This window comes from Suricata suricatta, chromosome 4 (genome assembly GCF_006229205.1).
Source record: "Suricata suricatta isolate VVHF042 chromosome 4, meerkat_22Aug2017_6uvM2_HiC, whole genome shotgun sequence".
NCBI classification, from domain to species: Eukaryota; Metazoa; Chordata; class Mammalia; order Carnivora; family Herpestidae; genus Suricata; species Suricata suricatta.
The window spans coordinates 84215373-84287461 of NC_043703.1; the positions used below are offsets into that span (position 1 = coordinate 84215373).

Here is a 72089-nt window from a genome sequence, read left to right on the forward strand (position 1 = left end):
GAGTGAAGGGTTATGAGCATGATGAAAAATATTCAGAATATTTGAATGTGAAGGAGACTAAAAGATGCAGTTTGAAAATAGGGCACAAAAGGGAAAGTGAAGCTTTTCTACTTGCTATGTGCCTGCCGGAAGAGAAGAAAGTAGCAAATGTTATTCAGAGCCTCTGAGGTATAAGAAATATAAATTGATAAATGTGCGTGTTTTGTCACCAAGATTTTAAAATGAATAATTAAAATGAGCCCACCCAGTTCTACCATTTCTGAAGGACGTGAGAGTCTGTAAGGTAATGAATGAGGAGGTGTGGTAGGCTGAGTAATGACCCTCCTCTCCACCCTCCACAAATGTCCCTGGCACCTGTGAACATATTAACTTTTGTGATAAAGGAGATTTTGCTGAAGTGGTTAAACTAAAGATCTAGGTAGAGACCCAGTTTCATCCGAAGGGTCCTTATAAGAGGGAGGAAGGAGAAGATGGTAGAAGAAAGAAGACATGAGGGGGAAGGAATGCAGAGGGTGAAGAGACACCCTTGGAAGATGGAGGAGGCCATGAGCCAAGGCTTGTGGGCAGCCATGGGAAACTGGAAGTGGAAAGAAAACAGAGTTTTCTCCAGGAAAAATACAGCCAGGGCAATGCCTTGAGTTTAGTGCTGTAAAATTCACTCTGCACTTCTGATCTTCAACAATTTTTTTAAGTTTATGTATCTATTTTGAGAGGTAAGGAGAGAAAGAGAGAGAGAACAAGGGAGAGGTAAAGAGAAAATCCATGCTGAGCCACCCAAGTACCTCTGTGAAGTCACTAATTTGTAATGAGGTATTCCAACAGCCATAGGAAGCTAATGCATAAAGCGAGTGAACATTTTCAATCAGAAGGAAGGCAGAACAGCATCTGTATTAAGAGAGAACAGTGGAAGTAACCCAGATTTGTAGGTCTGTCACTTACTTTTTTGTCTGAAGCAAACTTTTTATTATGGAATTAAACGTATGGGTAAAAATAATTACATAATGAACACAATTGTTTTCAAAAACATAGATTTTTTCTTGTGCTTCAAATGCTTTGTAAAATGGGGGGGCTGAGGGGCGCCTTGGTGGCTCAGTCAGTTAAGCATCAGCTCATGTGTTTTGCTCAAGTCATGATCTCATGGTTTGTGGATTAGAGCCCCTCAGCAAGTTCTGGGCTGACTGTGCAGAGCCTGGTTGGGATTCTCTTTCTCTCCTTCTCTCTCTCTGCCATTCGAGTGCTCTTGCTCTCTAAAATAAACAAACAAACAAACTAAAAGAAAAAAGATTATTAAAAAAAGCATGCAAAAAAATTCTTTAAATGTGGAGGAATTGACACTTAAGCTGTATTTAAGATCCCTGATTCCCGGGGAAAAGTATTTCATGAATTAACTTTTATCATTCTCATACATGTTTTGTACTGTAACTATGTGAGTGTATGCTGACATTATAAAATATTGTTTGCATGTTGAAGACTTTATTGAACTACAAAGCACTTCTCCAACTGAAATCAGTATCATGTTTGAATATTATCCACAATTTTATGTTTGATTCATTTATGTTTACAAAAATAGTTCTTTTGCCTTCATTGAAGCTTTTAAAAAATTTTTTTAAATGCTTATTTGAGAGATGAATAAAAAGTGCACAGTCAGAAGCAAGCTCTAGGCTCCGAGCTGTCAGCACAGAGCCTGATGTGGGGCGAGAAACCAAGAACCATGAGATCATGACCTGAGCAGAAGTTGAACGCTTAACCGACTGAACCATCCAGGCACCCCTTCGCTGTAGCTATTGAATTCAGTTGCATGAATATTGTTATTGTCCATTTGAACTGCTATAACATAAATACCATAGACTGGGTGGTCTATAATCAATGAGAAATTTACTTCTCATACTTCTAGAGGCTAACAGGTTCAAGATCAATCCCTGACAAATTTGAGTTCACAAAGAGCAGGTTGTCTTCTATGTCCTCATAAGCAGAAGGAATGAAAGAGGTATTTGGGGTTTCTTTTAATAGGGAACTTGCCAGAATCCGGTTCCAGCAGGTCCACGGGTCCCTGAAAGGAGGGACTGTGTTAGCAAAAGGGTGTGAGAGAGCCTTGGATTCCTTTCTGATCACCAGGCAGGCGTCTCTGCTCTGTCGAATTTTGTGTCTTTATTTATAGATCAAGTGTTAACATGACATCATAAAGTGGAATTTTTACTACAAATAAATCTCAGTGGTAAGATGCCTTGAAAAGTGTACAGAAATAGGTTTTACACATTTTTATAGAACTACTCTAATTTCAGTGAGGTAGTTAATTTTTACAAATAATAAGATAACAGGATATTCTCAATGAAAAGCAGATAACATACACATTTGTTTAAACCGGTAGTAAATCTTACAACAAAGAAGATGGCAGGGTGTTCTCAGTGAGAAGCAGATAGCAAACACATTTGTTTATGTCAATAACGCTAAGATTCAGGCAAAGACTAGGCTAGGAGTCATTCTGTATGTCTCACAAAAGGAAGAAGGTCCTTGCGCTGGTTAGTAACTTGCTTGTGTAAACCTTATTTGATGTTGAATTGAAGATGTAAGCACCATAGGAGCCCTAGATGTGCCGGTCTTTATACATGAGTTTAAGTTTTAACTACTCTTACCCAACCTCATAACGGATATCAGTGTAAGGGAAGGTATTTGTGGCACCAATTAGCAAAGGTATATGTAGTAACTTATGTTCAGCTCTTGTTTGCTTCTTATCTCTAAGTTAGGCTCTTTTTCTCTGGGCCAGAGTTAATAGTAACTCTTGTGTTCTTTAATCCCCTTTTATTATCTATGTCTTGGGTTTGTAAGGCTCACTAAAGGGCCTTTTGACAAACATCTGCAGTACTTTGTCTAAAATCTCCTTTGGAGAGGTGGGAATATGCTTCTTCTCATGAGGTATCTGTGTGGGAAATATCGGTCTGATGTGGGACATTGTGAGGCCTGATCAATAACAGCGGTCCCATTGCCAATATGAGCCAATAGTAGAAGGAGATACCAGTTTAGCTTCATGACAGGAGCTGCGCAAACATCTGCCATTTCCTTGCTGTGACTGTATCATCCAGCAAGGCCAATGTGGCTCCCAGCAGAAACTAATCCCATTCAGGAGAGCTCTACCCTCATGATCTAGTCACCTCAAAAAGGCTCCACCTTCAAACACCATCACTTTGGGACTTAAGTAAGTTTTCAACACATAAATTTGGGGAAGGGGATACAAGTATTCAGTCCATAGTAAATATATAAACTATATTTCATTCTTTTGACAGTAGAGACTTAGGTTTTTTCCAGTATTTGTTTTGACATAAAAACTGCTGTGATGCTTGTGTACCTGTCTCCTATGCATATTTTCAAGACTTCCTCTGTGTAAATAACAACAGACCTGCTGATGTATAGGACACATCTTTCTTTACTTTCCTGGCTAACCATAAATAATTTCTCAAAATGGTTTTACCAATTACACTCCAACCTACAGTCTAACAGAAGTCCTATTGCCCCTGTCCTCATCAGCACTTAGGAGTATTGGATTTTGGAATGTTGGCCAATAAAGTAGTGTATAATAGCATATCATCTTGAGTTCCACTGTGATTTACTTATTGTTTAATCCATATTTTTCTCTTATATGAAATTCCTCTTTTTGGCTTTTGTCCACATGTCCATTATTTGTCTTTTCTTGATTATTCGCAGAGTTTTGTTATACATTGTGGATTTCAAATATAATATTAATTACTTAATATTCTCAAAAATGTTTACTTATATTTGAGAGGGAGTGAGAGAGAAAGCAGGAGAGGTGCTGAGAGAAAGGGAGAGAGGGAATCCCAATCAGGTTCCACAGTCTGCACAGAGCCCAATGCAGGGCTCGATCTCACAACCGTGAGATCATGACCTGAGCCCAAATCAAAAGTAAGACACTAAACTGACTGAATCATCTAGGAGCCCTCACTGTTATTCAATATTAATAATACATGTGTGTCCCTTTGTACTTGGATTCAACTCCATTCCTTAAATTAACACTTGATAGCTATTAATTTTAACACAGTTGAAATCATCTTTTCTTAATGGATTTATGTTGTGTGACTGGTTTTAAGGAAATTTTACTCATTCCAATGTCAAAAAGTCTGCTTTCATTCAAAACTTTTGCCTAGTTATTTAAGTTTCTAATCATATTTAATTAACTTCCATACAAAGCATTAACAGATACAATTTTTCAAGATATATAGTCATCTTAACACCTATTAAAAGAAGCCTCCCTTACTCCATTTATCTGTAATGTCTGCTCAGTAACGTATCAGTTTTCTCTCCATGTGAGTCTGTTTCTGGGTTGTATTGGTTATACCGGTCTACAGGTTTATGTCTGTGCTAATATCACAATTCTTTAGTTCATAAGGCATCCTGATTATCCTAACATTTATTAGAGTATGCTTCATAATATGCTTTTCTTTTGCATGAATGTATTTGCTTCATGGTGCTTTGTACTTAATGTTTAGCACTGAAAACCCACTGATTAAGTTGCATCAAAATATCTTTTGGAAATATGTCTTTTTCTTGTGGCTTATAAGAATATCTGTTTATTCTTGGGGCTCCTGGGTGGCTCAGTTGGTTAAGCGTTCAACTTTGGCTCATGTCATGATCTCACAGTGTCGGTTCTAGCCCCACGTCGGTCTCTGTGCTGACAGCTCAGAGCCTGGAGCCTGCCTCAGATTCTGTGTCTCCCTCTCCCTCTGGCCCTCCCCTGCTTGCATTCTGTGTGTGGGTCTCTCTCTCATTCTCAAAATTACATAAACATAAAAATGTTTTAATAATAGTTTATTGTCAAATTGGTTTCCATATAACACCCAGTGCTTCTCCCCACAAGTGTCCCTCTCCATGACCATCACCCCCTTTCACCCTCCCCCTCCCCCTTCAGCCCTCGGTTCATTCTCAGTATACAATAGTCTCTCATGATTTGTGTCCCTCTCTCTCTCCAACTCTCTTTCCCCCTTTCCCCCCACCATGGTCTTCTGTTAGGTTTCTCTTGTTAGACTTTTGAGTGCAAACATATGGTATCTGTCCTCCTCTGCCTGATTTATTTCACTCCGCATAACACCCTCGAGGTCCATCCACTTTGCCACGAATGGCCAGATTTCATTCTTCCTCATTGCCATGTACTACTCCATTGTTTATATATACCACATCTTCTTGATCCACTCATCAGGTGATAGACATTTAGGTTCTTTCCAGGATTTGGCTATTGTAGAAAGTGCCGCTATGAACGTTGGGTTACATGTGCTCCTATGCATCAGCACTTCTATATCCTTTGGGTAAATTCCTAGCAGTGCTATTGCTGGGTCATAGGGGAGTTCTACTATAGTTTTCTGAGGAACCTCCATCCTGTTTTCCAGAGCGGCTGCACCAGTTTGCATTCCCACCAACAGTGTAGGAGGTGCCAGTCTCTCCACATCCTCACCAGCATCTATAGTCTTTTGATTTGTTCATTTTAGCCACTCTGACTTATGTGAGGTGATATTTCAGTGTGGTTTTGATTTGTATTTCTCTGATGATGAGTGACACTGAGCATCGTTTCATGTGCCTATTGGCCATCTGGATGTCCTCTTTGGAGAAGTGTCTGTTCAGATCTTCTGCCCATTTCTTCACTGGATTATTGGTTTTTCCGGTATGGATTTTAGTGAGTTCCTTATAGATTTTGGATACTAGCCCTTTATCTGATATGCCATTTGCCACTACCTTTTCCCATTCTGTCGGTTGCCTATTAGTTTTTTTTTTTTTATCATTTCCTTTGCAGTGCAGAAGCTTTTTATTTTGATGAGGTCCCAATGGTTCATGTTTGTTCTAGATTCTCTTGACTTTGGGGATGTGTTAAGGAGGAAATTGCTGCGATTGAGGTCAAAGAGTCTATTTCCTTCTTTCTCCTATAAGGTGTTGATGGTTTCCTGTCTCACATTCAAGTGATTCATCCATTTTGAGTTTTATTTTTGTGAATGGTGAAAGAAAGTGGTCTAATTTCATTCTTCTACATGTTGCTGTTCAGTTCTCCCAACACCATCTGTTGAACAGGCTGTCTTTTTTCCATTGGATACTCTTTCCTGTTTTGTCAAAGATTAATTGGCCATACAGTTGTGGGGCCAGTTCTGGGCTCTCTATTCTATTCCATTGGTCTATGTGTCTGTTTTTGTGCCAATACCATACTGTCTTGATGATGACAGTTTTGTAATAGAGGCTAAAGTCTGGGATTGTGATGCCATTTTGGTTTTCTTCTTCAATATTACTTTGGCTATTTGGGGTCTTTTGTGGTTCCATACGAATTTTAAGATAGTTTGTTCTAACTTTGAGAAGAATGCTGGTGCAACTTTGATGGGGATTACATTGAATGTGTATATTGCTTTGGGTAATAATGACATTTTAACAATGTTTATTCTTCCCATTCATGAGCACGGAATGATCACATACTGGGTCATAAAACAGCCTTCCATAAATACAAAAATACTGAGATCATACCATGCATACTTTCAGATCACAATGCTATGAAACTTGAAATCAACCACAGGTAGAAGTCTGGAAAACCTCCAAAAATGTGGAGGTTAAAAACTACCCAATGGAAGAATGATTCGGTGAACCAGGCAATTAGAGAGGAAATTTAAAAATATATGGAAACAAATGAAAATGAAAATTTAACAATCCAAACTCTCTGGGAAGCAACAAAGGCAGTCTTAAGAGGAACGTTCATTGCAATCCAGGCCTATTTCAACAAACTAGAAAAAGCGCAAACTCAAAACCTAACAGAGCACCTAAGGAAACTAGAAAGGGAGCAGCAAGAGCACCCAAAACCCAGCAAAAGAAGAGAAATAATAAAGATCAGCACAGAATTAAACAATATAGAATCCACAAAAACAATTGAACAGATCAATGAATCCAAGAGTTGCTTTTTGGAAAAATAAAAAAAATTGATAAACCTCTAGCTAGGAAAGAAAAGAAAGAGAAAACACTCAAATAGACAAAATCATGAAGGAAAATGGATCTATTACAACAGATCCCTCAGAAATACAAGCAACCATCAGAGATTACTATGAAAAATTATATGCCAACAAACCGGATAATCTAGAAGAAATGAACAGTTTCCTAAATGCACATGCACTAACAAAATTCAAACGAGAAGAGCTAGAAAATCTGAACAAACCCATAACCAGTGAAGAAATTGAATCAGTTATCAAAAATCTCCCAACAAATAAAAGCCTAGGGTTGGATGGTTTCCCAGGGGAATTCAAGCAACATTTAAAGCAGAGTTAACACCGATCCTTCTCAAGTTATTCCAAAAAAATAGAAATGGAAGGAAGACTTCTGGACTCATTCTACAAAGCACATATCACTTTGATTCCTAAGCCAGACAAAGACCCAAGAAAAAAAGGGAACTACAGGCCAATATCCTTAATGAATATCGATGCAAAAATACTCAACAAGATACTAGCAAATCGAATTCAACAGCATATAAAAATAATTATCCATTATGATCAACTGGGATTCATTCCTGGGTTACAAGCCTGGTTCAATATTCGCAAATCCATCAATGTGACACATCACGTTAATAAAAGAAAAAGAAAAAACATATGATCCTGTCGATAGATGAAGAAAAAGCGTAAAAATTTTTTTAAGAAGATTTATTTATTTTGATTGTCAGCAGTTTTAATTCCAAAACATACATATGTGCAAGTATGGAAATAGAGAAGATAACTCTAAGCTCAGAGATCCATTTTATTTACTTTAAAATTTTTTTCAATGTCTATTTATTTTTGACAGTGAGGGAGAAAGATAGAGACAGAGCACCAGTATGGGAGGGGCAGACAGAGAAGGAGACACAGAATCCAAAGTAGGCTCTAGAACTCAAGCTGTGGAGTACAGAGCCTAATGTGTGGCTGAACCCATGAACTATGAGATCATGACCTGAGCCAAAGTTGGTCTTTTAATGACAGAGCTACTCAGCGACCTTCAAAGATCCACTTTCATTTATGTAGCGATAGTTTATCACAGTGTGTATTTAAAAAAAATACACAAAAATCGCCTGGGTGGCTCAATGGGTTAACTTCAGTTCATAGTTTGTTTCATATCTCACGGTTTGTGAGTCCAAGCCCCTTGTGGGGCTCTGTGCTGAGCAGTTCAGAGCCTGGGGCCTGCTTCAGATTCTGTCTCCCTTTCTCTCTGCCCTCCCCTTCTTGTGCTCTGTCTGTCTGTCTATCTCTCAAACATAAATCATTAAAAATTATTTTTAATATATAAATTTAAACTGATTCTTTCACCTTCTGAAAATAAAGAAGTAATTTTAATTTGCACTACTTAATAATCAAATTTTTAACATTTTTTCTAAAAAACAGGGCTAGTAATGGATATAAAATATACTGTTCTTTAACAGTTAGAACTTTTATTTGTACAGCTAGAATCAGAAAGCATTAAAAACTGCCCAGGCAGATTGCATCAACACCTTTAATTTAGTATTTCCTGTGCAATAATCCCTCTGCCTGAATTAATACATTTTTAGTGGAACTCTTGGATTAATATGGATTTTAAGTGAATATTTTAAAATTATAGATGAGGTAGAAAACTCTCTTCTTGTTTAGAGAGTTAACCATATTTGAAGTAACTAGAAATTATTTGTCAAAATTTCAGGATAAACGTCATGTATTTACGTATGATTCAAACTATTTATTCTGTCCTAAAATAATATGACTCATATAAATGAGTATCTAATACCTGTAAAATATTTTCTTTATGTTGATCAGAAGTCTTTTTACCTGTGATTTTTATTCTCATTAGTTTTTCAAAAAACAAAACATGAATTCCAGTTTCATTAATGAAAATGTAGTCCATGTTGTACTAGAGTCTTCTTTTCCATTATTTTTATCATCACTGAAATTATCTTCATCCTTCTTTAAATGCACATTATAATTATATTATCTTAAAAGATGCACCACCATTTAGTTAGCTATAATTATGTATTAGATGCAACAATAAATAATACTGTTTATAGCATCTGGTAGCAGGTGACAATTATAAACTTAAGACAAAATACAAAAAACTATTTAAAGAAATGAAAGAGGGGGGAAATACAAAAAATTGAAAGAAATTCATCAATTAAAGAAGATAAGAAGTAAGTTGGGCATGATCCACATTTGTGGGATTATCTCTTGCTCTCTCTCTGACCCTCCCATTCTCTCTCTCTCTCTCAAGATAAACATTTAAAAATAAAATAAAATATAAAAAAAGAAAGATGGAAAATATTTCAATTCATAAAGTGACTTTCATCCTGGAGCAATGATGACTGAAAATGATGGCTCCTTAGCTACCATCTAAAGTCTGGCACGGTCTTTATATAATATCTAAGTTACCCATATGGAAGGAGTTAGTCATGGCTATTGGTACAAAAATTGTCAATTCATATATAATTATAGAGCACTCCCAGCAATATGTTTGATAAGAATCCTACCATTCCTCTTATTCCTTGCATAATTTTTCTAACAACTTTAATCACACTAGATTTTTATTGTTTTTGTTTTAATAGATGATATACATTATGCTCTAATGACTTTTAAGAATCATATTGTAGTATAGTAATATTTCAGAAATTGTTTGCCATTTCAACTAATTTATATGTTGGTTGGCTTACTATGAAACAGTGCCAAGGCACAAAATACACACACCTATGCAGACGCACACACACCATGGGGTGAACAGATTCTTGCCTCCATAATTATAATAAGGCCGGCAAAAATAACTAAGAAAGTCATATGGTATATGATAAAACTGAATGTGAATATTAGGTCATTAAACTTCATCAAGCCTCAGTTTTCATCAAGCCTCAGTTTTCTTATTTATAAAGTATGTTTAATAGTAATATTTACGGGATAGATTTTTGAGTGCCTGGAATGCAGTAAGCATTTAATAAATATTATGTTATTATTTATAAGATTAAGCTGCAATATAGACCTACTCACTAACCCAATTCTTTAAACATTGCACAGGGAAGCTTTTTTTTTTAAGTCTCTAATAAAGAAGCCCATGGCCAAAAAAATTACTCCGTATTACTTAAAAGGCAGAGGAATTTTATGACATTTTAAAAGGGTTTCCTAGATTTGTCAGACAACATTTTTATTTTAAATCTAGTCTTTGAATTCTATGTTATTTTTGGACTCTGCCACATAATTTACCATACAGTTATGGCATGGAGCCTGAGGCAGGGCTTGATCTCAAGAACTGTTGAGATCATGACCTGAGATGATATCAAGAGTCATATACTTAACCAACTAAACCACCTAGGTACCCCAGGACATATTTCTTTTTAATAAAAAACCTGGAACATCTTATACAGCTTTTCCATCAAGGTTTTCCATGTGTGTATACAATGCAGGTCAGTTGGAACTCAAGTAGAAATCAGAGGTCTTTTGGCTTAAGGTGTCTGAGTTTACCAGAACCGTTGAAAATTAATAAGGATGTAGGAAATAGGGAACCCATGGCATAGTGTTTTTGGGGAACCTAAAATCTGCTTTGAATCCCCTCTACACAATTCCTTGGCTGATCTGTGATTCGTGGGGCAGCGGGGGGAGAAGATCCTAAGGGGGCTAGAAAAGAGAAACAACTGGAAAATAAAAAGAACAAAGCATAGGTTTCAGATGATATCTACCTATGAGGCAGGGTTGAGTTTAAGTCCCCTACTTAGATAGGTTGATAAGTATATCAGGCTTTAATCACATCTTCTATAACAATGAGGAAAGAAAAAGTTGAAGGTGATAAACTAATAAGCTAACTGCCTGAAATTAACTGACAAGAGACTTAAAGAAACAAACACAAATTTCTGTTTATATGAAACAATGCTTTTAATAATGGACTCCATAGAAGATTCTGTGTAGGAACAGAAAATATCAAGAAACACTAAAGACAATTTTTAAAACTGAAAAGTAAAATATCAGGAAAACAATTTTGTTGATGGGAAAGATGGGAAATTGTAAACAGCTTCAAAGAAAGCAAAAGTGCAAGTCAGTGAAGTTGAAGGCAAAGCAGTAGATTACAAGGGACGAACAGCAGAGAGAAAAATAATTGGAAAAATTGAATAGAACTGATGTCCCAAAGAGAGAGGAATGGTTGTTGGGTCAAAAAGAAAACGGAAAGAAAATTTGGGCCATTTTCTTCCAAGCTTATTGAAATCCACTTAATGAATTCTAAGAAAGAAACAAAGAAATCAAAGATACTCAAATATTAAATATATTTCTTGAAAGCAGAGGAAAAAAATCATATTACTCACATGGGAAGAAAATTAAAAATGATTGAATTCACAGACACACACATAAATAATAATGGAGGTCAGGAAACAATGAAATATCATGTTTACTGAGCCCAAAGTGGAGGCAGGTGAGAAAAGGTCAACCCAGAATTCCACACCTATGATAAAGACTTTTTAATGAAGAAAAAAAAAGATGTTTTTCAAATAAACGGAACTTGGTAGAATTGACGTACAGCAGAACTTTGATAAAGGAGTATTAAAGATTTTTTTTTAGGTTGAAAAGAAGTGGCATCAGATGAAAACATGTAGCTACAGAAAAGAATTAATAACTCTTTGTGAATCTATCCTAAGGTCACATCACAACTATGGTCAAAAATACATATACAAAAATGTTAACATTAGCATTACTTATAATAGCAGAAACAGAAAAATATAAAAAGTAAGTCTAATTTATCTGTTCTATTCTTTGTTCATCGGTCAATATTTATTCAGTGTCTACAATGTGACAGACACTAGACATTGGAGATAACTCATTGCACAAAACTAAAAATATGTATACAACTGGAATATACAATATGTGTGATGCCAGTCAAATGAAATGCCATGAAAGGATGGATAAAGGAGTAGGAGAGGAACAGAGGGATACATTCTAAACAGGGTGTTTCAGGAAGGCTGTAGAGTTGACATTTGAGCAGATATCTAAAGAAGATTAGCTCCTATTTGTAAACCATATTTTGAGCTTCTGAACACCCTTTGAGGTCTATTAATTGTAAAAATCAAGCAATAGGCTCAGGCATATAAAGCAAGTTGGTCACCATCACAAGGCTAGAAAGTGACAGAGGCACTGATGGTTCAAGACAGTATCAAGAAGACATGATTTGAAAAACTTCTAATCTTATAGGAACAGTCTATTAGAAGGAAGAGGAGGAGAAGGGGGAGGGGGAATCGGAAAGGAGGATGGGGAGGAGGTGGAGGAGGAAGAGGAGAGGAAGGAAGAGAAGGAGAAGAAGATGTGAAAGACTAGCTTGCCTCAGATACGAATTAACTATCCCCAAAGAGCAAAAGCAGAGCAGAAATGTCAGATATAGCCTCAGGCTGGAGAAATGAGAGACCTCCAGGAGATCCAAGAACCAGAAACAGGCTCCCTGCCTCAGACTGAGGACTGGGTAAGAATCCATCACACTCTCCTGCCCCAGTGGTCTATTTCTATCCCCACTAAACAGATTTTAGTTGATGGCTACTCTTGAATAAGAAGGTTAGTGAAACTCAAAATCAAGAAAAGAAAAGAAAAGGAAAGGAAACGAAAGGAAAGAGCAAAGAAAGAGGTATGCTATACTGATAATTGAATTATTGGTACCTCAGTGATGGTGTTTTAAGGGAAAGCTAAAGGGAATTGTACTAAGCAGAGAAAACAGTGGGCTCATTTGTGTTCTTTTGAGGCTGTGGAAAGCATGACTTGCACTGAAGGAGCGCTGAGATGAAGAAACAGGGAGCTATCAGTGAGTGTGTGAGAGATAGAAAGCCCAAAGTAACCAGCTCCAGAACCACTTACGTTTTTCTCACATAAGTGCTTGGAGGTGGTTGGTTTTTGACCGGCATCTGAGACCCCAAGTTCTTCCTTGTGATTCCACCCTTTCTGGCCTTAGCTTCATGTTTCAATTTGGCAATAGCCACATGCCAAACAACATGGAAGAAAAGTTCCTGAAAAAGGAAAAAGGCGTAAAGAGACATTGTTTCTAAAACTTCCTAGGAGCTCTCTCATGGGATTTCTGACAGAAGTCATAAACTCCTTTACAGCTACTTACGGAAGAAGTTAGGAAACAATAATCCTCATTTTAGTGATATGCCAAGCTAAATTATCTCCTTCAAAAGAAAGGGGAAGGCAATGCGTAAAGCAGATGGGGATAGTGTGGATGGACAACAGTTAGCAGAATCCCCAAAGCAAATTCCAAAGGATTTAAGAGAACAAACTTGCAAATATCACCCTTCCCTCTATTACCACTGGAACTCAACCATTGTGCAATCTTCAAAAGTAGTTATATGAGGGTACATCACTAATACAATTTAATCAGCTGTACACAGAGACCCTCATTGATAAATCAGTCATCAGTAATTTGTACCTACTATTTCTTAGAATCCCCACTGGACTACAGAACACAGATAAAGGGAATTGACAGTATGTGAATGTCATCTACAGAGTTCATCACTGAAGGGAGATAGGTATGTAAATGAAATAAATCTCAAGGTTTTAAAGTAAATGAATTGAAAGTCAAGTTCAGACCTTCGCACTTTGAAAAAAGAAAAAAAAACTTTGTAATTGCATGGGAAATAAATCTCAATTAAAAAGTAGACTTTTTTAAGTTGATGGTAGGAAAAAAAGAAATACTTCTTTCTGGTGCTGAATCAACAAGAAAATAGTACAAGTATTTTGGAAAGAAGCATTTAGATAGCTCAGAAATTGCAAAAAAAATTGTTAGAGCACATCTTCAACAGCTCTGTTTTATGTAATTTTGACTGTATGGGTGAAAGCTAGTTAGACTAAAACAGGCACACAACTGGAAGTTGGTGAGAATTTTAAAATAATCTTCCATTCTGCAAAACTTTTAAACTTTTTAAATATTCTTAGCACTGAGCCCTGTGTAATTACCCCGCTCTCATCTCAGGAGGAAAAAAAAAGAATGAAACACACACACAAGCACATTAAGATTGCCTCAATTCTATCATTCCCTTGAATTCCATATTTTAGGGCTACAATTCCCTTTACTTGGTGATTCTGAAAGCAAATAGAATCAGCATCATTTGAAACCATTGTGAGAAAAAAAAAACTCAATACATTATTTATGTGTGTTACCAATTTCCCAAATAATTATTTATTCAGTCAATGCAAAGTATGTATTTGCATTGATCATTATGTTAAGAGCTGATCTGACAATAAGTGTATCAGAAATCATCCCTTCTAGAATCTCAGGATTTGGCAACGGAAAATTAAAAGGGAAAGATAACTTTAAAATGGTAAGTGTTGGGTTTGAACACAATTACAATACCAAGAATGGAAGGTGGGAAGAAATCCCATAGTAAACTAGGAAAAACTGAGAAAGAGGCATTTTTAGAAAGACTCACAGGAATCCTTCAGACGAATCCACACAGAAAGGACATTCTTTGCAAAGAAAAACACAGGAACAAAAGCAGCAGCATCAGTAGGAATTGTCCATCCTAATGCATAAAATAATTTTTCATCAATACAAATAAATCAGTGGAGTGCTGGATTTAAAAACTACTGCTGTGCTTTGGATCTGGACTCTTACCCAAACTAGCATGGTGTCCTTAGGCGAGATATTTCTGTCCTCTAGATAAGGGCCCCACATCTGCAAAGAGATGAGGATATTGCCTAATGCAAAATAAATAAATAAATGAAAGAATGTGTGTTGCACTTTTCATAATGTCTGCCTCATAGTAAGAGTTCATTAAAAACCAGTTGTTTTATTCTTCTTTCTGCTCAACTTATTTAATGCTATTTTTACAGATTAAAAAAAAAAAACATGAGGTTTGGCCAGTGGCTTCCTGATTTCTCTGGTACATAAATCCAACACCCCTTAATTCTGTCTTATCTGTCTTAAGTGACATTCAGGCAAACTGCCCAGCACCTCCCCAGACGTTTCCTGAGTGACCCTATTCCCCCAGTGATCCTATTCCTATTTTATATTCTCTAGGCGCTTATTCTTCATGGCCCATCCAGAACCCCTTTCAGGAATCATTTAATTCTTGTAAAACATGGGATCCAAAAGGGCCATCTGCATTTAAAACTACACAGCAATAAATGAGTTTTTATTCTGGGATCTCCCACTGGTAAACTAATACCACTCTATTTTATTATGTTAGTTACTTTCAAAATTTAGTCTAAAACATATTTTTGGTTCAATTAGAGCCAGTAGTCTAAAATTTTTTTCATACATTTTATAATGTGCCCAGGGTTAAATAAAGCTGGGCATGGTGCCCATAATCAAGGTAATCTTCATTCATAATGCTATTTCTTTTGAAAAATCAGATTATACATACAGGGACCTTTTTTTTTTTCACAAAGTAACACAAGAGTTGGAGGTCTCTCTAATAATATTGGTTTATTTATTTATTTTTAATGCAAAATATAATTTTGATTGCTTTCTGTTCTCTATTCCTATATGCTTTTAGCATACCAAGAGAAAAAAGACAACAAATCCAGGTAAGTTACTTCAACACTCAGACAATTATATTTTACCCCAGTGCTCCTCTGATTTGCTGCATTGTAATTTATAGACTAAACAAATCTTTTCTTAATTTCCTCAGTTGATACTTGATTTCTTTAACATGAAAATTGTGGCTATGCATTGTTTTATATCACATTGAATAACCACAGCTTCCTAGATTTTTAGCATAAGATATATTCCAAAATATATAAAAGGGATTGTCAACATCTCAAGTAGATGTGGGATTTTACAGTGAAATAAATGATGGATAACTTGATGATATATAGATAAGAAATGTTAACTACCAATCTTTTAAATAAATAGAATAATTGTGCTTATTCTGTGTACTTATTCCAAAAATGCATTTTTCTTATTTCATTTTTTCACATATTTATTTGTGTTCTTTTATTTCTCCTCCTGGTGACTGGATTAATCTTTCTAACAGTTTTTTTTTCATTTTTAATGTTTATTTATTTGAGAGAGAGAGAGAGGGCACACACAGGGAAGGAGCAGAGAGAGAGGGAGAGACAGAATCCAAAGCAGGCTTGAGGATCTGAGCTGTCAGCACAGAGCCCAAATTGGGGCTCAAACCCACCAACTGTGAGTGCATGACCTGAGCCAAAGTCAGATGTTTAACTTATTAAACCACTGAGACACCCCTAACAGTTTTGATATCAAAGCATATTTTGTTCATTTTTATGTGTGATATAACATAAAATTGTCAACTGTATTTCTACTGTGTCTACCCAATATTTTTATTTCTCTGTTGATCACACCCAGTATCATAGAATCCTTGTTCTTTTTTAAATTTTGTATTATCCAAATCACTCTTTCCTAACATGTACAGTTTGATTTCTACAGATTAAATATCCCACATAAATGCAAGATTATTATTTTATGTTAATTTTGCCTTTCTTTCCTGCCTTTTCCCCCAATTATCTTTCTTTACTATGCAGACTCCCTCTATAATATTCACTTCTATTTGCTCAATCCATTGAAATTCGAGTTCATTTTTATAATGATTTTTTGGAAATGTATGAACCAACAATTCTACTCTAGAAAATTCCACAAAATAATGATACCAAACTATTTAACTAAACTTGGGCATACCAAACAAAACTAACCTAAAATTTTAGTATCTCCTTTATTAATATCCATCATTTAGTCTTTGATTTGGGAACATCAAATTTTAGTAACTCTGCAATTACATGAATTATTATTGTTTATGCCTTTACTCTGTTTTGTCTTTGCTTTATCTTCCTCTTCATAAAGAACCACTTTCCTTTGGTCCCTGGATTTAAACCAGATTCAGTGGCTTTTTCTTTTGGTAACACTGTTCTTCATAACCTTGTTCTTCCTAAGTCAGTTTCCTTTCAGTATTCTATCCTATTTGGCTGCCCACTGAATTGTTTGGTTCCTTTGGAACAGGTGTTTTGAATTGAAAAAATGTACAAGATGCCACAGTAGCTCTGGGGATTTGCCTGCTTTCAAGGTCACCAGAAGTAAGAATATAGATAGAATAGATTATGAATTCCTCTGTGTTCTCCCAATGTCTCTTAAACATTGAAAAAATAGAAATTACTTTCTATTTACATATGTTTTGGTAATAATTGAAATTCAGCATGGAGATTTTATAGATACAAAGACAGTTTTAGATGAATTTCTAAAAGGTTTCCCTCCATGTGTTTTGATGATTAAGGCAAATATTGGAGCATGAATATTCCACATAAAAATCATCATAAATAGTTGAGGTTCGGTCCTTAATGCATAAGTTTTTTTTTAAGGCAACAAGATCACCTGTTGTGATTATGGTAAAATAGTTTGATCGAATCCTGTAGTCACAACTATACAGATGAATCTCTGTTGGCTTCTAGTTTTATGTCTCTTTGTAGTTATGTCTGTTACTTCTACAGGCACACTTTACATTATTTCATTTTGCAATTTAGACAATATCTATTGATATCTTAAAGGGCATTAAAGAATTAATGTATATTAACATTATTATTATTAACATCATTTCTCTTTATTCCAAGGAAATATTTACCAAGTATTTTTTCAACATTTAGTTTAACACATTAATGTAACATCAATGGTGAAGCAGGGGTGGTTTTCTTTCTTGAAGGAATTGCCTCTGCAATGCAATTGTTTCACATTAATAAAGTTATTTACGAAGCCTGGAATGGGACCATTTGAAGGTGTCACTTCATGGCGACCACCTGTTTCTCCTTGGAAAACTTTACTCCAGTCCTGTTCCTTGAGTCATTGTGCAGTTCCAGGGACTACAGGATGGGAAAACTGCACTAACACGATCTTCTGGCTGTGTAGTTACAGTCGCTTTGTGTCTACTTCCTCCAGTGGGCAAAGCTATTTGTGCACAGTTATCACCACTGTGGAATCTTGCTTCAGGATTAGGGACAGTGTGTTTTTCCAATGAGTCCATACCAAGAGTGGGGTGACTCTCCTCCTTTCAACAGAGCAGTAGACCTTTGGTTTTAACTTATAAACATCTTCATAAACATCCAATAGAGGTAGATCCACACAAAGACTAACTTACAGCCCCATCTCAGGTTTTCCACAGGTTCTCATTCCAGAATTGTGCCTGCCTTTCTTGGCAGCTATCTGAACATAGGAGATGGAAGCTGATTCTTATGCAGGAAGTTCTAGAGACTTTCCCTTCTAATCATGGAATAGTCGCAGGGATTCACCTTTTGCTCTCTACTTCTCTCTTTGAATAATTAAGTGGGACAAACTATCTGAAACAAATATTTGCACATATTGGACACCAGACAGTGTCCATTAGGTTAGGACAGTGATATCTTGAAAGAAGGGTGAAATAATAAAAGAAGCCTACAGTTGTCCTTGACTGGGGAAGGTTTATAGGCTACAGTGCAAAAAGGGAGACACCAAAGACACTCTAAAGGTCTCCCTGAGTAGAGTAGCTCCAGAATGCAATGGAATGCTTAAAAATCAAACAAGTGAAATAGAGAACCATTTCAGAAAGAACACAGAGACTAATCTGAAATAGGTTCCAACGACCAAAATTAGAACAATTTGAGTGGCAAAATAAATAACCTTATATTGGATTAAAACCCCAAATAGAAAGCAATTAACCCTGAATCCATATTGAAATAAGTAAGTAATTAAATAAATAATGAGGAAATGACTAATCTTTGGGCAAATAATTTACGTAGACACTCCTTCCTCAAGGAGATGGAGCTTAACTCTCAAACTTTTGACTGTGTATTGCACTTAGAGTAAGGTAGGGAAGGGGAGGATGGGATTTACAGTGGAGAAATCTAGCAAACACTACCTCACCCAGACGATGAAGGCTAATGTCATCAATGATATGTCTTAAAACTATTAAAAAATAACTACCAGTGACTCTGTGCTATGGTTTCTGGGCCAATTACCCTAAGCCCAACAGATAAAAGGCTTTCCCTCCCTGAAGTCAAGAGCCCTCCTGCCCATGGCCTCCTAGAATGACTGACAGGGGAAATTTGATTTGCTTCAAGGAAAGCCCTGTTCTCACCTACAGAGCTGTGCTCTGTTCCTTTGTCCCTCAAAAGAAAATCAAACAATAATTCAACATCAGAATATTTTCTAATATCTTAGTTATTCATTCTCAAGACCCCATGTGAGGCATCAAAAAGACCAGAATAGTATGGGTTCAGCACAATACTTTTCTATCTCTCTTCTTCCATACAAAGGTTCGAAAAGTTTAAATTATTGCTTTAACTACAGTGACCTACTTACACATATAATCTAAATTCACAAATATGATGGCAAAACATCTAAATTTACTCTTGTTTCAATATTGCAATTTATCTTTTATTATAATTATTAATTATCTCAGTGTTTAAATTTTTGCAAACATAATGTTGCTGTCGAATTTCATTGTATTTAACTCACAAGAGAGTAATGCTTTGTTTGCTAACCTTAAAGCAACTCTCTTGGTCTGTCACTTTCTGTCAGAAAGCATGGTGTCGGATCTTCCTAACTGGACATTTGTTTATATGTAATTGCTGCAGGAAATTTGTTCTCTTTGGCTGCTTGGAATCCAATTGATTTTCTGATAGGAAGAATACTCCATGGTGAGAGGCAGGGCCAGTAAGCAGCACTCTCTCCCCACACCTTAGAAGGTAAATGCAGTCAATTGACTCATTCTTGGACTTTTATGTATTTCTGCTTAGAAATAAATCTTGGGTTTGCACTCATTTATTGTGACAGCATCCAGTGGCTTGGATATTCTACCATGACAAAAGACGGGCTACCAGTGGCAGCATCAGAAGCAAACTATTCCTGCTGCATGTCCTTTTCTGAGGCTCCTCCTGACCCTCATGTCTATTATATTACTAGGTCTATCATGTCTTTTTCTTTATACCCATCCAATAAACTGTGGTTCAGCTTCAGTTAGTTCGAATAAGTTTTTATTGCATGCAATTAGGAAGCATGAATGATACATGTATGTACATATTCATATAACAATGAAGAAAGTACATTTCTTGTTAGGTCCTGGTGGGATGCTGCTCTGTATTTTCAATAATCTGTGGGAGTGAAGAGAAGATTGGTCTGGCAGTCAGGCAATCTCAAATTCCTTGTTGTGGTAACTAAGAGCAAAGGCTTTGAAATCAAACCCTTAAGTCCATATCTCAGCTCCCCCATTCTGTATGACTTGGAACAAGTTACTTACCCTCTCCTAGCTTCAATTTCTGCATACATAAAGTAGCAATAATAATAATCCCACCATTTTTGTGATAATTAAATCACAAAAGAATGTCTGGTGTAGAATAAGCACTTGGCAAATGTTTGTTATTGTTGCTGCTGTTGTTGCTTTTTTACCATGTAGTCTGATGCTCTGTGTTTGAATCCCAGCTTTAGAACTCATTAATTTTGTGATGTAGAGCAAATGATATATGATATATATTGTCTGCATATATGTATTTGTGATATGGAGCAAATGACATATAATATATATTGTGTGTATATATATATATTCTGTCATCTATACAATATAGTTATTGATAGGATAATTTAAAGGGCTAATAAGATAACAAAGGCAGAGTACCTAGCATAGTATCTGATAACACACCACAAATATTAGTATTATTTTAACAATTATATCACTGCATCTTCTTGGGCCCTTGCAGTCTTCCCCACTTAAAAAAATATTTGAAACTAAATTATGTTGTCTGCTTATTGCAGGTCTTAAGTGATTCTCTGTGTTCCTGTGAGTGTCTCATGTGATAAATTCAAACAAAGTCCTGACACTCTAGGAGCCCTGTTTCCTCAAAGTGTGTCTGTACACCTACTGAATCAGAAACACAAGAGAAACTCGTTAAAATGTAGATTCCTGAGGCTCGCCCTACACTGACCAATCTGGAATATTCATGGTGCAGCCTAGGCCTCTACATTTCAAAATATACTATCCAGGCATTATCACTGGAAAAATGTATAAATAAAAAACTTATCAAGATTAACCAATAATCTGTGAACATAAATCTATTTAGAAAAATGTGTGTATGTACATATATATACACCTACATATAAACATAGACATGTATGCATATATACACATATAATAAATGCATACACACATATACATATACATACATACAACTTATCAAGATTGACCAAGAGTATGTGAGCAAAAATCTAATTAGAAAAGTGCATGTGCATATATATGCACATGTATGCATACACGTGTATACATAAATACATACATACATAGATACATACAACTTATCAAGATTAACCAAGAATATGTGAGCATAAATCTAATTAGAAAACTGTATGTGTATATATGTGTGTGTGGGTGTGTGCATGCATACATACATATATACATTATATATGTAGCCTAATCATACTAAGAGAATGTATAATTCTGGAAATAGCTTGATGGAAAAAATTTTGATTTTGTGTGCTCTCCATATGAGTTACTTTTTGTTGCTAATCAAAACAGGTGTCAGGGGCGCCTGGGTGGCTCAGTCGGTTAAGCCTCCAACTTCGGCTCAGGTCAGATCTCACGTTCGTGGGTTCGAGCCCCGTGTCAGGCTCTGTGCTGAAAGCTAGCTCAGAGCCTGGAGCCTGCTTCTAGTTCTGTCTCCTACTCTCTCTGCCCCTCCCCCTCTCATGCTCTGTCTCTCTCTGTATTAAAAATAAATAAAATATTAAAAAAATATATTTAAAAAAACAGGTGTCAATGTTAAGTCAAATGATGTTCAAGTATCTCTTTGACTTGAATTTTCTTTGCAGTTATTGGTTGATTTAATCCAATATAAATGAGGACAAGATTCATCTTTTTCCACTCAGATTACTATGCCAAGTGTCACTTATGATAGCTGTCAACTTTTGATCACCTACTCAGTGCAGGAAACTCAATATTATTCATTTTATGTACAGTCTTATTTAATCTTGATATAAAGGGTTATTAATCATTTTTGGTAACATAAAATGATAGGAAATTAAAACAAAACAACAACATCAAAAACAAGAACCAGCACAGTTTAAGAGGTTGTCTCAAATCTTGCCTATAGAAGTTTAGGTGGCTGAAAATTGAGTCCAAGACCGTTGGACACCAAATCGAGGCTCATATTTTAAAGAACTGTTTTAAGGTACACTTTAAAGTACCTTTAGCTACCTTTGCTCATCATCAGAGGAAATTGATTGATTTCAATGCAGAAAATACTTTCCCAAACCTATACAAATACTAACCTTTTATTCTGTATATCTGTGTGTAATTTGATATCAAGGGAAGGAGGGATTAAGAAGTCTTCAGCAAGAAGTAGATACAACATTAAGAACTATAATGAAAGAGAGTTCAGAAAACACTCTTAGATACATAGCTTTATGACATCTAAACACTGACCAAGGACTGCTTCATGATATTTGCTCAGAAAAAGTCTGTCAGAAAGATAGGTGCCACCCAACTACCAATGGATCTCAAATCATGGAGATATAAGGAAAAGGCTAAAAATAAATGTGTTTGTTTGTAAACAAAGTACTCCAGGAAGTGTTTATAGGGATAGCTGCCCCTTGAGCAACCTGAGAATTAAGGGTGTCAAACCTCACAAAGTGAAAAACCTGCATATAACTTCTGACTCTCCAAAAACTAAACTACTAGTACCTACTGTTGAAAGGAAGCCTTACAGAGCATATAAACAATTAACACCCATTTTGTATGGTATGTGTATTATATATGGTATTCTCACAAAAAAATAGAGAAAATAAAATGTTATTAAGAAAACCATAAAAAAGAGAAGATACACTTACAATACTGTAAGTAAACACCGTACTGCATTTATCAAAAATATCTGTGTGTATGTGACTTCACACATTTCAAACCTGTGTTGTCCAAGAATCAACTATATTTCAGTAGTTTTTCCTGAAAATTCTTGCCTTAGATACCATAAAGATCGAATATAACTGGTAGCATTTACAAGCCAGTTGCAGGCTTAGTCCCCAAAAGTCACAAAAATTCTTATTTATAACTTTGAAATGTGTATGAAATATAAGTGCCACCAGTTACTATTTGTAAATGACCTTCAGACAAGTATTGAACCTTCAGTATTTCAATTCCCTCATAGATAAGTTGAGAAGAATAATGCCTAATTGAGTAGGCTCTGAGGTGTAAACAAGTTGCAGCATGTAAAATTATTGAAAAGATGTTTGGCATATAATAAAGCCTAAAATAATATTGCTAATACTATGTTTGACTCAATAGCATTGCCAATATCAAGTTACTATTATTATTATTATTGCTATTAGTACCTCAAATGGGAGACAGCTGTGAGGAAGTTGCCTGTGTGCTCCCAAAGCAGTATATGAAAGGATTGAGAAAGAAGACATCTTCCAGAAAATAAGAAAGAGTGATAATGGCAGGATCAATTGCTGCGTTATTGACAAAGTCTGAATATAAAGCAAATGAAGCAGCCCTGAGGCATCTGTATGAGTCACACTCTAATCAGAACCATGGACAGCGAATGATGGTGCGTTCATGAAGTCATATTAGAGTTCTGCTTGATGGTTAATGCCCACAGTGTAGTCATGGGCTACTAGAAATCATTGCAAACTAATTTTCTTGAATATATATAACAATTATAACAAGTTACACCCCTCATGTTAAGAAATATGTTGCTTCTCAGAAGTCAAGTCAGATGACAATTTATGGAAGATAAAGTGTTTGGAAAAGACTCTATTTGGAAGGGCAGTCATTGATCTCCCAATGCTGTAAGTTCAGGTTTTTGTTCATTGTGTTTTCTGGAAATAAGATATATCTAATTTGGCTGTTATTTAATGAATAAGTAATAAGAGGAAGCACACAAATTACCATTTACCTTTGAAATGAGGTCATTTCAAAATTATTAATAAAGAGTAAAAATATCTAAAAATCCTCAGTGGTTTAGAAGAATGTGAACCATCTAAACCTACGTTATTAAGGGCAGAAATACAATAAGCTTTTTTTGTGTCTTATCCCTCTCTTCTTGTTTTATAGATATGGTATTGGCATTTACATGTAATACCTACTTTATTAGAATGATGTTTTTTTAAAACTGTTCTGCTTTTGTCAAGATTTTTCAGGCTCCTTTAAAAATCTAACTATGCTCTATTAACCAGCTTTGGGAAGTAAAAAGCTGTTCTCTATCCTGCTGAGTAAATATGAATTTCACAGTTAAATACATAAAATAATGATTACATCCAATGGTCACAAGGGACGTGTTTTTAAGAGTATACTAATTAAACTACATCCTTCAGACAACATGTTTCTACACTTACTAGCAATGAACCATATCTGATTGGTCATTAAGTAATTAGGAATGCTAATGTAAATAAAGTGCCATTCAAATGGGGCTTCAGACTGGAGATGAATCATATATTTTGTCTTCTGGTCTGACTATATACGGATCAATCAAATAAAACACCCAAGAAAAAAGTACTTAAGACCAAAGTAAAACATCATTTCATCCATCATTTACTGCTAAATAGATCCCATATTTTTAAGCAGGGCTATTTTTAAAATTGTATTGACAATATTAAAGTGTTATAAACAACTTGAGAAAAAAATACTTAAACTGAGATCCTGCACTTTTGTATGCCTCTACCTCCACTTCTGAGTGTGTGTCTGAGTCTGTGTGTTTGAGTCTAGTTCCTGTAAAATGACAAAGATAAATTTCAGAATATACAGAGTCATAAAGGTGGTGAGATAGAAATGGAAAAATAAATGACACTGGACCAGAAGGAGGGGAACACTGACTAAAAGTTGGAAGTGGAGCAATTGGAAGAAAAATAAATGAAAAGAAATGACAGTAGGACGAAACTCAAAACCTTCAGGATCCGTATTCCTTAAATCAGGAATAGATGTCAAGAAAATTTAATAAAAGTATTTACTTAAGTGTTAAAAAAAAAAAGGAAAAATGATACATGATGCAGCGATGATTTTAGTATGAGTTAATACAGAAAGTTGTTAAACACTGGAAAGTTCTCAAAAGGATTATTCCTCCCTTGCATCAGTAGTAAGAACTTAACCTGGGATCTGGTAGGTGCCAAATAAGAATTTGTTAAATTAATTAATTAATAAACTAATTATGCAAATTTCAATGTAAGACATGTCCTTTTTCTAGAAAGTAGACAAAGAATCAAATTTTTCCATATGTTATTTTGTTAGAGTGACAGCCTTTTAATAATTTTCCTGCCATTCCTGCTCTTTTATGCCACCTTTTGTTGGGGTATAATTTACATTCAATAAAGCAAACAAAGTGTACTAAGAATAAAGCTTGATAATACTGTGCATAAGTACATATCCATTAATATCACCACATAAACATTTAGCACATTTCCATAGCACTGAAGATTCTCTTCTCCCCTTTTTTGATCAATATCGATCACTTCAAAAATAACCCCTTATAGTTTTACTTCTTGAATTTTTTATAACTGGAGGCATATACTGTGTGCATTTTTTTAATTTTTTTAAATGTTTTATTTATTTTTGATACAGAGAGAGACAGAGCATGAGAGGGGGAGAGGCAGAGAGAGAGGGAGACACAGAACCAGAAGCAGGCTCCAGGCTCTGAGCTAGCTGTCAGCACAGAGCCTGACGCAGGGCTCGAACCCACGAATGTGAGATTTGACCTGAGCTGAAGCTGGAGGCTTAACCGACTGAGCCACCCAGGCGCCCCCTGTGTGCTTTTTATATCTTACTTCTTTTAAGCAACACAGTATTTTAAAGATTCACCTGTCATTATATATGTCAAATGTTTGTATGTTTGTGCATGTTGTTATGCACATACATAAAGTATTTATGTGATACATAAAGTATATATATACATATATATACACACATATATATACATATATATCATATACATACAAAGAAATAAGTTGTTCTTTTTCTATTGCTGCACAGTACTCTTTTGTATGAGTACATTAAAATTTGTTTATCCATTCTCTTATTGAAAGGCATTTATGTTTTGTCCAATTTGGGTTATTATGGGCATTCTTGCACAAGCCTTTTAGTGAACATGCTTACTCATTTCTCTTGAGTATGTATTCAGGAATAGAACTAGTAGGAGATAGATTAGGATGTAGTTAATGAGTTTGAAACTGTCAAGGGGCATCTAGGTGGCTCAGTTGGTTAAGTGTCTGACTATTGGTTTCAGCTCAGGTCATGAACTCATGGTTTCTTAGTTCAAACCCAGTGTCGGGCTCCAAGATAACAGTACAGAGACTGTTTTGGATTCTCTGTCACCTCGTCCCCTGTCTCTTGCTCTCTCTGTCTCTCTCAAAATAAATAAGTAAACTTAAAAAAATTAAAGAATATAAAACAGAAACTGTCAATTTTTTTCAATGTCATTGTACCATTTTACATCCATACAAATTATGTTCCATATCCATTTTCACATTTTTAAAAATATTTATTTATTTATTTTTGAGAAAGAAAGAGCACAAGCAGGGGAAGGGCAGAGAGAGAGAGACATAGAATTAGAAGCAGGCTCCAGGTTGTGAGCTATCAGCACAGAGTCCGATGTGGGGCTCGAACTCACAAACTATGAGATCATGACATGACCCAAAGCTAATGCCCAACTGACTGAGCCACCCAGGCACCCCTTCACATTCACATTTTTAATTTAATATATTCTAAAAATGTATGGTGGTTTTGATTTGCATTTTCCTCGTGTCTAATGATGTGAGGCAAATTTTCACATGGAAATTTGTATATCTTTTTGAAGGAAAGTTTTTTCATATATGGTACAAGGAAATCGTGCTGCATTTTGTAAAATATTGACTGCTTTACCTCACAAGTTATTAAAATTTATGAAAAAGTATTTTAGATGGTTCATAAATGTAAAAGTGGAAGCGAAAATAATATGTTTCTAGAACAACGGTCAGCAGACTATAGCTCAGAGGCCAATCTGGCCTGCCGTTTGTCTTTTTTCTTTAATTATTTTATTTTATTTTGTTTAATTTTTTATTTATTTTGAGAGAGAGAAAGAGAGGGGAGATAGAAAATCCCAAGCAGGCTCCACACTATCAGCACAGAGCCTGATATGGGGCTTGAATCCACAAACTGTAAGATCATGACCTGAGCCAAAAATCAACAAAAGTACAACACGTAACTGACTGAGCCACCCAGGTGCCCCAATCCTTTTCTTTAAAGTACTTGTAAATTTACATCTACTATTCAGAAATAACACAGATACTTTCATGGGGAAAGAAAACTCAACACACTAGAAATGGAAGGGACTTTCCTTAACTTGATAAAGAACTTCCATTTAAAACCCATTGCTGGGGGCACCTGGGTGGCTCAGTTGTTTAAACATCCGACTTCAGCTCAGGTCATGATCTCACAGTTCGTGGGTTCGAGCCCAGTGTCGGGCTCTGTGCTGACAGCTCAGAGCCTGGAGCCTGCTTCAGATTCTATGTCTCCCTCTCTCTCTGACCCTCCCCTGCTCATGCTGTCTCTCTCTGTCTCTCAAAAATAAATAAAAGACATAAAAAATTTAAAAAAATAAATGAAACCCATTGCTGGGACCTGTTGGTGGCTCAGTCAGTTTAATATCAGACTCATGATGTCATAGTTCATGAGATAGAGCCCAGCATTAAGCCCTACATAGGGCTCCACTCTGAGGACTTGAGCCTGCTTGAGATTCTCTCTCCCTCTCCCTCTGCCCCTTCCCTACTCTCTCTCTCTCTCTCTTTCTCTCTCTCTCTCTCTCTCAAAATAAATAAATAAACTTTTAAAAATAACTAAAATACATGGCTAATATCAAATTTTAGGGGGAAAACAGAAGGCTTTTCCCCAAGCTCAGACACAAAACAATGTCTGCTCTTACCATTTCTATTTAACATTACTGGGCGTTTTAATCAGAACAATTAGGCAAGCAAAAGAAGCAGAAAATCTCCAGATTGGAAAGAAATAATTAAAATTATCTGTATTTCAGCTGGCATGATTTTACCTATAGATTATCTTAAAATATTCATGAAAAGATAGAACTGATAAGTGAATTAAGATCAACTTATAAAAATCAATTTTATACGTATACATTAAAATTAAAAATCTGAAAATGCTAGGACTTCCAGAACTATGTTAAATAACAGTGGTAAGAGTGGACATCCTTGTCATTTTCCTGATCTCAGGGGGAAAGCTCTCAGTTTTTCCCTATTGAGGACACCCAGATGGCCAACACACATGAAAGAAGGCTCAATGTCACTCATGATCAGTGAAATACAAATCAAAGCCATACCAAGATACCCCCTCATGCCAGTCAAAGTGGCTAAAATGAACAAATCAGGAGATTATAGATGCTGGCGAGCATGTGGAGAAACGGGCACCCTCTTATACTGTTGGTGGGAATGTAAACTGGTGAAGCTACTCTGGAAAGCAGTGTGGAGACTCCTCAAAAAATTAACAATAGAACTCCCCTATTACCCAGAAATAGCACTGCTGGGGATCTACCCAAGGGATACAGAAGTGCTGATGCATAGGGGCACATGTACCCCAATATTCATAGTGGCACATTCAACAATAGCCAAATCATGGAAAGAATCTAAATGTCCTCACCTGATGAATGGATCAAGAAGATGTGGTTTATATGTATAATGGAATACTACATGTCAATGAGAAAGAATGAAATCTGGCCATTTGTAGCAACATGGATGGAACTCAAGGGTGTTATGCTAAGTCAAATAAGTCAGTCAGAGAAGGACAGATACCATACATTTTCACTCATATGTGGAACAGGAGAAACTTAACAAGATCATGGGTGTGGGGAAAGGGAAAAAATAGGGAATGGGAGGGAGGCAAACCATAAGAGACTCTTAAATACTGAGAACAAACTGCGGGTTGATGAGGTGGGAGAAAGGAGAAAATTGGTGATGGACATAGAGAAGGACACTTGTTGGGGTGAGCACTGGGTGTTATATGGAAACCAACTTGACAATAAACTATAAAAAGAATCTGAAAATGATATTAAGAAATCAATTTAATTTATAGCTGCATCAAAAAGGATAAAATACTTAAGAATAAAAATAACAAAAAAGGTAAAAGTAAAATAAAAGATTAGTACATGGAAAACTATAAAACACTGAAACACTGAAAGAAATTAACCTTAATAAATGGAAAAACATATCTTGTTCATCTAAAGGTTTGACATGAGTAAGATGGTAACACTGCCTAGATTGATCTGCATATGGAATATAATCCCTATCAAAGCCCTATCTAGTTTTTCTGTAGAAATTGAGAAGCTGATCCCAAAATTCATATGATAATTCCAGGGATCCAGAATAGTCAAAATAATCCTGAAAGAGAAGATCAATGATGGTGATTTATACTTCTTGATTTCAAAACTTATAGCAAAACTACAGTGATCAAGACTACATGGTACTCACCTGAAACTGATATACCATTGTATGTTAAAATATTATAAAATTAACATACAAACTTAAAGAAGGAGAGAAAAAAATGACTGGATAGTATTAGCATAATGATATATATAGAAATCAGTGGGATAAATTTCAGAGTCCAAGAAGATGCTTAGGTTTATGGTCAATGATTTTTAACAGGTCCAAGACAACTTAATGAGAGAAAGAATAATCCTTTCAATAAATGGTGCTGGAACAACAGAATATCCATATGCAAAATAATAATAAAAACTATTATTGTTATTATTTAAAAGAAAGAAGAAAGAAACAAAGTGCAGTTGGAAGTCTATGACAGACCATATTTGTCTAAAATTAAGACCAAAATTGAGTAAGAGTTGTTCAAATACCTAACTGTAAGAGCTAAAACTACAAATTCTTAGAAGAAAACTAAGGCTTCAGGTCTACGCCTGAATCTTTGTGACCTTAGAGTAGGCAATGATTTCTTAGATATGATACCAAATTGCAAGCAGCAAAATAAAAAGATAGATAAATTGGACTTAACCAAAATGAAAAACGTATTTACTTCAAAGTAGATTATCAGTAAACTAAATAAAACACTCCAAAGAATGAGAGAAAATATTTATAAATCATATGCATCATATAACAATAGTATTCAGAACTCAAAACTCAATAATGAATTAAACAATCAAATCAAAAAATGGGCAAAGTATTTTGAGTAGATTACTTCTCTAAAAAAGATACAAAAATATCCAACAACCACATGGAAAAATCATTCAACATCATTAGACATTAGGAGAATGCAAATTTGCAATAAACTAGAATGAGATCCCCCTTCATATTCACCAGGATGGTTACCATCAAGAAGAAGGATACAAACAAGTGTTGGCAAAAAACACATCTATGTCCATGTGGGAACACTGGAATCCTTACGCATTGTTGGTGGGCATGTAAAATGGCACATTTGCTTTGGAAAACAGTTTGGCAGTTGCACAAAAATTTAAAGTTATCTTACAATCCAGTAATTCCTCTTCTAGGTAAACATCCAAGAGAATCATAACATGTTCATACAAACACTTGTAAACAAATATTGCACCATCATTCATAGTAGCCAATATCACTCTCAGTATTCACAGATACAATCCTCTGATCTTGATTAGATTTGTCCAGTTTACTTGTATGCGTGTGTGGTGTGTGTTTGTATTAAATCTTATGCAGTCTTATCACATGTAAGTTTGTGCATCTCCTCACACAGCGAGGTCACACAAGATCTCCTTCGCTGTAAATGTTCTTCATTTTGCCCTTTTACAGACATAGCCATCATCTTTTCATCTTCTGTGTCTGGATTACTGAGAATTGGGAGACAGGCCATCTTCTGCCACTTATGGGTAAGAACCCTGAAACATGCCCACCGAGTGTGAGATGGGGATGGGTTCCTTGGTCACCATTGCTGCTGTCATGGGGTGGGTGGGAAAATGATTGCCCCACACCTCTACTTCTAGTGACATTTTGCCTGCCACTGTCTTTGGGTAAGCCTCTACTGGGCTTCCCCCTACTAGCCCTTTAAGCAAAATGGGCAGGTTTTACTTAGGTATTTGTGTATGTTTTCTTATTTTGTCCCTTTTTATCAGCACTGTGGATTTCAGGCTTTCTGATGCTCAATCAGGGTTATGAGAGAGATAAAAAAGAAAACCCAAGGGATTCAAGGTGATATCATCATTCAGGTCCTAAGTTCCCTGTCCAGCCCACCATTTTTTCCCATCTTCAGAGTACTTTTATGATTGTCTGCTGAATAATTTCCAAGATATTTAGTTGTAATTAGAAGGAAGGAGCAGGGAAAATTGAGTCTATGTCATCTTGTTTCCGAACAGAAAGCCTTTCTGCCTGTTTTTATAAATAAATTTTTCTTAGAAGACAACCATGCTCACACTCATTCTTTAAGCATTGTTTATTGTGTATTTAGGCTAAAGTTATAGATGAGTGTTTTCAACAAAGATCACAAGGCCTACAAAGCTTAAAACATACTTTCTAGCCCTTTACAGAAAATATTTGATGTCCTGTGCTCTAGAACAAAACATGTAAGTATATATTCATGATCATGGGATCAGCAAAGGTTTCTTAGAACACAAAACTCACCAATCCAAAAAAAAAGTTATAAATTGGACTATGAGAATGAGAAAAATTGTCTTCCAAATTGGATGGACTTAGACACTATTACTGCATTTCAAGGAGTCATCTGTGCCATTATTCAAACGTGAAAGTCTCCTAATGTGTCATCTTTATTAAATCACATTAGAACAAAGTGAATGGCCTGAGTAATCCAATCTCTGACCCAGGAACTTGGTAACTCTCAGTGGTTCAGATCATGGGGCTCTTGATGTAAAAAAATTGTCACTGATGTTTGGGAATGATTGTCTTAACCCATGTTCTCTATTGCATATGCCTGCATTGTTGCTGTGGCATTTGCCCCCAGTGTAGTTAGATAGCCACCAAATGAGCCACCTCCATGCTGGTGACACGCCTTGTTGACCATTCAGGGTCCATTGTGGAAGAGAAGAGTAAAAAACAGGGTGGAGGTTATCAAGAGAACGTTATGGTTGACCCACTAGTTGGACCCTGGCAATGGGAGGTTTTTATCCCCTCCCTGGTCCTCAGAATGTAAGTTTCTTTTTTTTTTTTTTTTAATTTTTTTGATGTTATTTTTGAGAGACAGAGAGACAGAATGTGAGCAGGGGAGGGGCAGAGAGAGAGGGAGACACAGACTCTGAAGACAGGCTCCAGTCTCTGAGCTAGCTGTCAGCACAGAGCCCAACACAGGGCTCAAACCCACAAACCACGAGATCATGAACTGAGCCAAAGTCGGATGCTTAGCCGACTGAGCCACCCAGGCGCCCCCAGAATGTGAGTTTCACTTGCCTTCCCTGCTCGCATAGGTTGCTCCAAGAATACAGCTTTGAGATAGAAATATGGTTTTGAGACCATCTGGATGGTACACTGGATTGAACTTAGTTAAGGCCTCTATTTAAACTTTTAAGATTTTGCAGGTAGATGGGGCGAACCTCTTGTCTTGCTGCTGCCCAAGACAAGCCTCATAAGCAAGTCTTCTTGCTCATTAGAGCTGCCACCTACCAGTTGGAGTGATCTCCCTCTTTCTTTGATGTCTGTCTCCCTGCGCTCCGCCTATGGGGGAAGTTTCAGATTAGACCAGGAAAGCCCCTAAAGAGGTTACAAACTAACACAAAAGTGTTAGCAGATTTAAAATTATTGAGACATGGCAATAGGAAAGCATATGTAGATATTTTATATTAATTCTTTTGGAAGTAATTCAGTATAGATGTTATTTGCCTGGAACCAAATCCCAGTGTATAATGATTACCTTATATGATCATACTTCTTACCAGGGAACTCTGTAAATAAACACTGCATTGTCAGAATTGTAGGACTCATTAGTAAAAACTTCCTACTTATCAGTTTGCAAGAAATGTAAGTTGATTTACTTTCTCATTACCTAGAAAGTGTTTTTCATACTCCTGACTCATCTTTGTTCTTTTCTCTGTACAGGCAATGAAGTTATAAGTCCTGTGAAGTAATAGACTACAAATTACAATGCTTCATTGCATAAGCAAGTAACAGGAAATGAATTATGAAGAACAAAGTCGTTGTTAACACAAGCTTCAATAATCCTTAATTCTGAACAGGAAAATAGCCAATCAGTTGTGTAAGGGTCTATGAATAAAGTAGGATAATATGCATTTGAATTGTCATTGTCTAAGTTTTTATTTTAGTAGAAGGAAAAACTATCCAGAGAATGTGTGGGAAGTCAGCATTTTAATAAGTTACACAAAATATGTATTCATTTCTCTTTAGATCTCTAGTAAAGTTGGCCTTCCAACTACAAGGAAATGGTGAAAATAAGCTTCTGCATGCATAGGAAATAATGAAGTTTCCCAAGTGAAAGATTAAAACATGACACGAAGCTAATTGAAAAAAATTTAAGTATTGGACTTGCCTTTTTGTCAGGCATATTATGAACATGCAGGTGATAATTTCATACAGTTGGGCCATTATGCCCATGTGATATGTTTGTAACAGTTGCCTGGAGAGCAACGTGGGTTCAAGTGTCAGTAGTTCTGAGGTAGGAAAACATAAGTAAGAATGTGGTGCTTTTTACTGTTTTGCATGTGTGCATTTATTCTCTCTTTGACTGATGTTATTAATGAATTTGTTTTTAACATCGGTATGTTAAAAATTGTGCCTAGACATGTACTTCATAGAAAGGAGAAATAAAAAACTAGAAACCTTTAGTGTCCAGGGCTTCCTGGAGAAATGATGGCTGTAGATTGGGAACAGGACATGTACAGATAAGCCTAGAACATCCAGGTGTGCCCAACACACAAAAGGAAAAAAATATTGATATCATGTAAACACAAATCTATTCGCCTATCTGAAAGAGCTTCTACTAGCCAAACATGGAACAGTTTGAATATTAAAAAGAATAATGACTGCAATGGATAGAAAAAGGCAAACATAAAAAAATTCATGAGTTCAAAATGATATCCAAAAAGAAAAAAAGACTTAAAAAAGATAGTCTTTCAGTATTTAAAAAAATGTTACATAACTAAAATGCTTGGTTAAGTATTTACCCTGCTTTTTCTGAAGAAAATTTACTTCAGGAGAAACAGAGTTGGTAAAGGAAATTTTAAAGATTGAATTTCAGCTAATCGGTGCAAAATGAATGATACAGACACCCCATTTTGTTATTCTACACGTACAACAAGGCAGTTCTATCCATGATCCCAAAGCCATTAGATGAATTTGGAAACTTCATAAGGAATGGACACCTGCTGGATTCCTGAATCCACGGACCAATCTTATCCACACAGAATGAGGGTCACAATTCCCCTTGTGCCCTCTGAGATGATGTCATGAAAAGTGTAATCCATTTTGAATTCTCACACACAATGCCATAGAAAATGGACACCTCCATCAATTGTCACACACACAAACACTGAACTAGAAAATAAATCTCAATATACAAAAACTGCTAGCTGATCAGCCACTGAATCTTACTCCTGAAATCAATACTACACTACATTTAACTAACTAGAATTTAAATGAAAACTTAAAAACAAAAAATTAAGGTACTTTATTTTTTAAGTTTATTTTTTAATTTATTATTTATTTTGAAGTTTATTTATATCTGAGAATGAGAGAGTAGGTAAGGGGCAGGGAAAGAGAGAAAGAGAAAAAATCCTATGCATGCTCCATACTGTCAGCACGAGCCCAACGTAGGGCTCGAAATCATGAATCATACGTTCATGACCAGAGTGGAGATAAAGAGTTGGCCATTTAACTGATTGAGTCACCCCCAGGTGCCCCATGACATTTTAAAAAAATTAAACACACACACAAACACACACACACACACAAACTACTAGCTGATAGGAATAGGAAAGACATAGAAGAGAAATGACATCACAAGAAAGCAATTAACCAAATACAGATATTTGGTATTCTGACAAAGGATTCACTTTCATCGGCTAGAAAACAGAATAGCAAAAAAGGAGGAAAGGTATTATAATGTACAGAATATTTAAAAGACATATTGGGATACAGTGTGTAGACTTTACATGAACCTCTCTTAGAAATTTGAAGAGAATCCAAGAAATTTGAATATCCAATGGTTCTGTGGTCTTATTTTCTTTAGATAAGAGTATTTGTAGTTAAAGTATTTGTGGTTAAAGAATGTGTTTTTTGTGTTTTGCATTATAAAGTATTGCCTTGGGGGTATCTGGGTGGCTCAGTTAGTTGGGCATTGTACTTCCACTCAGGTCATGATCTCGCCATTTGTGAGTTTGAGCCCATTTTGAGCTCTGCACTGAAAGCTGGAAACCTGGAGCCTGCTTCAGATTCTGTGTCTTCCTCTCTCTCTGCCCCTCCCCACTCATGCTTTTGCTCTCTCTCAAAAATAAACATTAAAAAAATTTTTTAAAGTATTTTCTTATAGTAAAATTGTGCTTTATAAAGTATTTTTAATATTAAGAGATATAATTTTAAAAATATATTAAGGTAAGAGGGGCCTCTAGGTGGCTCAGTCGACTGAGCGTCTGACTCTTGATTTCAGCTCAGGTCATAATCTTACTGTCATGGATTGGAGCCCCCATTAGGCTCTGAACTGGAACCATGAAGCCTGCTTGGGACTCTCTCTCTTTTTCTCTCTTTCTGCCTCTCTTTCTCTCTTTCTCTCTCTCTAAAAATAAATAAGTAAACATTGAAAAAATTTTGAGATAAGACATATGATTCTAGATTGAATAAAACATTGAATATTGAATAATTTAAAAAAAAACAGCCAAAGGGTAGGTGGAGATTCACTGCATCCTTTTCATGAAATTTTGAAAAGATCCACAAAATAAGTAAAAAAGAATCTGACCCCAAAATTAGTTAGAAATAAAATCTGAATTTTCCAAGTACATGAATGCATTAATTATCTCATGGTGCCTGACAAATTATCCTAAAGCTTAGCGGCTTACAACAACATCTTTGGTGTCTCCCACTGTTTCTTAGGTGAGGAATTTGGGAGTGGTGTGTGCGCGTGGCTCTGGTTCAGGGTCTCATGAGGTTTAAACCAAAAGTTAGCTGCAGCTTCAGTTTTCTGAAGGCTGTATGTTGGGAGGACCACTCCCAAAATGGTTCACTCACATACCTGTCCTCCTGAGACCCCCATTATTCACTGACTTCCAGTAGAACACTGAATTTCTCACCCTGTGAGTCTCCTCATCGAACTGCTCCCTAGTCCTCTAGAGGAAGTAATTCCAGAGATGGCAAAAAAGGACACCATGATGCCCCTTATCACCTAGTCACAGACTCTGGTCATAATCTACCAGGGACACAGACCAACTATGACACAATGTGGAAGAGGTAATACACAAAAGTTGAATCCCAGAAATCCAAGATCAATGGGGCAGTCCTGAAATCTGGCAACCATAATGGGGGGTTTTGAATGATTATTGTTGTTATTGTTGTTGTTGTTAATTTCTGGCGTAATTGTGTTTTTGTCACGAAATTTGGTTTGAATTGCATCAATTTGCTGAAAGTTTTTAGACCTTTTCTGTGACCTAGTATTTAAACATTTTAACAATATTTTGTAAAGTTTTCATAAATGTTTCATGTGACTTATATGGAGTACATAGTCTCTCTTTGTTCATTACAGTTTTCTATTCATTATCTATTAGATCACACTTTTTAGTTCCGCTTTCCAAGCTGTTCATGCTATCATGAGTGATTTGTCTGCTTTATCTATAAGTTATTGGTAATGCCATGTTCAAATCTCCCATATTTATTATAAATTTGACTATTTAAATAGTGACATTATTTGCTCTCCATTGAAGACACAAATTTGTTTAGCTTTATTTTATTTTATGATAAAAGTATTGCTATCCCAGCTTTCTATTGGTAAGGATTTGTGTGGCATATATATGAAATAATCCTTTTTGTCTCACAAACATCTTCTCCTTTCCATATCAAGTATCTCAAATTCCATCAATCCCTACCAGTTATTATAGATCTCCTCCTTTAAAAGGCAATTTATCTTATTGATCTCTGTCTTTGTAACTGAAATTCAGAAGGCAAAGGAAAAGAATTTCCATAAAATTCTGAAAGGTTTTGAGAAAGTGGACACGGTAATTCTATCAAGAGCCTACCCTTAACAAAAACTTTTGTGATCCAGATAAAAACTGAAGACCACAGACCGCCTTGTTCAGATTGCCACAAGCAGCCAGGAGATGTGGGAAGAAGGAAGGTGAGGATAATGTTATTAAGTCAGTTTCCAACTTGAGTTTCAACTGCCGGATCTTACTTGTGAAATAACTGATTTGCATGGGAAAATGTGCACTGGTTATTAAAAACTAAGAGAAAAATGCATTTGACTGGTTTCGTACCAAGAGAGGCTTCAGTATCTTATATTTATATTTTAGACTCAGTCCATAATAGATGAATGCATGCTTTTCATAGAACAAATGACATCGCAGCTCCCATGCTGTAGGGCTTACTCAAGACATTCCAATAGAGACATAATCCCTTTTGTGCTTCTGAAATTAAAATGAATCATATGCAGAAATAGAGCTAGCCAAGAGGGTCTGTGTAGCCCATTATGATTATTATGCATTATAGAACCATACGCTGCTCTCTGCAATAGGTAAATTGCGCTAAATAAAGAACAGCATTGCTCTTCTGTAATAATTACATTTTACAAAATGCTTGCTTGCCAGCAAGTGGATGGAATGAGGGAAAAAGATTCTGATTCATATTTTCAAAAAGTTTATTTTTGAATAGAAGGCAAAGTTAACATCGGTACCCATCTATTAAAACTCCATTCAACCTGGATATTAGAAAAAAATGAAAAACATAAATAAATGAGGTAGATGTTGGAAATCTGAGTAGGCCACAAAGCCATTCATTCCATTTTAGTAACCAAAATTCAAAATGCAGATGATGGAAACCTCAACAAAACGGAGGAGGCTCTGCAAGATTTTGAGTGTTTCTAGGCAGATTGGTAAAATGTCCTTATAACAAAGAATATGTTCTATCACCACCAATATGTTCCTAATTCAGGCCTGTACCACAGACATGAACACTTGAGTTTAGACTGGGATAGACTGCACAAGCATAAATGTATGCTGAAAGAGGAAGATGCACAAAACAAGGATGCAGAGAATTTAGAAGAACAGAGAAAACTCTTTAGTCTGAATGAGCAAAGGTTTCCCTATTCTAAATATTCCCCATCAAGACCTTTTTTAAAAATATTCTTTGAACAGTATGAAATGATTGTAAGCAAATACTTGAATTGGATTTCAGTTGACATTCATGAACACATGGACCTTCGCTAGAATGCCTGTTTGCCTCTAGATGCTGATATATTTTCTCCTTCAATGTACTAATTACATTCTAGAGGACAGTGACCACATCTTTGCTTCTGCCGTATTGCATTTTACAGCCCAGTCAATCCTCTGAAAATAACCTTCTACCTTAGCAGCTCCACTTGAAATGTACCTAGCAGCCGACAGCTGTGTGGGAAGAACTCAGCATGCTCCCTCCCTCATGCCAAGACCTGTTCCATAAAGAGTCAAAGGAATGGATTTCTCAGTAGAATTATGGACTTCTCTAGAGCTTTCTTTAACTGATAAGTCTTTAATTCAAGGCCCACTTGGTTTTCTTTCCTTTTTTTTTTTTTTTGAAGGCTTCTACATAAAATACAGATGCTCAGTTAGATATAAACTTCAGACACGACTGTTCCCAGGATAGGTATGTCCCAAATATGGGGCATACTCATGCTAAAAATCTCTCACTCTCCAAATTCAAATTTAACTTGCTCCTTGTACTTAAAAAACATTTTTAGAAGGCCCTTGGAGGTATAGAAAAATTGTGAATATTGGATAGGAGTTCCCATACTTTCATACTCCATTTCCCGATTATTGATATCCCTATTATTACACTACATTGGTTACAATTAACAAACCAATATTGATATAATATCATTATGAAAGTCCACACTGTATTTTAGTTTTTAAAATTTTTTTTTAGTTTTTAATGGTGTTCTTTTCTGTCTCACATTACGTTTGCTCCTCATACCTCCTTGGCCTCCTTTTAGCTGTGGGCATTTTTAAGACTTTCATTGGTTTTGATGACCTTGTTAGCATACAGTGTTTATGTAGAGTTTCATTTGCCTGTAGTTGCCCACTCTACTCATTTTCTTTTTTTATTAAAATGTTTTTAACCTGGAGAGCACCGTTTTCAAAGGTACCCAGGTCAGCACCTTTTCCCCTACCCCATTTGATGAGATAGTTTCATACACTTATATACAACTAAATAATTTTCATACACTGTGCATACCATCCTGGGACTCCCTTGATTTTCTAAAAGATTTTCTTTCATTTGAATACATTAAGGTTCACACTTGGTGCTATAAAATTCAATTTTTTTAAAGCATAGTGTCAACAACAACAACAACAACAACAACAAAAACTGTGTTGTTCCAGGCACAGACACAACTCAATGACTGTTGAACAAAGACACTAAAATAATTAAAAGCAAAAGGATAGCCTTTCACAATGGTGCTGGAATCATTTTGGGGACTTTGGCTCAGGTCATGACCTTATGGTTTGTGGGCTCAGGCCCCACATTGGGCTCTTTGCTGACAGCTCGGAGCCTGGAACTGCTTCGGATTCTGTCTCCCTCTCTCTCTCTGCCCTTTCCCTGCTTATCTCTGTCTCACTCTTTCTCTCAAAAATAAATCAATGTTGGAAAAACTTAACAAACAAACAGCCCTGCCCCTCATCCATTCAATCCACTCTCCTCACCTCACCAAAACCTTAACAACATTTATCTTTTTACTGGTTCTGAAGTTTTGCCTTAAAAAAATGTTTATTTATTTTTGAGAGAGAGAGAGCGAGCACACACATGCAGGAGCAGAGGAGGGTCAGAGACAAAGAGAGAAAGAATCTCAAGCAGGTTCTGTGCTGCTAGCATGAAGTCCCATGCAGCTTCAGCCCGGGAACGGTGAGATCATGACCTGAGCTAAAATCAAGAGTCAGCTGCTTAACCGACTGAGCTACCAAGGCACCTCTAGTTCTGCCTTTTAAGAATATCTTATAAATGGGATCCTGGGATTTGGAACCATTGAGACCTTACCATGCATCTTTTTGTTTCCTTTATGCCTTTTCCTAGCTTTGTTCATTTTTATTGCTGCCTTATATGGACATAGCATATTTTTACATCCACTTGCCTATTGAAGGACATACTGGTTGTTTTCAGGATTTGGTGATTATGAATAAAGTTGTTGTAAATATTCACATGTTAAGTTTTTGTATGAACATAAGACTGAAAATCAGTTGGGTAAATACCTAGAGGAGTACAATTGCTGGATTATATGGCAAGCCTGTCAACGTTTTTGGATAAATACCGAAGAGTGAGATTTCTGGATCATATGTGAAGATTGTGTTTAGTTTTATAAGAAATTGCCAAGCAGTCCTCCAAAGTGTCAATACCACTCTGTGTTCTACCAATAATGAATGAGTGTTCTTCTAGCCCCATATCCTCATAGTAATTTATATTGTCAAATGTTTTAAAAAACACTTTAATCATTCTAGGGATGCCTGGGTGGTTCAGTCAGCTGAGCAACTGACTCTCCATTTCAGCTCAGGTCATGATTCCAAGGTCAGGTCAGATTGGGCTCTGCACTGGGCATGGAGCCACAGCTTAAGATACAGTCATTCTCTCTCTCTCTCTCTCTCTCTCTCTCTCTCTCTCTCATTTCCCTCTCTGCACTCCCTTGCATGCACTCTTACTCTTTCTCTAAAATAAAATAAATAATAACAAAACTTTAGTCATTCTAATAGATAAGTAGTAATGTCTCATTCATATTTAAATTTTTATTTCCGAAAGACGAATTGCATCAACCTTTTCATACGCTTACTGGCCTGTGCACCCCTCTTTGGGGTGTATACTCAGATCCCTTACCCATTATTTTAATTGGGTTTTTCATTTTCCTATTGAGCTTTCAGAGTTCTCTGTACATGGCAGATACAAAGCCTTTGCAAAAATATGTGTTTTACAAATATTTCCCAGTCTGTGCCTGGTCTTTCTATTCCCTTAACAGGGGTTTTAAATTTTAATAAAATCTAACTTATCAGGTTTTTTTTTTCCTTCATGGGCAGTAATTTGAGTGTTTTATCTAAAAATTATTCCCCAGAATAGATAAAAATAAAAATTACCTGAAGTTTGACACTAAGTTTTTTAATTTCAAATTCTAATTTTCCTTTGTTTATACATATAAGAATGAAATTGATGTTTCAATATACAAAGCAGTCTTGTATTGCCTTTCCTTGATATGGTCACAACAATTCCAAGAGTATTTTGTTGATTCTTTAGATATTCTACACAATCAACTCCTCTGTGAAGAAAGACTGTTTTACTCCTTATTTCCCAATCTGTACACCTTTTATGCATTTTCCATGTTTTATTACTGTAGTTAAGGCTTCGAGTATGATGTATAGGTGTGCAGAAGACCATTCTCACCTTTTTTCTGATCTTACTTAGAAAACCATCCTGTTTATCAAAATAAGTATCATGTTAACCATAACATATTTTTAGATGTTCTTTGTAAGTTTAGTGTGTTCCCTACTATTTACAGCTCGCTGAAGTCAGTTTTGTTTTGTTTTCAGGAATGGGAATAGAATTTTGACAAATGCTGCTTCTGCATTAATTAATATGATCATATGATCTTTCTTCTTTAACCTGCTGCTATGATGAATTGTATTGATTGATTTTCAAGTGCTGGAACTGACAGGCACATGAAACAAATCCCACAATAAATCTCACTAGATTGAAGTATACACAATAATTTGTAGACATTTTTGGATTTGATTTGCTAATTTTGTTGAGGATATTTGCTTCACCATCCATAAGAGAAATTGGCCAGTAGTTATCCTTTCTTAAAATGCTCTTATCTAGTTTTCTTATTAGGGTAGGGTAGTCCTGACATTCAGAATTTGTTAGGTAGTATTCTCCTGTGGATTTTCTGATTTCTTTTTTCTTTTCTTTCCTTTTCTTTTCTTTTCTTCTCTTTCTTTTTCTTTTTCTTTTTTGGAAGAGCTTGTGAGGAATTGGCTTAAATTCTTTCTAAAATGCTTGGTAGTATTAGCCAGTGAAACCGTTTTGGCCTGGTGTTTTTTTATGAAAAGTTATCAGTTCTAAGTTCAAAGTCTTTAATAGTTGTTATAGGCAATTCATATGACCTATTATTTCCCCTGTGTAAATTTTGGTAGTGTGTGCCTTTTAAGGAACTGTTAAATTTCACTCAGTTATCAAATCTGTGGTCATATATTTATTTGTTATCCCTTTATTGTTCTTTTAATAGTCATGGTATCACAGTAAAAACTCCATTTTCATTTCTGATCATGGAAATTTGAGGCTTCCAATTTTTTTGTTCTTAGTTAACACTGTTAGAGGATTTTCAACTTTATTGAGCTTTCCAAAAACAACAATAACAACAACATCAACAACAATAAATAGCTTTCAGTTGTGTTGATTCTCATGATAGAGTTTCTGTTTTCAATGTCATTGATCTATACATTTTTATTATTTCTATTTTTTTATTTAAGAATGTGGTACCCCTCTTTGTCTGGATTATTAAGATGGAAGCTTAGATTAGTGATTTTAGATCTTTCTTCTTTTCTAATACATGCCTCCTAAGTTATGTATTTCTCTTTAAACATTATTATTGCTCTGTCTCACAAATTTTGATGAAAGTATTTACAGTTGCATTTAATTCAAAATATTTTTTAAAGTTGTCTTGAGATTCATTGACCAATGTGTTATTTGAAGTGCATTGTTTGATATCCAAATATTTTAGGAATTTTCTAGAGATCTTTCTGTTATTGATTCCTAGTTAATTTTCATAGTGGTCTGAAAATATACTTTATGTTATTTCAGTTCTTTTAAATTTCTTAATGCATATTGTGTGTCTCAGAATGTGTTTATTTTGTAAATGTCTCCTATGATTTTATATTCAGCTGTTGATGAATTTAGTGTTTTATAAATATTAATTAGTTAAAATTAATGATAGGACTGTGCAGGTCAACTAAAAAGATGTTAAAGTCTCCAACTGTAGTACTGGATTCATCTATTTCTCCTTATTTTTGCCCCTCATATTTTGACACTTTGTTGTTAGGTCTTCAATAAGAATTGTTTTGTCTTCTTGGAGAATTGGTCTCTTCATAGATGTATAATGTTCCTCTCCATCCTTGATTTTGTTGTTGTGGTGGTGAAGTCTGGTTGTTTTTTTTTAAATTCATAAAAGTATTAAAACACTCTTTTGATAGCTCTTAGTATGGTATATCCTTCTTCAGATTTTACCCTTTTACCTAGCTGAATTTTTTTATTTAATACATATTTCTAAGAGGCAACATATCCATTCTGAAATATTCATCTTTTATTTGGTGTATCTAGACCATTTATATATAAAGTGATTTTTGATATAGTTAAATTAATATATACCATGTTTGTGACTCTTTTCTACTCATTGTACTTGGTTTTTAATTTCTTTTCTTTCCTTTTTTCTTCCCTTTTTAGTATTAACTGATTATTTTATATTCCACTGTGTATCTTCTCTTAACATGTCAAGTATATTTCTTTAAGATATTGAAGTGGTTTCCTAGAGTTTGCAATATAATTTTTAAGCCACTCTGTGTCTACTCTGGAATCACATTACATTGTGTCACATGTAGGGCAGATTTTCTTTAAGGTACAACTCCCCATTCCTCACTCTCTTCCCTAATGACATTGCTTATCCATAAGGTAAACTTATTTAATACATTGTTACTTTTATTAATTTTAAAAAGTTATGTATTAGGTAAACTTAGAATAAGAAAAATAAAAGAGTATCTTAAATTCTTCTGTTCCTTATGTAAATCAAAATTCTGACCTATATACTCTTTTCCTTCTTCCTGAAGAACTTCTTTTAACATTTCTTATGGATGGCAATTAATTCCATCAGTTTTGTCTGTTTTATTTTTCCTTCACTTTTAAAGAATAATTTTGCTGCATATAGAATTCTAGGTGAGTGGGTTCTGTTTTATTTTTTGTAAGATTTTTCATATTTCACTCCATTCTTTTTTTACTTTCATGATTCTGTTGATAAGCCCATTGTAATACTTATTTTGTTTATTCACAGATAGGTGTTTTCTCATCCACCTATGTCTTCTGTGAAAGTTTTGTTGCCTTTTTCATTTTTTCTTCTTTTTTATTTTTTTCAGTTTAAATATGATTTGCATATTATAGATTTTTGTTTATTTTGCTTGGTATTCTTTGTGATTCTTGGATCTGTGGTTTGTGTTCGGTGTTATTTTGGAGTTTAGTGTTATAATTCTTGGCCAGTATTGCTTCAAATATTTCTTCTGCTCTGTTCTTTCATTTGCATCTCTTGGTATTCCAATTATGTATAAGCTTCATCTTTTGACATTGTCCCACAATTTTGCATGTTCTACTCTTCTCTTTTACTGTTCTTTTTTTCTCTCTCTCTTTGCATATCAATATAGGAAGTATCTACTGGCATATCTTCAAGCTCACTAATCTATTTCTTGGTCCAGTTCAGTCCATCAATGGAGCTATTAAAGGAATTCTTCATTTCTATTACAGGGTTTTAATTTCTTGCATTTCCTTTTTCTTTTGCATCTCCTGCTTACATTACCCATCTCTTCTTGTAAGTAGTCTACTCCATTAGAGCCCTTGACATATTAGCCATAGTTATTTTAAATTCTCTGTTGGATAATTCCAAGATCTGTGTCTTATCTTAGTCTGTTTCTGATGCTGACTGGTTTTGTCTTTTTGAATTCAGTCTCATCTTGCCTTTTTGTGCCTGTAGTTTTTCTTGGTATCTGAATATGATGTTTCAAGTATAGGAACTATGGTAAATAGGCTTTTCATGTTAGGTTTTATGCTAGGACGTGAGCTGTATTTAATATTTGCCATAGCTGTAGGTACCAGAAGCTTCAAATTCCTCTAGTGTGTTTGTCTTCCCTCTTGTCTTTCAGCCTCCCAAGATCTTTTCCTTAGATAGAGTCCATGTTTTACACCTCCTTGAGCCCTGTGATGGTGACGTATGGGGGAGGAATCGTGCATAATCTTATGATTAAATATTTATTGAGCCTTTGTCCTTATTCTGTGTCTTTACCAGTTTTTCCAGCCTTAGATAAGACAGGAAGGCTCAAAGGGCCTAGAGTTGGGGAAATGGCCTTGGTTAGGTGGGATAAGGCTCAGGCATGGTCTCTTTCCTTGGCAAGAAGGCCTTTGTTATCTAGAAAGCTCTGGGAGTTTATTCATTTCATGATTATTCTTCTTCTCCTTTTCTTTCTTCTAGAGTCAAGAGGAAATCCTGCTCAAATGTTTACTCTGAGAACCCAATGGGTTCTAGCCATTTCTGGAAATTAGTATTTGTATGATTTTACCCATTTATGGTTCTATTGGCTTTGTTTCCAGGTAAGAAGATCTTGGTTATAACTCTGAATCTCTTGATTTATCTGACTCTCCAGATTTCTCAGGGGGAGTTTACCCCAGTTCTCTGATAAGCCCAAGAAAAACTATTGATTTTAGAGGGGGTTTTTTAATTTAAATTTTTACTTGTTGTGTAGACCAAAGCAAAATGCCCAAGACTTTTACACCTCAGAGCAGGGAGTAGAAATCCTGTCCCATTCACTTTATAAATGCAACCTCTCTGGATTCAGCGAAGACAGAGAAAAAAAATCTATAGGCATACAGCTCCAACTCTGTGAGAGAAAGAAATAAGGTGAAGTCACATGGGCCTTTTTTCCAGTTATATTTATGTTCAGTTATGCTTTTTATTGTTTTGATATTTTTATCTTTTATCAGCAGATATACTCCAGCCTTTCTCCCACCCTGTTCTGCTTCTTTTTCTCCTGAAGGCCCAACAGAAAGTGAGACACTGATACAATGAGAAGTAAGTGACTGTGAGTTGGAAGTGGCCTTGAGATCATGCAATCGAACTTCCTGTTTTTGAAAAAGGACACTGAGGAATGGGGAACATGGAGAGCAGAAGCAAAATTTAACCAAGGTGGTCTCGCTTTCCAGGGGGCTTGATCCCAAGTTGTCTGAATCACTCTGAATTCTGAGTTATAGGAGCCAGGCTACAAGGAAACTGCCAACTTAATAAGTGATATCACATAACTAATAGGTATATACAGAATTCTTATGTTTTTGTGGGTCCTAAGGGATCACCTCCTCTTAATTGAACATTACACCTTCTTAGTAATAGAGTGTTGAAATATATGAGTAGACATTTGGACTCTGCAGGACTGTCTCCACAAAACTATGTCAGTAGTAATGTAGGTCACATTTTGATCCAAATGTTAATTGACAGTGTCCTTTAATGTGCATTTTGGGGCTCAGGTAATAGCAGTGAGAAAAACTCATTATAAGCTCGGCAAGAAGACAGTGTGCAGCACTGTGACATGTCATCTGATGTTAGAAAGGGGTTTTCACTGAACCCGTATAGCTTTGCCTGAGGATAAAACCACCCTTTCACCAGCAGGTGGGAGGAAGGCTTGCAGTGGCCCACGGAAGTGCCCTCAGGCAGTGGGGTCCCTGTCACCTGCGGTATCACCCAGGCTTTGAAAAGCACTTCTTTCTCTTTTCTTTAAGGATCTAAACCTTTCTCTCTCATTTTGTCCACCAAGGGAAACTGACGAGCATTATTCTCATGTCTCGACGTTTAAAAGTGCTTCCTGTTTGACAGATTTCCTTGTTCCCAGATTAGTGGGTAGAAATGTTACCCCTTGGAAGTCTGCATCAATAAAAATCATTTAAATTTCTTTCACAAGTTTTTGTGGCGGGTGTGAGTCTGTCAACAATGTTCTAGCCAGTAAGTAAATACTATCATATTTTACTCTCCACGGGCCCCTTCCAATTTCAATGAAACAAACTGGTAATTAGCTTCAAAAATGAAGAAGATAAATCAAAATGACTAACATGTGACTTTCAAACCCATTTTTAAAAGCAGCTCTAATACAGCAGCACTGTTCATTTCTGGGCAGTGGATGAAGCATCTGAACTGCAGTGCGTAAGAAAAGTAAACAGCTGCCTGTACTAAAGAATTTTAATGGACTACTGTGAAGTTTAATTTTTTTTAATTGTGTTTATACTCATTTAATTAAACTAATTTTCTTGAGCACTCACTGTGATGGTTTGGGTTCTCCCAGAAGCTGAATCCGAGCCATTCAAGGGCAAGTCGCTTATTGGAGAGGTTATTTCCAGAAACATTGGTAGAGAATTAGTGAAGTGGCACACGGAAGGGAGAGTAGCCAATAAAGAATTCATCATCAAGCCAATCGCCCATCTGGAGATCCGTATTCTTCTTACCTAAGGGCAAGAAATCTTGGGTATTTACCTGGGGACTCCCTCCAAATCGAGGGCTGCTGATTTCATCAATCTTCCGGCTTTGCCATTCTGCAACCTGGTCAACGTTCTCCAGCACGCAGCAGGAAGCCTCCGACCACGGAGGCGCCAGCTTAATAGGACAGTGGCTGTCAAAAGTGCGGTTCCAGGTCCAAGGGTATCAAGGTCTCCTGGGAACTTGTTAAAAATGCACATTCTTCCTCTGCCCCTCTCCTTGGGAGCTGCATCACACAACGCTGTGTTTTCCTTTTCCAGTTGATACCACCGTTCTGTAGATTTGCTGTACCCCTCTAATTTCAGGGCAGCTTTGTGATGTTTTATAAAGTGGACACTCAAGACATTTTGAATCTTGGAACTTTGGTCTTCTGAGCTCTCTTCCCTGCCAATGATCCCGCTAGAGCAGTTTGCTAGGAAAGAGTACGTGGGAGGTCAAGCTATTTTTGTCCTTGTATAACTGAACACTTGCTTGTTTGAATATGTTGAATCCATTATTATCCTTGTGTCACTGTTTAGGTATGAAATTCAAGAGTCAAAGGCTTCTTCCGTCAAAAATTTGAAGGTACTTTTTAACTTTTTTCCGAAACGCACATCATTGCTTTAGAAAAATCTAAAGTCATTCGCAGTAAAATATTTTGAAGTCTCTAGTCTGTAAAGCAGGTATAACCTTGTGTAGGCTAACACAAAAAAAGTAAAAGAAAATAAAAAGGCAGAGATCAAAGATATTACTGATTTGAGGAAGGAAAATGTCAAGGTGTGTCCTATATTCTCTGAGGAGTTGAGTGTTTGGATTATTTTTGGTAACTTTTACTCTGATATAATGTCAAATTTGCAGCAGACATGCTAGAATAACACCTGGGACTCCCATACATACTTTGCCCAGATTCACCAACTGGTCCCACTGTCCCGGTGGCTTTATCAGTCTCTAGCTACCTCATAATACTTATATTTATATATTACATATAATAAAGTTGATGCACAGTGTTTTTGAGTAATTTGTGAGCTATTTCTACATAACAACAGTAAGCAAAATCATAAATGCTACTACTATTTTCTAATTCAGTTGTTCCCAAACTTTGCTGAGCATTAGAATCCCCTGCTGGGACTTTTAAAAATCTCTTAATGTCCAGGTTACAAACATAGGCATGACATCAGAATGTCCGGGGGGGGAGCTGGGCAAACAGTAAATAAATAAATAATCTAATTATAAACATAAAGGCAATAGATCAGCTACAGGTCATTCAGAAAATGTAATTAAGTCAAGATACTGGCAGTTTCCATAAAACTAAAAGTGACATAAAACAGTGTGAATGGGCACTTGAATGTAGCTAAGATATCACAGAAAAAATAGAGAACATTTTTTTTTAAATTTCAAAACCAAATAAAATTTCCCTGAAAAGCTTTTTTTTTAAAAAAAAAAATCCACTAATCTTTTATTTCTTAACGTTTATTTATTTTTGAGAGAGAAAGAGAGCATAAGCAGGGAGGGGCAGAGAGAGAGGGGGACAGAGGTTCCAAAAGGGTTCTGTGCTTGAGCTCAGCAACCGTGAGATCGTAACCTGAGCCAAAGCTGGATGCTCAAATGACTGAGACAATCAGGCACCCTTCTTCTCTTAATTGACATACGTAATATGTACATACATACATACAAACACTAGCGACTCATCTGCAGTATTGCCTACTACACGTTGGTTTCGTGGAGAAGCATGTCAGGTGGATTCAACCCAAGGCCACCCCTGGCTACAGAGGTTTTGCAACTACAAAAGAGGGGAAGGATTCATCTGCGAATATGGATGAAGGAAGGTAGGAACAGTGGGAGGGAGGGAGGCCGAGGCTGTGCATGTGGAAAACAGGTTCCTACCAGGAAGATCAGAGGCACAGGCAAAGTCCACATAGATTTTGTCTAACGCAGGGGCTTACAAACTATTTGAAGCAAGACCTAAGTGCTCTGTGCTTTAGTTCTCTCTCTCTCTCGTAAAGAGGTCACCATTCTTCAACATTATTACTATGTTTTTTTCCTTTCCTGATGAAAGAGGGCTATGGAAGTGTAGCCTTAATATTATCTTGTTTAGTTTTGATAGCGTAGGCAGAGATCTTGGCTTTATTTTTCTCCATCAGCTTGCAGTGCAGGGAGAAGTCTTCAATATAAAACATGGGCAGAAGTGCCCCTTAAGATGTATAATACTTTCTGGATTCAGGACCTTCCTCACACCCATCAGCATTTCAATTTCACCTGCTGTACCCTCAGCGTAGAGTGCACCCCGGTGACATGTTGGGAGAACAACTGGATTGCAGTATTATTATTTCTAGGTCCAGTGTCTAGCATTGGTTTTCTCCCTTTGTTTCTTTGCCCTAGCAATTGGAAAGAATCTTTTGATTTCTTAATGTAAAATAACATTTAAAATACAAGGCATACTGTTTCCTCTTATCTTCAAGCAACAAATACACAGTAATACATAAGGAAAAAAAGCACACTTTATATTGAATACAGAAAACACACAGAGGTCAGCAGGAAATAGAAGCAAGAAAAATCTAAGGGGCTTTGAATCTTTATCTATTCATGGGGGAGGTGGTTCTTTCAGTCCTGTCAGATGCCGGTCCCTATTTTGTGTTTCATTGTATCTAGTGGGGTTAGTAAGTCTGTATGTGTAGGGGAAAGGAATTTATCATCAGGATACAAAATGCCGATGCTCATGTCCCCAGTAGAGGGGATGGTGGCAGCAGGAGTGGCTACACAAACGCACTCTCACTGCTTCGTGTAGTGTGTAGTGACGCAGAGATGCATCATGCCTGGAGGGAATTCAGGGCAGAATCAATCCTTTCTAGCAAAAAGAACTCAGAGTTGACTACATTGCCCAACTGAGAACACCCCTAACTTTCACTACTCTTTATGTCCACTCAGCGATGTTGTTAATAATACTTCGTGATGTTTACGGGCTTTTCCTCAAATAACAGAAGCCTTAATTTGTTCTTTAACCAAACTGCTGTCACTTATCACATTTCGTGAGGAACAACAGGCAAACAGAGAAATTGAGGTATTTTATTTGAAAGTGATCGAAATATACATTACAACTCTTAAAAGTTGTACGACTTCTTTTTTTTTTATTTTTTTAAATGTTTTATTTATTTTTGATACAGAGAGAGAGCATGAGAGGGGGAGAGGCAGAGAGAGGAGGAGACACAGAACCAGAAACAGGCTCCAGGCTCTGAGCTAGCTGTCAGCACTGAGCCCGATGCGGGGCTCGAACCCACGAATGTGAGATCTGACCTGAGCCGAAGTCGGAGACTTAGCCGACCGAGCCACTCAGGTGCCCCCAAAGTTGTACGACTTCTAAAAGCAGGTGCAACACACAAAGCTACTAGACCCTAGAAACTAAACATCTTTGATCTGGGCATGGTGGTTTCCGTCGACGGCTGCACAAATGATGCACTGAGATGTGGCTAAAGATATTAGGTTATCTATGTATAATGATTTTACCTTATCATTTTATCTATTTTCCCCAGTTTGGGAAAAACTGAAACCCTACAGCAGAAAAGTCATAAAAACAGTAAAATGAATACCTATATACCTCCACCTAGGTTCACCAATTGTTAACATTTTCCTAATATTTACTTGATCTTTTTGTAATTTTTAAAAAATATTGTTATTGAACCATTTGAGAGTTTTAGGCATCAGAGTGCTAAAACCCTGTATTTTAAGGGTTTTGTATTTCTCAATAACGAAGATTTTTTCTTATATAATTACAATGTTAGGGTTATGTTCAGAAGATATCCATACAATACCAGTATCCAATACACAGTAATTGTCATAATAAAGTCTTATCTATATTTTTTGATTTTCTAGTATTAAAAGTCATATGTTGCTTTTATATACCTTTAAAAACTAGAAGAGTTCACCATTTTTTGTGTTTTGTGATGTAGACATTTTTAAGGTGTATTTATTTATTTTGAGAGAGAGAGAGAGAGAGAGAGAGAGAGCGAGCACAAGCAAGGGAGGAGCAGAGAGAAAGGAGGAGAGAGAATCCCAAGCAGGCTTCTCACTGTCAGAGCAGAGCCTGATCCAGGGCTGTATCTCACAAACTGTGAGATCATGACCTGAGCAGAAACCAAGAGTTACACACTTAACCGACTGAGCCACCCAGGCAGCCTTGTAGACATTTCTAAAGTGGTTAAACTAGTTGTCTTACAGCATGGCCTTTACTTTCTTTAAAGTAAATTGGTACTCACATACCACAAAATTTGCCCTGTCAAAGACTACAATTCAGTCACTTTTGGTATGGTCACAAAATTGTGCAAATGCCTTCACTATTTAATTTCAGAATCTTTTAAGCACCTCAGAAATAAACCCCACTCCTACTCGTTAGCTGTTACTTCTTCCACCCTCAGCACCTGCCAATCACTCATCTATCTACTCTGAATCCACAGACCAGCCTATTCTGGACATTTCTTATGTATGTGAAACTATGCAGCATGTAGTATTTCATGTCTGGACTTTTTTCACTTAGCGAAATGTTTCCAGGGTTCCTCTGTGTTGCAGCAGGTGTCAGCATTTCATTCTTTTTTTGAAGACGTGAATCGCTTCCGTTCTGTGGCTATTATGAATATACTGCTATGACCATTCAGGCACAAGTTTTCGTGCAGACATAAATTTTCAATTACTTGCAGTATGTATTTGGGAGTAGAATCGCCAATTTGCACAAGTCCATGTTTAAACAAGGAACTAACAAACTGTCTTAGAAAGTGACTTTAACCGTTTTACATCCCCACCATTAATGTATGAATGCTTCAGTTTCTCCACTTTCTTACCCACACTTGCTATTTTCTGCCATTCTGATCAGCATGGTAAGGTGATACCCATCTGTCTCATTCTTTCAGACTTCTAGCTGTGCAAGTTTTAAGAAGGTAAAGCATGTAACAGTAGAATAACCACATAATTTAAAAAGAAATAAATATGTGTTTTGGGGAATACATACTCAAAATAGTCTTACTGACGGAGGCTGCTATTCTAGAAGTCCAATTTGTATCTTCCCCATTGCTTTTAATCTTGTTTTGTCTGTGTTTCACGTTAACCCATGGACCTCAGGATCTTGGCTCTGTACAAGGAATTCCTCAGCTCTCCTAGCACCTTTGGGTTTGAGAACATTGCAGACTCCCTCCCAGAGTTTATGAAAATTAGCCCTCTCCTTGCACTGGTTTGCTTTCTCCTGCACTATTCGTTTTCAACATGTCTTACTTGCCTTGTTGAGTTTCCCACCTGTTCCTGTCCCCGTCACCTCCCCACCCACTCCCTGTGTGGGGGTCAACACACACGCCAGGATGCCCTCCCTGCTCCTGTTCCCCAGCTCCAAGAAGAAACCAGCTCTGACCCCAGAGTATGCTCCATTCCTGAAATAGAACTGAATCCATTGGTCCTGTTCAGCGGTTTGTGAAGTTCAGTGAGAAATTTGTTTGGATCGATAATGTGGTGTTTTAATATCACATTTTATACAAATATGAAACAAATCCCATTCTTCTCTAGTCATTCACTGTGAGCAAATTGATTTATATATGTGATATTTGTATATGCATAGCAATTATAACTATATATGTTATGCATATGTAATAGATACATATATTATACACACATATAGGAATTATCCTGAGGTTAATTTGAGGTCTGTTCATGCTTTCCAAGCAAATGTTCAGGAAATTCCTCTCAGCATGATAATGAATGCTACAGTTCAGAAAACACAATTTAACACAGAACTAAGGTATAAGCTCCTGGGACACACTAATGCTCCAATGCTTAGGGAAAAAAGAAAGCAAACCTATCCATTCATTTACTCATTCAAGATTTATTTAGGCCCTTTTAACTGCTAGACACTATAGTAGGCAAACATAACAAAACTAAAGGCACTCCCTTGTCTTTCTAAGATACAGAATATAAATTAATGGGTGTCATGATGGCTACATAAACATCATGGCATGTGAGCACAGGGGAGGGGCCCCGTAGAGCAGCCAGAGAGAGCAAGAATTCTGAAAATAAAAGCATGTGATAAAAGTATCTTGGAGGTGGCCTTGACACTTAGTCATAAATGATGAAAAGGACATCCAGAAGGGGTTTGGGCAAGAAGGGAAAACGCATACACAGTTTAAAGGGAATTTCAAGTAATTTGGAAGTGAAGTGAGCGAGGGAAAGAATGAGAATGAAGGCAAGAGAAAGAGATGTGAATCATATCAGGGAAGGCTTGGGGGCCAAGCCCAAACGCCTGTGCATTCTATCCCAAAGGGAGTGGAGTGGAACCTGTGAGGATGCACTTCATCTTGGTCAATGAGCAGTACTCGGCTGAGGAAGTTCTGAACCCAGATGTAGGAACAGAGCTAGTCTTTGTTTTCCTGTGGTTAAACATCTGTGCTAGACATTCTTCAAAGCTCCAAAGAAATAAAAGACGAAATTCCCAAATTAAAAAAAAATTGAAAATCTGCTCACAAATACACATTGAGCAAAGAGAAAGTTTTGTGTGTTCTTTTCAAACAGCTGTATCATTAAGATCTTGACATCCAAGCCTGCAGACATGTGGACCGTTGTTAACTCACAGGATGGTACGGGTGAGGGGGTGGGCCTGGGTGAGATCACTTAACAAGCCACCTCACATTTTCCCAGTCATTCATGTCTGCTGTTTTGAGCAATGATTCAAATTTTTGCCCACATCCCATATGCCCACCTCTGTGTTTGATACAACTTTTATGATGCTATTATTCGTTATCATGAGTAATACTGTTTCTTAAAAAGTGCCATGTTGACAACTGTAATTGACATGTTCTGAAAACTTGCTTAAACTCACATTTCTGTGCTCATGAGCGGTGAGTGGAGCCTTGCAGACGTGGCTGGATGTGACTGTGCTTTTCATCCAGTTACGCTGCTTGCAGAAGTCCAGGGTGTGGTCCCAAGGTAACAATAAAATAATACTGTGATTCATTTATATTTTACCTAGTGCACAGGGTCTTAACATTTTGTTCTGGGTCTATGTCTGAAGTGTTTATTCTCAGGAAAAAATATGTCCAGAAATACACGTCCTTCCCCCAAAATGTGATATTTGTGTACATATCCACATGCATCTACACACACACACATATAGAATATGGCATATATTGTGTAGATGTGCATATGTGTATACATCGTTTATATGTATCTATATATATTATATAAATGTTATGAAGCAGTTCTTAGCAAAATAAGCAGGAGTCCATGGGTAAGGATCCTAGTTGCATATGGCAGCCTTAGAGCAGAATGATTGCCTTCCGTTAGACTATAGACCATGGTCTTTTCACTTCGTACTCTTCAAAGCTTGTAGTAGATCTGCCTTGAGTAACAAGTCCTATTAAAATAATATCCCAGTGGAGCCATATTTGGGGATTTTTTTTACTCATTTTATTTTGAGTTCTAGAAGCTATCTTTATAAGAAACTGTTTTATCCATCTTTACATATATATTTATATATATATCTTGTAATTACCCTTGTCAACATGAACGGAGTAGTGAAAACTTAGTTACTGTATGTGTATCCTTGTAATCACATGCATGTGCTTCTGTTCTTCAGTATGACACGGACTTAAGGTGATATCCTGTGTACCTTCGTATTCTCTGTACCTTCGTATTTCCTGTTCTCATGAATTGAATTGAAAACATTCTCAACAATGCATTTTTCTTTCTTAAAGAATACCCCTGGTTTATAGGTGCCAAAACTGTATAATTATCACTTATTTGAAATGATGTATTTTTCCTTATCTTGCTTCTTTCTTTCTTTCGGTTTTATTGTGGTATAATTTACAACTAAAAAGTGTAGATGTTTACAATGTGCAAAGTGATAATTTGGTATATGTATACATTACAAAATAATCCCCACCATCAACTAACACATGCTTTGCCTCAAGGTTTCCTTTTGTGTGTGTGTGGTGAGAATAGTTACCATCGACTCTCTTAACAAATTTCAAATATCTCATATTATTGGCCTTAGTTACCACGCTGCATATTAGACCCTCAGAACTTACTGATCTTATAACTGAATGTTCATACCCTGTGACCAACATCTTCCCATTTCCATCATCCTCCAGCCTCTGGCAGCCACCACCCTACTCTGCCTCCACGAGTCCAGTTCTTCGGGATTCCACACACAGATGACATCATATAGTATTTCTCTCTGTGTCTGGCTTTTTTCACATAGTATAATGTCATGCAAGTTCTTCCATGTTGTTGCAAATGGTAAGATTTCCTTCCCTCTTTTATGGTTGAATAAGATCCCATTTTATATATGCTGCATTTTCCTTATTCATTCACCCATCAACAGACACAGATTTGAACCATTTAATAATACTTTGCATACTCCTACCTTAATAAGGCATTCTTACCTTATTCTTGTTCCACTACTAACCATATCATCCTTGGCAAAGCCAGTCTTAAGCTATTTGTTACTCAGTGAAGGGAAACTTCAAACTGCCTTGATTCTACCTCTCAGATTACAGCTTAATTGTTTTTCTTACTTCTGCTTTTGTTTTTACTTTGTGGAACAGCTTGAGAAGCCTGGGGGGCTACTTTTTCTGGTCAGAGGAGTACCTGGTTAGTGAAAGACACGTGTGATTCTATAAGAAAATGAGGCGATCTCCTCCAGTTTGTTTCTTCACCTTACACTTAATCTCTCTGGTGTTCTGAAAAGTAGGTAAACGGGGATTACAAAACATTCATTAACACTGTGTCCTCATTTGCAAATACCAGAACTCAGTAATGAGTAATGGGTCCAAATATAGCCAGCAATGCTTTCCACCTCATGTGAGGAAATACAGGAAGGTTTCCCTCACATTGGTTGTGGTTAATTGGCAATTCAGGTGGTTGATTCTCTGCTGATTCTGGAGGAATCTAGATTAAAGATGAATACTTTTACATTTACTTCTAGTTATATATATATATATATATATATATATATATATATATATATATATATATAAACAGTCTAGTAACAGTTTGTATTTTTGGTTGTGCACATAGAATTCTCTGCTCACCCTCTCCAGAACTTTATATTTATTCTTGATGCTTACAACAACCCTGTGAGCTAGATCATGAATTTATACTTCTTTTTTTAATTTTCCCCCCAATGATAAGTAAGTTAAGCAATTTCCCACCAGTATAGCTTGGTAATGCTAGAGCAGGGATTCAATCCCACTCAGTCTATAGGGTAAGCTATTTTAAAACAATGAACACAGGGGCACTGTTCTTGGGAAACTCCTTTAAGTATATTGTAGCTCCTGGGATATATTCAAATTGCAATGAGTATTTGTTAAATTTATTTGAATAAAAATAAAGTCCGGGATATTTTATTTTGAGTACTGAGAATTCGCTTTCTGTTTGTCTGACAGGCTATCTGAAGTCCTATTTTCCCTTTTTGAGGCTAATAGAATATTACATTTTTATGTGGAATTTGTTATATTCTCTACGAAATGTTGAAAATGCATATTTACTGGCTGGACTGAAATTATAAAGGTCTTGGGCGATGTTATTTTTCTTTGTATTTTTAGTATTATCATAATAGGGGTCATTTCCCTTTGGTTCATATTTTCTTTAAGCAAACTAGGTGCTTTTTGGTCAATAAATGATAATATAAGTTTGAATTCTGTGAGCTACGTTGCTTAATTCCCACTGGGAGATTGAAGAAATCTGGGAATAGTTCCCTTAATTCTTGTTGCTGCCTGACTTAGAGCAGTTCTAATTCCTCTTGTTATAACAGAGGATGATAAAGCAATGAGAAGATGTGAACAGAGAGTTGTTACTGATAGGCATCATGGCTTCGGGAAAAGTTAATATCAATTAATCTAAAAATATTATTAATTTAAAAACTACATGTTACATGTTAGGCTTTTTCAATGACATCTGTGCACTGAAGAAATAGACTTAGAGCTATAGAAACACTTGTATTACCACTTCATAAGTATTATTTACAAAAAGTATAAAAATTAGTTCTGTTGAAATTGCTCTTGGATAACTAGCAATTTCTCAGGCATATCACAATCATTTTGCAGCAAAATAGGTCTTATCACAAACAATAATTACCAAAAGAATGAAGGAAGGAAGGGATGAATAGCATATTTAAGGTTTCGTGATTTCCCGGACTGGCCAGTAATTTTTTTGAATGGAAGTGTAAACCATGACCGGTATTCCTTTGGCATGTTCAGTGATTTCTGGATTATAGAGAACCAGGCTTTCTCTCAGCTCATTTGAGATTCACTGGGTGCTCCTATAAATCCAAGAGAAATATCATTGGAAAACAGATACATCTAGCCAATATTAAAATACAAATGATAATTGGAAATAGAACATCTAAATTCTCTTACTTTACAGAGAAGCATACATACTTTCTGCAGGGAAGAACAGGTTATAAGCATGGTAGAATCTAATGTTCCAGACAGGAGGAAGCTGGGGGTCCAAGCTGGGCCCGAGGAGGGAGCAAGGAGGCAGGGCTGGGAAGGCTGCGACAACAGCCAGAGATGGTCCCAAAGACAATCCTTGCAAAGCACTTCCTGTGAAGCTGGGAGCTAGATGGAATTTGAGGGCAGGGTTCCTCAGTCTTGGCACTGTTGACACTTTGCGTAGGATAATTCTTAGCTGTGGAGGGCTCTCTTGGGCATTTTAGGATGTTTAACAGCATCCTTGGCCTCTACACACCAGATGTCAGTAACGCTTCCCTCCCAAGTGGTGACAAGCAAAAATATCTTCTGATATCCTCAAATATCCCTGGGGGGACAAAATCAAAATCACTGCCTACATCTGTGACAAAGTCTGCTCTGGAGAGGGAGAGACTTGGAGCCCTCTCATAAGGGGAGAGAGGTAGAGCCTGAAGATAGACTCTGAACTAACCCAAGTCAAACCTCACTGGATATGGTTTTCAGTGTGTCTGTGGCCTCACTGGAAGATAGCTCTGAAATGAGCAATTGCATATCAGGAGCATACCTCTAGCTCCGCATGCTAATGAAAATTGCTAAATGTTCAAGAGCTGAATTTATAGGATATGCTTTCTATTGATCTAAGGAAATGTTAATAGATAGTACTTGATATTAGTGTTCCGCACAAATCGGATTTGGATATCCTTGGCTGAACAATATAGTTGATAGACTTCTCAAAGCACTTAATATGCTAGTGTGCACTATGAATCTCCAACTATGTAGGCTATTTCCCAAACTTATCTGATCACACTTTAGGCAAAATTACTATATTCTAATGACAAGGGATAATTTTTATTGCTCTCATATCTTAGCTTGGAAAGATACCTTCCAGAGCAATTCCACACACACTTTTATTGAATCCTAAGAGAATACAGTGGAGAGTTGTCTCAAAATCAAGTCATGTGGATTCTATGTCCACAGTTTCTTTAATGCCACAGACTCTGTGCAGAATACCAATCAATATTTAGCTGTTTAGTTCATAATTTGTATTTGTCCTTGTTCCAATGCTGGTTTCGCGTTCCACAGACACATTGTATGTGCCAACTGAGCTATGAACACAATGTAAATGTCATATAGACACGTTGCTATCATTGTTATCACCATTACTGATGTCCTATAGGTAAACTTCTTGAGACCTGCATGCAGATATATATACACTCAGGGTGGTTATGAAGAAACAAAATAAGAAATGCCAAATGTTCTCAGTATTGAAAGGCATGGGAGTGTACACCTGCATTTCCACTTTACAGAGAAGCAGTTCTGACTTCTCTGCTTCGCGATCCTTTCCACATTTCTTTCCTCCCTCCCCGTAAAAAAATAAATGTTGATTCTCTCTGAATTGGTGTTCATGTATTTAAAATGTATGTGAGTCCTGTGTATTTCAGCAGCAAATGCAAATCCCATCGTTGGGTTATAATTTGAAAGAGTATTTCCTACAAAACTAAGAAACAAATAAACAAATCAGTTTGATCTGTTGGGCAGCTAATATTGAGAAGGGAGGTGTTTTTATGAAACAAAAATTCATTTTCAGTGTGGAAGTTCTTGCAGAAGGAGCGCATGGAGAATTCCTGTGACCTGTTTACGGCTCTGAGCTTCTTTCATGTAGCACATTTCCCTGGCTGAGAGCTAAAAGAGAGTAGACTGAATCTCAGTGGATCAATTAACAGAGGGACCTGTCCTTCAACAGCAGAAGATCTATTTCAGGATTTGCATATCACTGAAAAAAATTACAAAGCTGAGATAAATACAAGCCCGATAATAACTCACTGCAGACTTGGCTCCATTCCTAGATTTCCTTGGCTGTTTGTCCTAATAAAGTGTCTCCATGGCACTTAGGGCAGAAGGTTATTAGTAGCTGTCAATCAAAGGAGGGAGTAGCATCGGCAGGAGGAGGAAGAGAAGAGAGGTGACATTCATCCTCTCTTCTCACTGATATTGGGCATAAAAGTCGTTCAGAGCACGTGGCTAAAAAGGGACAGGTCCCTCTTCATCCCCATGGAGAAAAGAAAAGCTGCCTTGGTTACCAACAATTTAATAATAAAACGAAATACATCAATCATTTTCTCTCCTACCTTATTGATGCCTGAACATCCATTAATTCTGCGGGAATGAAGGACATGTGAAAGAGATCTTCATGGGAGACTCTTGACTTAATATTGTTTTCTTATGTTTTCATGCAATGCATACATATCAAGGCTTAAAATTAAAGAAGAATATTTTCACCATTATCAGACCTCTGGATTTTTTTTTAATGTTAAAATTTTTTTTACTGCGTAACAAGTGAAAGCCCTGAGAAAAAAGAAATCGTGGACAAAACATGTTTTCTTGGTTCATTTAAATCAGATACAGTGATTTAGACTTTACCAAGTCGAAACTCAAAGCCTACGAATACAGCAATTAATTGATACTTTAAAGGTCTTTAATTTACTGTCTATATTCTTAATTAAAGAATATCTACTGCTTGAGCACATTGTCTCTCTATATGCATATTTTCATAAGTAACAGAGTCCATAGAGTGCTAATTGATATCCTGGTCTCCAGACAATACTTTACTAAATGAAATGACAATTATAACCAATTAAAATTCACTTTACATACTACTTCACCTATTTGGTATGTATTATGCATGAAGACAGAGAGTACACTGCCTCACTGCTCAGGATTTCTGTGTGTCTTGGAAATTGATGGACAGCTCCAAGATCTTCCTTTTAGTGCATTTTTTCCTCCCTAAACCAGGGGTCATTGGGGGCTTATCGGAAACCCTATGTTTTGATGTTTCTTAGATTAAAGAGCTAATAAGAGCTGTTATTTGTTGCAGATAGAGGTGGGTTTTTTTTTTTCATGTTTGCCTAACGTACATCAAGAGCACTTCTCTACAGAACTGCTCTTGTGACAAGAAAAGGTTTTATTTTTCTTAAATACACTACTGTCTCATTACATATCCAATCCTCCAGCTCCTAGCTACAAGGTATCTGCAGACATACTATTCATACCTATAGCTCGAGATTAACAGTTATCTGTTCACCTGTTGCTCTTTACATAATCAAACTTGGAATTTTCAAATTTTGCATTATTTTGCAAAGGCCCAGCTGGCCTCGAACTAGTATCAAAAGGCACAGAGTATGTGACCAGCCGGCAGCACTGGTAACGTTTGCCTGTTTGTTAAAGAAAGGGGATCTCCATTGCCGGTAATTTCTGTCTTTTAAATGTTCAAATCTGAAGTAATCTGAAAAAAAAAAAACGCACATTAAAAAAGGGATGTAAAGTGAAATTCTGGGACAAAAATAGTAATATCCTAAAATTAAGAAAGGATTTCTAATTTTTGCATAAATATTTCATTTGAATAAGTAATCCTTTCTGCTAGCGAATGTGCATTTGATTGTGTCTCTGCCCTCTTCAATTATTATTTGTCCTATTACAAATATATGCTGCTTTCTTACAAGAGGGTAAGATCCTTTTAAAATACTTTTTAACTAATAGATATTATTGATGTGTTGAGAAATGTAGAGTCCTGCATCAGTAAGCTTACCTGACATTTTTCATTCTCACGCTGAGTCCCAAATTATAATGTTTTCATAATCTTGGTTTGTATTCACCTATTTGCACAGCTATTGCATGTGGCAAATGAATTTCTGAGCAACAAGTGTGCAATGAATTTTTCAGAAACTCCAGGTTCTAAGAGGTTGCAGTTGTAAATTGTTTAAAAAGAAATTATTTTGCAAAAGCATGAACAATGGAAAAGCCAACACAGTTGCAGCTTACTTGTAGAAACATTTTCTTGATTTTGAAAGCTGAATTGCATTCTCTACAATTATGTTTGTATTTATTTGTTGGATTTTCATTGTTAATGGAAGGTCAGATTGATTATCCAAAGAAAGAAGGAAAGAAAGAAAAAGAAACACATTGAAATTTGACTTCATTTTGTAAAACATTTACCTTAAAAATATACCTGGATTAGTAAATGTTAATTTTACTCAGAACCTTCATTAGTCATGAATTATATTTAGTAGGATTTATGATTAAAATATCATTCTCATTTATAACATTTTTATTGCAGAATGTTAGATTTCAACAATTATGACACAGGTTGCTAATTTCAGAAATAATAGGAAAAAACTTCTAAATGGTGTTTTCCGATCAATTTTTTTAGTTCAAGTACAAAATAATGCCTAATATTATATACGTACTTAGAATTATAATGTATTAGAAGTTACATTTTATAATCAGGAGTTTCCATTTTTACATTATATTCTACCCTCCCTTCTTTATTTACTTCCTTTCCTTCTTTCTTTCTTCTGGCATAATCCATTTTCCGCTTTAAATCATAAAATTTTTAAATTAGCTATTAAAAATATGGATTAAAATCAATAAAATTGTTGAAAGCCATTTTGTTTTAGTCATTTTGACTAAACTTCTTAACAAACTCACGTGAGCTTTACTACTTATTAAACCCTGTTTTATGGACTGCTGTATTTGATGGCAGTAAAACATATCCTTTTCCTAAAATGATAAATTTCTGATATTTGTCCTTAAATTTTAAGTGTTTGCATATTTTTTTTTTACTTTTTGATATATTGAGTACCGCTAAACATTCCTTACGTGCAAAAATAATAGTATAATATGAAGACTGATTTTTCATTAAGTGGTTTTGGTTTTTTTTTTTTTTTTTGGTTTTGTTTTGGTTTGTTTTTTTTAGAAAAGTTGTTTTGTGCAGTAAATGAAGTGCCAATGCAGACAAATGTAACCAACATTAAGCTGGCCAATAGAATTCAACAAACTGCTAAGGTCATTAATATAATTTGTTTTGGCACTGTTACATTTCCTAGTGCTACTCTGAGTAGTTTGCTGGGCACATCAATTTGTTTTCAGCTATTGTGAAATTGGATATCTTGGCTTTCATCCAAAGCACCCTCTCCATTTGCATATCTTTGTTATCATTTCAGGTTCTCAGAACATACTGTGGACTATCACACCATCTGCACCAAGATCCTCACATCCAAACACAAATTAAAAATGAAACTGTAAAATTTGCAAGGAAACAATACAGACCTTTTATCTCATTCTCCCTCTGTTCATTTTCAAAAGAGAAACTTGCTTGTAGCCAAGCATAGCAAAAAAGGCTTTTATTAATTGGACTGGCATCAAGCATGCATACATAAAATTGTTTATTTTTTCCCTATAAAGGGGTTGCCTGACATAAAAGGGTCTTTGAAGATGACATTCAGATTTTGACATTTGCATGATATTGTATAAATATCAGAGGTAGGGGACTTTTCTGACAAACCAGATGGGTCAAAAAAAAAAAAAAGAGGAAGGAAGAAAGAGAAAGAAAGGCACTGCCAGAAAGATATTAGTCCTGTACTTAAAGGATATTAACTTCTTTTCTAAACTGGGAATTATTAGGCAAGAAAAACAAACATATGTGTTACCATCTAGAGCTTTTATTTTTTAAAGAGAATTCTGATTCTTAGAAAATATAAAGTTTATTTTTGAGATATATTACATATTTCAACTAAAAGCATATATTATAATTGAATCTTGGCCTTCTGAGTGCTGTAGTAATTAAGTTTTATGGTTGAACTCATTACTGCCGGATGGTCTTATTTTTGATTGTAGGTTGGGCACCGGAATGTATTCGGAAGGATGGAAGGACACTCAGGTTCCTGTATTCATCAACATCTGGATTACGCAGGCAGGGCTTTTTTACTTCCCTTTGTGATTTCAGAATGCAGACACAGGCTGGCTGTAATTTCTCCCAATAGTAAGAGGGTCCCTTCCAATTCTTATCAGTAGATTTGTACATTTCAGAAAGAAAGAGAGAGAGAAAGAAGGAAGGAAGATAAAGTCTAGGTGGCATTTATGAGCACAGGCAAGAGGGAAGAGCTGATAGAGACAAGGAGTCTGCTGATGGTGACTTGGATGTGGATTTCAAAAACCAGCCCAAGGACTCTCCTCCATCTGAGCGTATAAACAGCACAAACTTGATTATACTCCTTGCCTTATAGCAACCAAGAATCAGATACAGTCAGCAAGTTGTGTACAAAAGTCAGTGTACACATTTAGCCTTCAGCATAGACTTTCACTCCCCACTCCCCTGCAGCCTGCACCATGGTTTTCTACTGCCTTGGCTCTCATACACATCTCAGAATTTATTACGGTCCTCCTGGAGACCCATTTGTAGAGTTTTCTTTGTGAATCTTGCCTTGAATAATAACTCCTTACCTACTTTCTAGAAGAATCTAAAATTGAAAGGAAAACACATGTTTTCTGGAAACAAATGGTCAGGGAATTGGTGTGAGTTTTGTTCGGCTGTAGGCTGTGTTTAGGGTCAGTCAGTGCTGGCTGCAGATGAGGAGGGTCCTGGATAACCGTTAGGAGGCCCTAGCATGTGTGAATGACTGATGATCTCAACATCTTTAAATCATCGGTTACACCATCATCAAGTTCTGCCTCTTGCCTGAAAGTCCTCTCTTCTGGATTCCCGATATAAAACTACGCATTCTTCAACTCTTGTCTTTCCCAGCGAGATTCTTAGGGCTCCTTCTTTGTTGTTGACCAGATGATCTCAGTTTCACTTCCAGGACACCTTCAAGAACACAGTGCCCTCCATTCCTTCCAGATGTCCATAGTTGTCCGTGTCTCTTTTCCCTCCCTCCCTCCTTCCCAAATTCTTCTCTCTAGACGCCTTCTGTTTTAAATAAAAGTAACAGGAAATGAGTTTAGTTGAGTGGAATCACATGGATAGTAGTCAGACTATCTTGGTTCTACTTAGAATTAAGTCCGTTGTCACACTGCCTTGTTGTCTCCTTGCAGCTGGGCGCCTGTGGAGACTCAACTCACAGCCAGACCTTGCAGACGCTGCTGGGGCTGGGAACAGGGAAGGCTGGGGTCCTGATTTTCTGTTGGTATTTGGTGGAAATAGCGTACTGCCAAACAGGTTCTATGTTGTTAGACCAGCCCTTTGTCTAGGGAACAGGCTTTTCTTAGACCGTTTTTTTGGTCCATGCCTCTTGGTTGTTCTGGTTAGCAGCTCCAGCAGTTCCTTGTCCAGGATATGTGGAGGCAATAAAGAAACCCAGGGAATTTGCTGCCCGTTATTCCTCAAATCTAAAGGTCTCTAAACACTGCACCTTCCTTCCACCTTTCAGAGGCTTTCTTTGCTGGTTAGCTGTGTTATGTCCAGGATTGTAGTTATTAGAGGAAGGACTGAAGGGTAATAGCCTACTACATCTTGGGGTAACTTGCTATCCATTTTTTCACGATTTTTTGGTCTCATTATGTGAGAATTCATGCATTAATTGTATTGCTGTTAATACACCTGTACTGATTCCCAAAAATGTGCTGGGTGCCATTCATTTGGGCAAATCAAACATAATTCTGTATCTTTCATATAAGACTAAATTCTAAAACCTTTCTCTTTTCTACTTTCTTCTTTCTTGTTATTATGCTTTTTTTCTTCCTCCCGTATCCTGTAGGGCTACTTGCCTTCAGCACTATTTCCACTAGGTCTGATCAACATTTATAGTTTCACCTAAAATCCCAACTTGGTGGTGCCTGGGTGGCTCAGTCAGTTAAACATCCAACTCTTGATTTCTGCTCAGGTTAAGATTTAGGCTCAGATTGAGCCTCACATCTGGCTCCACGTGGAGTATCAAGCCTGCTTGGGATTCTCTCTCTCTTTCTTTATCTGCCCCTCCCCCACTAGCACTTTCTTAAAGTAAATAAATATTTTTTTAATCCCAACTTCTTATTTTTAAATAAAGGTTAAACAATATCTACTAAGTCTATTTATGATGCCAATGAAGTTTATTGACATCGTGGCCACATACTACTCTTAGTTACAGAAGCAACCAAAGTGTTATTTTTATTAATATTGTGAATATCCAACTTCCTAGACAAAATAGACAAAGAAAACCACACTCAATAAATGTTTACTCTATACCACGGGCCATATTTGTTGTTGTTGTTTTACTTCTTCCAACTTAGAAGGACCTTTCAATTAATAAGAAATTTTAACCTCTGCCATTGGCTGCTATGAAAAATAGAAGTGAAATTTTATCTCCTAGCTATATTTAATGAGAACAGTCCGATATCATGCAGACCCTTTATGCTTTACAATTTATGTACTTTTGCTCTACGATCTACAGTAGACGGTATCTTAGTCTGAGTGTAGACAATCTCTCAAAGTACTGTTTGAAAATGAAAACATGTAACCCAGTAGCTGATTTTCCTTGGTTTGTAAAACATTAAAACAAAGATATGAGATTTTTTCATTCAGCAAATAAATTTTAGTTATATATAAAAATAGTTCTGTGTTTATTGTCTTTAATATACAGATATCCACAAATGATTTTGTTTTTATGTAACCAGTTTGGAAAACAAACCCACAAAGTATTCAAATAAGCACACCCTAAATAGGCAATACTGTAATTTGACAAACTTCACAATTAGAGTACCTTTTTAGTGTCTGATTTTTCTATGGGACAAGCTACCTATATGGCAAACCCATTAAATAAGGTTTTAGAAGACATAACATTTAAAAGTCATAAAAATGAAGATGTAGTAAATATTACTATGTATCTGTCCAATAGCATAGCTTATAAAGCAGAAACTATAGGAGAAAAACACCTTAATCATAAAAAATGGAACTGAATGAACTAAAAACTAAGAGTTATGTAGAACAGAAAAATATAATGAAAGCTGCATATATGAGCCTCACATATAAATTTAAATATTCCAAAATGCCAGATAAAAAAATAAAAAAGTACCAGGGAAATTAACTTTAAAATAGGTTTCATTTAGCACAATATATCCAGAGTATTTTCATTTCAATATGTAATCCATTTAAAGAGTTACGTAATAGTAACATATTTTTATTTGTTCGTTCATATTAAGTCTTTAAAATCTGGCTAGTATTTTATACTTACATCAGATCTCCATGTGGACAAACCACATTGCAAATACCCAACAACCACATGAACTAAGCTTCATAATCAATAAAATAAATCATATATGCATTCATATACGTAAACTCTGAATCCTGGTAATGGGGAACATATCTTCTCTTCAAGTGCCCATGGAGCATTCACGAATTAAACTATCCAACAGACCATAAAGACAGTGTCAACAATGTTTGAGAAATAAAAATAATAAAATGAAATAAAAACAAGAAAAATAACATACTCTGATCACATTGCCATAAAAATAAAAATCAGTAAAAGTAAACAACACAGGCATGCTGCCCACACAAGCACGCACACACTTCTATTTACCTAGAAACTATACAGAAAATAATTATTTTAAAGAAAATTACTTACTATTAGAGAACTCTTAGACCAAAGAAGTATAAATAAAAGCGGAGGATCACTAGAAAATAATAAAAACATTTCACATCAGACGGACCTCAAGGAATAGAGGACTCAGGGAGTTCAGACACTGACAGTTTAGGATAATAAAAATGAGAACAAATAGAATAAGCTACTTATTTAAAAAATCTAGGAATGAGACAAAATAAAGGAAAGGAAACCAGAAGGAAATAAGAGATAATGAAATAATTACTCAGAAATTATTGAAAACATGGAGGAAATCATTGAATGAGACCAAAGGCTGGTTCTTTAACAGATCAATGAATCAGCCGAATAGCTAGCTAATTAATCCATACAGGAGAGAAAACACAAGTACACAAAGTTTTAAACAAAAATTATGAAGGAGGAAACAATACTTTTAACAAATGAAATTTCAAGAAACAAAACAAAAAGCAACAAAAATAAACAAATGAAATTTCAAATATGTATATATAAAAGAAGCTGTTTTATACACATCTACTCAAATGAATTTGAAAACCTGGATGAAAGGGATAAGTTTCTCAGAAACTATAATTTAACAAAACATCCCTAGGACATCTAGCTGATCAATACTCACAGAAGGACCAAAAAAAAAAAAAACATAAAAGCAAAATCCTTACGATAAGCTGAGATGATTTCATACAGAAAGCTTACCAAACCTGTAAAGGCCAGATGATGTAATATTGATTAAAATATTCCAGAATGTTGAAAAAATATTTATTATTTAAATAGATTGTTGACAACAAAGACTAAAGGTGTTGCAAAATCTGACAAAGATTAAATAACAAAGAACAGTGGAAAACCATCTCACTTAAGAACATGAATAACACATTTTATCAGCTCTTTCCCCAAAAGGCAAAAGCAAAAGCAAAAAGCAAATTGGATTTAAAAAGGGTTAATACCCCCAATAAATGAAAAATCTGCTAAAATGGATAAGATAAAGGCCAACAACTCCCTAGGAAAATAATAAGAGATATGAGAAGATGAGTCAAAGGAAAAATAATACCAATGACACTTGAACTCTGAATTCACAGTCAACTTCATTTATAAGAAGAGAAATGTAATTCTACAGACAGGAAGGGGTCTGGTAACTTATTCCAATGGCAAGGCTGAGGGGAACGCTTATTTCTCCCACATTACCAGGGAAAATGCAAAATGGTCCCCCCACCCTGTGGAGAATTTGGCAGTGTCTAACAATGTTAAATATACACTTATTCTGACTCAGCAATCCTGGTTCTAGGATTCAATCCCAAAAATACACCTGCAAAAATAAAATGGAACAAATGTACAATTTTATTAAATGTGGCATTATTTTTATTAACAAAAGATTACCAATTCAAATGTCCATCCATGGGGCTGATTGAATAAACCGTGGTATATTTATACCCACAGGAGTATTATGCAGCTAAAGAAAGGAATAAAGAGATTTGCATATACTGATATGGAATGCATATACTGATTTGCAGAATATATTCTAAAGTTACAAAAAGGCAAGAAATAAAAAATATATGTATTTCCATATATATATTTCTTACACAGAAGGGAAGGAAATATATATACTGAATTTTTATTAAAAATATTGAAATGTGTATAAGGAAATGATAAAGTTCCCACACTAAACATGAGATAGCAGGCATCATATCGTTACTGATGTGATATATTATGTAGTCCAGGGCACCAAATATAGACATTCTTTTCCCCTATCAGAGCGTATTTTTGAATTTCATTCTAATAAAACTTTAGATCCAACTTTTAATTCACGGATGTTTCTGGGCTGCAAGGACAAGTTAAAGGCTTCCAGGAAGTAGCAGTTAGCCAAAGCTAGAATGTAACATTTCTACAGTATAGTTGACCTGAGCTCTTCAAGCCACTTCAAGCCAATGAAAACAAATTAATAATAAGGAAGGAGAGGGGAGGGTGCCTGGGTGGCTTCGTTGGTTAAATTTCTGACTCTTGATTTTGGCCCAGGTCATGATCTTGTGGTTGGTTTGTGGGTTTCGAGCTCTCCACTGGGCTCTGTGCTGAGCGTGTGAGGCCTGCTCTGTGATTCTCTCTGCTTCTCTCTCTCTGTGCCCCTCCTCCCTTCAAAATCAATAAATAAACTTAAACATAGGTATTTGGGGCACCTGGTGGCTCAGTTGGTTAAGAATCAGACCCTTGGTTTCAGCTCAGGTCATGGTCTCATGGGTTGGTGAGATCGAGCCCTGAGTTGGGCTGTGTGATGACAGCTCAGAGCCTGCTTGATTCTCTCTCTCCCTTTCTCTCCCCTCCTCCCTCCTCACTATCTCTGTCTCTCAAAATAAATAAAGTTTAAAATAATAATAAGAAGAAGAAGAAGGAAGGGGATAATATTCTACTTAAAAGTTATCTAAAAGAGAAAATAAGATTCCACTGGTTCCACTAGAGAATGGAGCAGAATGTACATTAGAATGATTCATTACTTTGTCAGATATGCTAGTAGCAACAGAATTATAAAATAAAATATTGTTTGTGGTGACATGCATATTGAAGTTCCAGGTGGGGGTCGTTGAAATGGTGTGATATCTGGGATTTCCTTTCAAAGCAAACAAAAAACAAACATAGCACATGTTTTTACCACTGTTAGGTGTGGTGATTTCCCCCACTCTTATTGCCCAACCAAGATGCATGCTCACGCCCAATCAACATGCCTAGGGCAAGGACACTTACTGCTCCCAGGGAAGTTTGGGCAAAGATAGGAATGGGTGTGAGGAGAAGGAGACAACTCATTGATCAACAACATACCTCAGGGAATGAGGTTCTGAGTTTGATTTAAGGCATTCCTTTCAGCTCAAGTGTAGGAGCAAAGTAGACAGTTAAATAAAGGAGTCAGGATTTCGAGGAAGAGCTTGGAATGGAGATGAAATTTTTAATATCAATTTACTATTGCTTTCCCTGAATTGCCTTGATATTTTGGTATTCAATATTAAGAAAGCATATTGACAAGACTAATTATGGATATTTTCCAAATCTTGATTAGAAATGTGTAAAGAGGTTTATATAAAATAGCAGAATTCAGATAAAATACAAATAGATTTGCAAATAATTTTTCAAGGCTAAGTGATTCTGCTAGATGATTTTAATCCTCGTTTATCTTTCTGATTTTCAGAAAATAATGAAATGACGATCCTCAGAATATTAGGGAATCTCATTCTACAGGACCTAAGGTACCACCTTGTCCTATCTCCTGCTCACTTCAAAGATTCCTCTGACAACAGCTGTGCAGACGGTCATCCAGACTTGCTTGTCTTCTTTCAGTGAAGGAAACCGTGTTATTTAACAGGCTGCCTCATTTACTCTTTGGATGATTTCCAAGACTACCAAACTTCTACTGACATTTTGGTTCTACATTTACTAGCATGATGGCCTCACAAAGCTTCCTTTTCCTCAGCTGGGAATACCTAGCTCAGTCCCTCCCTTTGTGGACAGTGAGGACAATTGCTCCCCCTACAGGCATATTGAATTTCTCCAATATCTTTTGACATCTTAAAAATTGCTGATTATGACTTCAAGATCATAGCAAAAAAGGTTTTTCAGGAGTCTGAGATATTATTTGTCTGGGACTAAGGAAGTCATTTGCAAACTTGTCTGCACATTGGAATCACTGGGGTAAAATATGAAGCTGGAGCCCCTCCCCCAGACAGTGTGCTATATGTATCACTGGAATGTCCTAGCTACTGGGCTTTATAAGTATTAGATCTGGAGTTTGCTTCTGGAACCAAAGCAGCTAACTTGATGCACTTACACTATGGTTCACTGTTCTCAAAACTTAGGGGACATCAGAGTCATATTGGGAACTTGCTCAACATTTTGCTGGCCCGAATCCTCAGTTTGTGATGCAGTAGGCTCCAGTATGAGTCCCCAGATCTGCATTTCTAGAAAGCTCCCAGGTGATTTTGATGTTATTCATTTGGAGGCCACATGTTAGAGATGCCTTTCTAATTGTTCTTTTGGACCTCTCTGAATGGGTTTTGTTTGCTATTTGCTGCTTCTGCCCTCTCCTTCCTTCCATTTGTCTTTGGCCGTGGTTCTCAAACCTGGTTTCTAATGTGCTCAAACCTGGTTTCTAACTCTGCTGCAAGATGAAGTTTGGGAAGCACCAGTCCCTATAGTCAGCTTGCGGCAAAAGGACTCGACCTCAGCATCCCTCCTGATACCTTCTGTTCGCTGGTGGTGGTTCAAATTCCCGAAAAGCAGCTGCTGACAGAGCTCCTTTATGTTTCATTCCAGACTATAGGTCATTGGCCACTGGTCAGTTTGGTTTGGTCACATAATCAATCTACCATGATAAAGGTGAAACGTCTCCCCAGAGATTCCAAATCAAGAAGTCTGGCTTGCAGGCCGCACTAAGAATGACAGCCACAGAGCATGTTCTTAGAGCGGGGTCCTTGGGCCAGGTGCAACAGCATCACCTGGACATGTGATAGAAATGCCAGGGGTCAAGGTGGCCCTTAGACTTCTGAATCTGCACCTCGGTGTGGGGGAATCTGTGTCTTAACAAACCTTGTATGCAAAGCTGCCGAGAGCCCTTACTGCCAGTCATGCTAGAGGAGAAGAAGCTAACTCAAAGCTCCATGACCTCATTTATTACTTTATCTCACCTCCAACCACGTATGCCGGGCTGGCAGCAGGACTTAGAAAATACTTAAAAATACATACATATACATATATATATATATAAAACCTTGCCCCTAATTTGCACTTCTCCAAATGTCAACTTTTACAAGCTCTAAGATATCCGTTCCTAAAAGAGATATTTGAAAAAATAAAGTGGATCTGGCTCTGAGAGCTCCGGCCCTGCGTTACCCCTTTTCTCCACTGTCGATGGCTGAAACCTTATACAAACAACCTTCCTTAGGTTTATAATTGTGGAATCCACAAGGGTCACATTGGCAATAATATACCCCGCAATGTCCATGGCAGTGA

At 36.3% G+C, this 72089-nt stretch overlaps 1 long non-coding RNA gene across 5 annotated transcripts; it reads left to right on the top strand.

Moving 5' to 3' along the window:
• Window positions 1-843: 843 nt before the first annotated feature.
• On the top strand, window positions 844-33128 carry LOC115288957. 5 transcript variants are annotated; one of them, XR_003907292.1, is made up of 7 exons: window positions 851-926; window positions 13410-13495; window positions 15464-15494; window positions 16927-17000; window positions 19527-19637; window positions 30682-30758; window positions 32932-33128. It is a non-coding gene; the product is annotated as an uncharacterized LOC115288957 (long non-coding RNA). The 5 variants fall into 5 exon arrangements; XR_003907294.1 differs by lacking the exon at window positions 13410-13495 and having other exon boundaries at window positions 844-926; XR_003907293.1 differs by lacking the exon at window positions 16927-17000.
• Window positions 33129-72089: the final 38961 nt, after the last annotated feature.